Consider the following 72,089-nt stretch of genomic DNA (forward strand, 5'->3'; position numbering starts at 1 on the left):
CTGAGAAACTTCGTGGCAGGTTCATTCAGTCATTAGTATGATTATAGCGGCTCACATAGGGATTTAACAACGTAAAGTTTATAGGGATTTTCATAAATCACAAAGGGTTTTATGTCGATTTAAAATCACTTTTTATATCAATAATTACAGATATTATGGTATATTTTCAGTCTTTGTATTTAAGACTACACATCATTCATTTCGGGATTTTTCTCAAATTAGAAAGGGCTTTACGCCAATTTAAAACCACATTTATATCTATAAGTATGACAAATACTTATTCATTTTTGGTCCTGGTATTTAGGACCACATAACTTTTAGAAAGAAAATATTGGATTTTTCTTGGTAACATACATCTCTTTACAAAGATCGATTTTCAAACTCTTACTGTCAAAAGCTTATGAACTCACCAACCTTTGTGTTGACACTTTTCAAAACTACTTGTATTCTCAGGAATTCAGTGAAACAGGAAATCAACAACGTTTTGAGGATGAGACGATAAATCGTCAAACAGTTCATTTTGTATCATAATGTAATTGACTCGAATCATGTAAACATATACTTTGGTGTAACTTTTTCAATTATATTTAAGATGGTTGTATTTACTTTGAGCACTATTATACTCGTTTTTTTGATACTCTACATGAACTCCTCCACCCCCGGACGTTTCCGCCATCCTTGGTTTGGGGGTGTGACATAGCTCAAAAATCTGATCTTCAAGCAATGCGATCAAAATCCATTTCTTCACGATCAGATTCAGCTTACTTCTTCCCTTAAGTTTCCTCTCTTTTCTTCGATCCTACAAAACATCAAAATGTAATCTTATCACATCATGTATTGAAAATCAAAGAATAGGAACTTCTAGAGTTAGTTATTGGATTTTACCTGAAGTAGAGCCATACATCTTAACTCTCCCATCTCGTAGATCTCTCAGGTAGTTTGGGCAGCTTCGTCTCCAATGCCCCTTCTCTTGGCAATAAAAGCAAATGGACTCCTTTGGCACAGCACATGGGATAATCTCATACTTAGTCCTTTTTGGACTTCCAATGATGCCAGTGTCCATTGAAGTTTGGGAGTTTGATTCACCAGACAAATTTGCTTGACCAGCACGCCAAATCATTGCCGATTCAGCAGCTATAAGATATAGGTGAGATCAATGAGGGTCACGTCATGATCCATTATATAGTACTCTCTAACAAACTCACTATATGATTCATGAAGTGACTAAAGAACCCAATCAACAGCTAACTCACCTGAAATCTCGACACCCAACATCCTAAACCTATAAATGTGTGACTTCATCTCTAAGACGTGTGCACACACAGGTTTCCCATCTTCGTGTTTACTTGCCAAAAGGGCTTGAGTGATCTTGAACTTTTCAATCCTTCGAACTTGTGCGTTAGGGAGAATAATTGGAGGAGGTGGAGGAAGTGAAGCATGATTTCTTGTTCCTCGATCATATCGTGGAACATCATCTTCATTTGGAAAGCTTGTTCCATGGGATTTGGGAAGACCCTGATTGTCATAACTAGATATCTACAAAACAGGAGAAAATTCAAGTTAAGTTGATTAGAATCCTAGATGTAACACCCAAATGAAACATCAAGGCTAGCATCCAACACAATACTCTACAACCTAGAAGAGGGATGTCGTAATCTAGTTGTAGAATATTTGAAGGTAGGTAAATGACGATTTACCAATTTCCATCATGTAAAACGAAAAGGAAATTTAAGTTTTAAATGAATTGAAACTCCTAAAACTTTTGAGATTCATTGAACTTTTCGATGGCATGTTTAAATCTCGATAATGCCCTTCATTTGTGACTGGGATGTCAAGGATCACAAATATGGTGTGAATAACCATGCGAATCACGTGGTGCACTCAATGCTACTATCACCTAATCAATGTGCCGGTTAGCCACACACGCTCCATTGATCTATGATAAACATCGAGCCACCCTTCACCACCAATGTCAATCCCTAATTAGTGTGTCGGTTAACCACACACGGTCCACTAACGTTTGACAAGGGTACAAAGTATAACATGGATTAGCATACAATTTCACATTTTTCCTAAAGTAACTATGATTTTGGAATTTGTAAAAGCATTTAGTTACTTTGTACTTCATTATACTTATAATGGAAGGTTTCTGTCCTATCCTACCCGTTCAGCTAACGACCCTCCACTAGTCAATAGTGCGGTAGGTAAGAGTTGATACCCATTCAATCGTCATTTTATAGGCAATCTCCTTAAACACCCCTTATAGACCAGCTTCGTGAATGAGGCCTAGTAACGGTAAGACTGACTCTTTACTCATATATATATATATATATATATATATATATATATATATATATATATATATATATATATATATATATATATATATATATGTAATATTAGACCTTTAACGTTACATATATATAGTATAGTGTGTATTTTACACTTTTAAAATGCTAGGTGATTTTATTAACTCTCTCTTTTAATTAAACTTTTAATTAACTTAACAAAACCATGAGGGTGTAATTTGAACTTTTTTCAGAATACTAGGGTTTCAGAATTTAACATTTCAAAATTAAACTTTTAATCAACTTTTAAATTCCATAACTTGAGGGAAAGTTTTGAATCTTTTCAAAACATTAGGGTTTAACTATTTAAATTTCAAAAACAAAACTTTTAAGTTCAAATTTAAACTATAAAACCTAAAGGGTGCAAATTGAAACTTTTCAAACTTACTAGGTCAAATATTTATCAACTAATAATCCTATATTATCCATATTTAACCAAATCCATTAATTTTGATAAGGATAAACATTCAAAACATAAAAATCGATTTTAGGAAATAAAAACGAGTTTTGGTAATTATCCTTAACAAAATCTGCTCAAAAAATTGAAAATCCCGTCAACAGTACCATGGACGCGCCGAGTCCACTAATGGACTCGCCGAGTCGGCGACGCAGACAGCAAAAATTTCGACTTTTTGATCTTTTGGCAGTTCACTTTGCATCTATTCAACTAGAAAAATGACCCAGGCTCTGATACCACTGATGGATTATGTGCATAACATCAATCCTATGGTGTTCATGCAACCCTAATTTCTTGGATCTAGTTTTTCTACTTTGAACATGCAACAAACTTCCAAGACTCACAAACCCTAGATCTAGCATACTAGTAATCAAATTAACATATGAATTAGGGTTTAGATCTTCCCTTGATTGTTATGTGAAGGGTCTAATTAATGGTTTGGTCTAGGCATTCAATGTAATAGGTTCTTTTGAGTCAATATGCATATTTTGGTAGTTTGTGTGTAGTTTATGGTCTGCTAGGAGTTTACGGTCGTAAGCCTATTTATGGTTGTAAACCCAAGACCGGCCCAAGTACAGTATAAATAAAGGTGTGTTAGGTCTTTTGTTAGTTGTTGATGTCACAGAGTTCATGACTGCTATTGTCACAAGTTGTTATCGTTCTTGTTTCTACTTATTCTTTATTGTTATTGATTGTGTTTGTTATTTGATCACTGTTAAGATCTGTTTCAAGACCTTACAATTGATATCAGAGAAAAACCAGTGACAAAGCATCCTACAATCAAACTTTTGATTGGATTCTTCATTGTTTACGACTGAAGTTGGTGTTTGCTATGAAAGGGTTTCAAGCCTAATCCAAAAACTACGTTTTTCTCGAATTTCTGAGAGTTTACGGCCATTGCTTACGGCCGTGAACAGAGATTACGGCCGCAATCTGTAACAACGTAAATTTCAAACAAAATTTTCATTTCAAAATAAAGTGTTCTCATTCAAAACAAGGCATAAACATCCCATGTGTCATAACAGAATACAAATCATATGAATCCCAAGATCACAAAACATCTATCAGTGTGTACAGATGACGCCGGCGCCTTCCCACGGTCCTCGCTAGTACCTGAAACACATACACAACAACTGTAAGCATAATTGCTTAGTGAGTTCCCCAAAATACAACTTACGCACATACGCCTTTCCAGGCCCTGACCTTCCGGTCCATGTGTCTCAGGGGACTTCCGTCCCTGCTGGGTAAACCTTCCGGTCCTACCCACGCCAACCTTACGGTCCACATTACACGCCTTCCGGCCCATAACATAATGCCTTCCGGCCCACATAACATACATAGCACGTATAACAATTAACTTATCACATATAGCACATATATCACATATCATATCCGACCTTCCGGTCACACAGTCAACCCTTCCGGGTACAGTATAGTGAGAAGACTCACCTCGTGAATATCGAAAACTAGCAAATCCCGAAGTCACTCGTGCTCGATCCGCCGAGCTACAATCTCCCTATAACATCATACATCTTTTATTAATACTTTTATCTTCTAAGTTTGACTATCCCTAAGAAGTCAAACATAGGTCAACTCTGGTCAACGGTCAACGGTCAACTTGACCGGACTCGGCGAGTGCACAAGGGCAACTCGGCGAGTCTAGACGTATTCGTCAACTCCCTAGGATTCCCTTCTTACTCGTCGAGTGCTTCCCCTGACTCGATGAGTTCCACCTGGGAGAGTCGTGGGGCCACCCCGACTCAACTCGCTGAGTCTCAAGAACAACTCGGCGAGTCCCAGCTCGACTCAGTCCACCTGTCGACCCTCTCTAACTCGTCCTGACTCACTGAGTCAACCATAACTCGGTCAGGACTACACACTGGGTGTCCTCAAGGACAATCTTTAAGCGACTCGTCGAGTCTGTTCATCAGACTCGGCGAGTCCATGCCATGCACCAGCTAAAACTGGCTTTTGCGGTCAGATCCGTTCCATCCATTCATAGATCTGGCCTTCCCAAGCTTATTTGTCATGTAAAGTCTCAGTCTTGGTTGCCATGCAATGCGTACAAGGCTTATTTTGGGGAAACAACCTCTAATATGACCACCTTAGCTTCTAACTCAAAAGGATGGACATAAAGCTAGTCATATGGGGTCTCCTGGACCTGCTAAGGCCCAGATCTAGGTTCCATATCTCCATGGAACCTTTCATACTTCCAATTTAAGCCATGAAATGCAAGAAGAAACCCTAGATTTGACACATCAACACAAAACACGAAGTTTGGCTCTGAAAGTTACCTCAAGAAGACTCCCTTGATGAATTAACAACAGATCCAAGCTCCCCAACTCCTCAAGTTTGATCCTCTCCCTCCTTTCTTGCAATATCACACAAAATGGTGAACAAATGGCCTCCAAATACACTCACAAGGGCTCACAGTCGTATGGGGGCTCTTAGGGTTCAAGGTGGCCGCAAATGAGAGGTCCTTTAAATAGGGCTTAGGACCGGGAAATTAGGGTTTCATTAAACAACGCAGACTCGCCGAGTCCATATCCTGGACTCGCCGAGTCCAGACGAATCCCGTGTCCAGAATCGCGACCCTACTCGGCAAGTCTGAGCTCCAACTCGCCGAGTCCCCTCTCAAAACACAAAATAATTAAACAATAAAGATACCTGGAATTTCGGGCTGTTACAATTCTCCCCCACTAGAACTAGACTTCGACCTCGAAGTCTCGCTCTGAAAATAGCTCCGGATGCTGCTCCCGCATCTCGCGCTCCGGCTCCCAGGTCATCTCCGATCCCTTCCGGTGTTGCCACTGAACCAACACCAGAGGTACCTCCTTGTTCCTCAGAACCTTGATCTTCCGATCCCTAATGGCCACAGGCCTCTCAGCATAATTCAGACTCGCATCCACCTGAATATCCTCTAATGGAACCATTGCCGACTCATCAGCTAAACACTTCCTCAATTGCGACACGTGAAAAGTGTCGTGGATCTGCCCCAACTCTGCTGGCAACTCCAAACAATAGGCTACCCGGCCTACCTTTGCAATCACACGAAATGGCCCAATATACCGGGGCCCCAACTTGCCCCTATTCCTGAATCGAATCACTCCTTTCCAAGGAGAGACCTTCAGGAGAACGAAGTCGCCGACCTGAAACTCAAGCTCGGACCGGCGTCTGTCTGCATAACTCTTCTATCGGCTCTGGGCGGTCAACAACCTCTGTCTGACCTGCTGAATCTGCTCTGTCGTTTGAAGCACGATCTCTGTACTGCCCATCACTCTCTGCCCAACCTCTCCCCAGCAAATGGGGGTCCGACACCTCCTACCATACAACAGCTCAAAGGGTGGCATACCAATGCTCGAATGATGGCTGTTGTTGTAGGAAAACTCTGCCAAGGGTAAATACGCATCCCAGCTACCCCCGAAATCTAACACACACGCTCGAAGCATGTCTTCCAGCGTCTGAATCGTCCGCTCGCTCTGGCCGTCTGTCTGGGGATGATATGCGGTACTAAAATGCAATTTAGTACCCAGCTCCTCATGGAATTTCTTCCAGAATCTGGAAGTGAAGCGCACATCACGGTCTGAAACAATCGAGATCGGCACCCCATGCCGAGATACCACTTCTCTCACATATATTTCCGCCAACTTCTCCGCTGAAGAGCTCTCACTGATGGCAAGGAAGTGAGCGCTCTTCGTCAACCTATCCATAATCACCCAAATTGCATCAACTCCTCTGGCAGTCCTCGGCAATTTGGTGATGAAATCCATAGTGATCTGTTCCCACTTCCATTCGGGAACCTCCAATGGCTGCAACTTGCCATGCGGTCTCTGGTGCTCGACCTTAACCATGCGGCAGGTCAAGCACCTCTCAACGAACCATGCGACGTCCCTCTTCATACAGGGCCACCAATACTCTTTCCTCAAATCCAAATACATCTTCGTAGCCCCCGGATGGATAGAAAACTTCGACCGATGAGCCTCTTCCATCAAAGTAATACGCGTACCACCCACGAACGGTACCCAAATCCGACCCTGAAACATCATAAGCCCTCGTCCATCCGTAACGAACTCTGAAACCAAACCAATGACCCGCTCTCTCTTCTGCATCACCGGTCGCACAGCCTCGGCCTGCGCCCCACGAATAGCATCCAATACTGGAGCTATCACGGTCAATCTCAAACATACTTCTCGCAGTGGAGTGCTCTCCGCCCTGCAGCTCAACGCATCGGCTACCACATTAGCCTTGCCTGGGTGGTACAGGATCTCACAATCATAATCCTTGACCACATCCAACCACCTCCTCTGACGCATATTTAGGTTTGGCTGATCCATCAAATACTTCAAGCTCTTATGGTCCGTGTATATCGTACATCGAACCCCATACAAGTAGTGACGCCAAATCTTGAGAGCGAACACTACTGCCCCCAACTCTAAATCATGCGTGGGATATCTCGTCTCATGAGGCTTCAGCTGCCTCGACGCATAAGCTATCACATGACCCCTCTGCATCAACACTGCACCCAGCCCCAAAATCGATGCATCACAATATACTACAAAATCCTCCATCCCTTCCGGGAGAGCTAATACCGGGGCTTCGCACAACCTTTGGCGAAGTGTCTCAAAGGAGGTCTGCTGCTCGGGACCCCATGAGAATGCAACACCCTTCCGGGTCAATCTGGTGAGCGGCACTGCGATCTTGGAGAAATCCTTGATAAATCTCCGATAATACCCTGCCAACCCGAGGAAACTCCTGATCTCAGATGGTGACTTCGGCACTTCCCAACTCATCACCGCCTCAACCTTGGCCGGATCGACCAGAATCCCTTCCTGGTTAACGAGGTGTCCTAGGAACTGGACCTCCCGCAACCAGAAATCACACTTAGAGAACTTTGCATAAAGCTTCTCCGATCTCAACACCCCAAGGACCTCCCTCAAATGCTCCTCATGCTGCTCTCTAGATCTCGAATACACCAGAATATCATCGATTAATACAATCACCGACCGATCCAGCATCGGCCTGCATACCCTGTTCATGAGATCCATGAACACAGCCGGGGCATTGGTGAGCCCAAAAGGCATCACCACAAACTCATAATGCCCATATCGCGTCCTAAACGCTATCTTCTGGACGTCCTCATCCCGTACCCTCACCTGATGATACCCCAACCTCAGATCGATCTTGGAAAACCAAGATGCTCCCTGCAACTGATCGAATAAATCGTCGATCCTCGGTAACGGGTAATGGTTCTTGACCGTCAACTTGTTCAACTCCCGGTAATCAATGCACATCCGGTGTGAACCATCCTTCTTTTTTACGACTAATGCTGATATGCTGACTAAAGGCCAAAGATACAAAAGACCGACTCGCACCCGAGTCAAATAGCACTAAAGCAGGCACAGAGTTCACAAGGAAAGTACCTACGCATAACATAACATAAGCATAACATCTCAACATCAAAATAAATACATGAAATAAAGCATACCTGCCACAACATCGGGCGCAGTGCGGACCTCCTCCGCAGTCAGCTGAAAGGCTCTCCCACGAGCCCTCGGGGCCTCGACCTTCACCGGTCGAGTCTCAGTAGCCCTGGCAGCAGGTGCAGATCCCTGAAGAAGCTGAGGGCACTCGGCCTTCCGATGGCCTGTCTGGTTGCAATGAAAGCAAACCATAAACCCCTTGGGGCAATCCCTGGCGATGTGCCCCTCCTTGCCACATTTGTAGCAAGCACCAGATCGACATGTCCCCTCATGACCCCTGCCGCACTTTCCGCAAGTGCGGCCCTTCGGACCTCCTGTCCTCGAATCGACGGACTTAGTCCACTTGGCTGCCGGCTGAGACTGAGCCGGCCGCCGGTCCACCCACTGAGACTCGGCCTCCTCCCTGGCCTGGGTCTCCAACTCGATCTCGCGCTTCCTGGCATTCGCCTGAAGCTCAGCAAAGGTATGATAGGTGGAGTTTGACACAAACTCCCGGATATCCCTCCTCAAAACACCCAAGTACCGGCTCATCCGAGCCTGCTCTGTGGACACCAGCTCGGGGCAGAACATCGCCCTCTCATGAAACTTCCGCGTGATCACCGTAACCGAATCAGTACCCTGCTTAAGGGTCAAGAACTCCTGAACCAATCGTTCCCTCTCCACCGGGGGAACGTACTCGTCTCTGAACATAGAGGTAAACCTCTCCCATGTCACTGCTGAAATCTCTGCCAAAGTGAAGTTCGCCGTCACGAACTTCCACCAATCCTTCGCTCCCAGATGGAGCTGGTTCAAAGCGAACCGTACCCTCAGATGCTCCGGACATGAACAAGTGTAGAAGCACCCCTCAATATCAGCGATCCACCTCATCGCAGCAATCGGATCCTGCGTCCCATCAAACTCAGGTGGCTTCGTGTTGCTGAACTCCCGAAACAGCAACGAGTCACCCCCCTGTGGCCTGGCAGTGGCCACAGCTGCGGTAGCTGCAGTGGCTGCAGCCTCAGTCAATGCGGCGTACCGCTCATCAAAAGTCTCCATCAAGGTGGTCTTAATAGACCCAAACATCTCCGGAATCTCAGCTCGGATCGCTACAGCCACCTCCTCATGAATCATCTGACGAATCTCCTCGTCACTCACACCGCTCGTACTCGGTCTGTGGCGTGGTCCAACCATGATGTCTCTGAAATACAACATAAAACTATCGGAGACTCCATCGAGTATAATCGCACTTGATAACGCAACCCTACTCAGTCTTCGATATCTAGGGATTCTTACTTGGGTTTCCCCCTGACCCGGTGTCTTCGGTAGTACGGGCCCAATACTACCGACCACACCGCATCAGCATTCATCCCAAGTCTTCCTCCCCAAACCCCGGATAGTGAGTACTCTACTTTTGTTATGCACTATCTACCCGCACGCTATCAAAGCATCTTATATCGGCAAACTTTCCTAGACTAAGGCATCTCAAATCAGGCCACTCTAGTCCTATCATGAATACCTAGTCTTCTAGCATGCATAACAATTCATATCATATCACATCTCTTAACATAACATTGTAAGATATTTTGGGGATCTTTACCGTTCGGGCGCTGACTGATCGTACACACTGCTTCATTCTTGCTTACCACAAAATCATTTATAAAAGTTTATCCCTTTATTTAAAAAGTTTTCCTCAAATCCTCGGTTTGAGTTCAGTTACGCCCGAAGGTGCACCCGAATCCCTCAAACCAAGGCTCTGATACCAATTTGTAACAACGTAAATTTCAAACAATTTTTTCATTTCAAAATAAAGTGTTCTCATTCAAAACAAGGCATAAACATCCCATGTGTCATAACAGAATACAAATCATATGAATCCCAAGATCACAAAACATCTATCAGTGTGTACAGATGACGCCGGCGCCTTCCCACGGTCCTCGCTAGTACCTGAAACACATACACAACAACTGTAAGCATAATTGCTTAGTGAGTTCCCCAAAATACAACTTACGCACATACGCCTTTCCAGGCCCTGACCTTCCGGTCCATGTGTCTCAGGGGACTTCCGTCCCTGCTGGGTAAACCTTCCGGTCCTACCCACGCCAACCTTACGGTCCACATTACACGCCTTCCGGCCCATAACATAATGCCTTCCGGCCCACATAACATACATAGCACGTATAACAATTAACTTATCACATATAGCACATATATCACATATCATATCCGACCTTCCGGTCACACAGTCAACCCTTCCGGGTACAGTATAGTGAGAAGACTCACCTCGTGAATATCGAAAACTAGCAAATCCCGAAGTCACTCGTGCTCGATCCGCCGAGCTACAATCTCCCTATAACATCATACATCTTTTATTAATACTTTTATCTTCTAAGTTTGACTATCCCTAAGAAGTCAAACATAGGTCAACTCTGGTCAACGGTCAACGGTCAACTTGACCGGACTCGGCGAGTGCACAAGGGCAACTCGGCGAGTCTAGACGTATTCGTCAACTCCCTAGGATTCCCTTCTTACTCGTCGAGTGCTTCCCCTGACTCGATGAGTTCCACCTGGGAGAGTCGTGGGGCCACCCCGACTCAACTCGCTGAGTCTCAAGAACAACTCGGCGAGTCCCAGCTCGACTCAGTCCACCTGTCGACCCTCTCTAACTCGTCCTGACTCACTGAGTCAACCATAACTCGGTCAGGACTACACACTGGGTGTCCTCAAGGACAATCTTTAAGCGACTCGTCGAGTCTGTTCATCAGACTCGGCGAGTCCATGCCATGCACCAGCTAAAACTGGCTTTTGCGGTCAGATCCGTTCCATCCATTCATAGATCTGGCCTTCCCAAGCTTATTTGTCATGTAAAGTCTCAGTCTTGGTTGCCATGCAATGCGTACAAGGCTTATTTTGGGGAAACAACCTCTAATATGACCACCTTAGCTTCTAACTCAAAAGGATGGACATAAAGCTAGTCATATGGGGTCTCCTGGACCTGCTAAGGCCCAGATCTAGGTTCCATATCTCCATGGAACCTTTCATACTTCCAATTTAAGCCATGAAATGCAAGAAGAAACCCTAGATTTGACACATCAACACAAAACACGAAGTTTGGCTCTGAAAGTTACCTCAAGAAGACTCCCTTGATGAATTAACAACAGATCCAAGCTCCCCAACTCCTCAAGTTTGATCCTCTCCCTCCTTTCTTGCAATATCACACAAAATGGTGAACAAATGGCCTCCAAATACACTCACAAGGGCTCACAGTCGTATGGGGGCTCTTAGGGTTCAAGGTGGCCGCAAATGAGAGGTCCTTTAAATAGGGCTTAGGACCGGGAAATTAGGGTTTCATTAAACAACGCAGACTCGCCGAGTCCATATCCTGGACTCGCCGAGTCCAGACGAATCCCGTGTCCAGAATCGCGACCCTACTCGGCAAGTCTGAGCTCCAACTCGCCGAGTCCCCTCTCAAAACACAAAATAATTAAACAATAAAGATACCTGGAATTTCGGGCTGTTACAATTCTCCCCCACTAGAACTAGACTTCGACCTCGAAGTCTCGCTCTGAAAATAGCTCCGGATGCTGCTCCCGCATCTCGCGCTCCGGCTCCCAGGTCATCTCCGATCCCTTCCGGTGTTGCCACTGAACCAACACCAGAGGTACCTCCTTGTTCCTCAGAACCTTGATCTTCCGATCCCTAATGGCCACAGGCCTCTCAGCATAATTCAGACTCGCATCCACCTGAATATCCTCTAATGGAACCATTGCCGACTCATCAGCTAAACACTTCCTCAATTGCGACACGTGAAAAGTGTCGTGGATCTGCCCCAACTCTGCTGGCAACTCCAAACGATAGGCTACCCGGCCTACCTTTGCAATCACACGAAATGGCCCAATATACCGGGGCCCCAACTTGCCCCTATTCCTGAATCGAATCACTCCTTTCCAAGGAGAGACCTTCAGGAGAACGAAGTCGCCGACCTGAAACTCAAGCTCGGACCGGCGTCTGTCTGCATAACTCTTCTATCGGCTCTGGGCGGTCAACAACCTCTGTCTGACCTGCTGAATCTGCTCTGTCGTTTGAAGCACGATCTCTGTACTGCCCATCACTCTCTGCCCAACCTCTCCCCAGCAAATGGGGGTCCGACACCTCCTACCATACAACAGCTCAAAGGGTGGCATACCAATGCTCGAATGATGGCTGTTGTTGTAGGAAAACTCTGCCAAGGGTAAATACGCATCCCAGCTACCCCCGAAATCTAACACACACGCTCGAAGCATGTCTTCCAGCGTCTGAATCGTCCGCTCGCTCTGGCCGTCTGTCTGGGGATGATATGCGGCACTAAAATGCAATTTAGTACCCAGCTCCTCATGGAATTTCTTCCAGAATCTGGAAGTGAAGCGCACATCACGGTCTGAAACAATCGAGATCGGCACCCCATGCCGAGATACCACTTCTCTCACATATATTTCCGCCAACTTCTCCGCTGAAGAGCTCTCACTGATGGCAAGGAAGTGAGCGCTCTTCGTCAACCTATCCATAATCACCCAAATTGCATCAACTCCTCTGGCAGTCCTCGGCAATTTGGTGATGAAATCCATAGTGATCTGTTCCCACTTCCATTCGGGAACCTCCAATGGCTGCAACTTGCCATGCGGTCTCTGGTGCTCGACCTTAACCATGCGGCAGGTCAAGCACCTCTCAACGAACCATGCGACGTCCCTCTTCATACAGGGCCACCAATACTCTTTCCTCAAATCCAAATACATCTTCGTAGCCCCCGGATGGATAGAAAACTTCGACCGATGAGCCTCTTCCATCAAAGTAATACGCGTACCACCCACGAACGGTACCCAAATCCGACCCTGAAACATCATAAGCCCTCGTCCATCCGTAACGAACTCTGAAACCAAACCAATGACCCGCTCTCTCTTCTGCATCACCGGTCGCACAGCCTCGGCCTGCGCCCCACGAATAGCATCCAATACTGGAGCTATCACGGTCAATCTCAAACATACTTCTCGCAGTGGAGTGCTCTCCGCCCTGCAGCTCAACGCATCGGCTACCACATTAGCCTTGCCTGGGTGGTACAGGATCTCACAATCATAATCCTTGACCACATCCAACCACCTCCTCTGACGCATATTTAGGTTTGGCTGATCCATCAAATACTTCAAGCTCTTATGGTCCGTGTATATCGTACATCGAACCCCATACAAGTAGTGACGCCAAATCTTGAGAGCGAACACTACTGCCCCCAACTCTAAATCATGCGTGGGATATCTCGTCTCATGAGGCTTCAGCTGCCTCGACGCATAAGCTATCACATGACCCCTCTGCATCAACACTGCACCCAGCCCCAAAATCGATGCATCACAATATACTACAAAATCCTCCATCCCTTCCGGGAGAGCTAATACCGGGGCTTCGCACAACCTTTGGCGAAGTGTCTCAAAGGAGGTCTGCTGCTCGGGACCCCATGAGAATGCAACACCCTTCCGGGTCAATCTGGTGAGCGGCACTGCGATCTTGGAGAAATCCTTGATAAATCTCCGATAATACCCTGCCAACCCGAGGAAACTCCTGATCTCAGATGGTGACTTCGGCACTTCCCAACTCATCACCGCCTCAACCTTGGCCGGATCGACCAGAATCCCTTCCTGGTTAACGAGGTGTCCTAGGAACTGGACCTCCCGCAACCAGAAATCACACTTAGAGAACTTTGCATAAAGCTTCTCCGATCTCAACACCCCAAGGACCTCCCTCAAATGCTCCTCATGCTGCTCTCTAGATCTCGAATACACCAGAATATCATCGATTAATACAATCACCGACCGATCCAGCATCGGCCTGCATACCCTGTTCATGAGATCCATGAACACAGCCGGGGCATTGGTGAGCCCAAAAGGCATCACCACAAACTCATAATGCCCATATCGCGTCCTAAACGCTATCTTCTGGACGTCCTCATCCCGTACCCTCACCTGATGATACCCCAACCTCAGATCGATCTTGGAAAACCAAGATGCTCCCTGCAACTGATCGAATAAATCGTCGATCCTCGGTAACGGGTAATGGTTCTTGACCGTCAACTTGTTCAACTCCCGGTAATCAATGCACATCCGGTGTGAACCATCCTTCTTTTTTACGACTAATGCTGATATGCTGACTAAAGGCCAAAGATACAAAAGACCGACTCGCACCCGAGTCAAATAGCACTAAAGCAGGCACAGAGTTCACAAGGAAAGTACCTACGCATAACATAACATAAGCATAACATCTCAACATCAAAATAAATACATGAAATAAAGCATACCTGCCACAACATCGGGCGCAGTGCGGACCTCCTCCGCAGTCAGCTGAAAGGCTCTCCCACGAGCCCTCGGGGCCTCGACCTTCACCGGTCGAGTCTCAGTAGCCCTGGCAGCAGGTGCAGATCCCTGAAGAAGCTGAGGGCACTCGGCCTTCCGATGGCCTGTCTGGTTGCAATGAAAGCAAACCATAAACCCCTTGGGGCAATCCCTGGCGATGTGCCCCTCCTTGCCACATTTGTAGCAAGCACCAGATCGACATGTCCCCTCATGACCCCTGCCGCACTTTCCGCAAGTGCGGCCCTTCGGACCTCCTGTCCTCGAATCGACGGACTTAGTCCACTTGGCTGCCGGCTGAGACTGAGCCGGCCGCCGGTCCACCCACTGAGACTCGGCCTCCTCCCTGGCCTGGGTCTCCAACTCGATCTCGCGCTTCCTGGCATTCGCCTGAAGCTCAGCAAAGGTATGATAGGTGGAGTTTGACACAAACTCCCGGATATCCCTCCTCAAAACACCCAAGTACCGGCTCATCCGAGCCTGCTCTGTGGACACCAGCTCGGGGCAGAACATCGCCCTCTCATGAAACTTCCGCGTGATCACCGTAACCGAATCAGTACCCTGCTTAAGGGTCAAGAACTCCTGAACCAATCGTTCCCTCTCCACCGGGGGAACGTACTCGTCTCTGAACATAGAGGTAAACCTCTCCCATGTCACTGCTGAAATCTCTGCCAAAGTGAAGTTCGCCGTCACGAACTTCCACCAATCCTTCGCTCCCAGATGGAGCTGGTTCAAAGCGAACCGTACCCTCAGATGCTCCGGACATGAACAAGTGTAGAAGCACCCCTCAATATCAGCGATCCACCTCATCGCAGCAATCGGATCCTGCGTCCCATCAAACTCAGGTGGCTTCGTGTTGCTGAACTCCCGAAACAGCAACGAGTCACCCCCCTGTGGCCTGGCAGTGGCCACAGCTGCGGTAGCTGCAGCGGCTGCAGCCTCAGTCAATGCGGCGTACCGCTCATCAAAAGTCTCCATCAAGGTGGTCTTAATAGACCCAAACATCTCCGGAATCTCAGCTCGGATCGCTACAGCCACCTCCTCATGAATCATCTGACGAATCTCCTCGTCACTCACACCGCTCGTACTCGGTCTGTGGCGTGGTCCAACCATGATGTCTCTGAAATACAACATAAAACTATCGGAGACTCCATCGAGTATAATCGCACTTGATAACGCAACCCTACTCAGTCTTCGATATCTAGGGATTCTTACTTGGGTTTCCCCCTGACCCGGTGTCTTCAGTAGTACGGGCCCAATACTACCGACCACACCGCATCAGCATTCATCCCAAGTCTTCCTCCCCAAACCCCGGATAGTGAGTACTCTACTTTTGTTATGCACTATCTACCCGCACGCTATCAAAGCATCTCATATCGGCAAACTTTCCTAGACTAAGGCATCTCAAATCAGGCCACTCTAGTCCTATCATGAATACCTAGTCTTCTAGCATGCATAACAATTCATATCATATCACATCTCTTAACATAACATTGTAAGATATTTTGGGGATCTTTACCGTTCGGGCGCTGACTGATCGTACACACTGCTTCATTCTTGCTTACCACAAAATCATTTATAAAAGTTTATCCCTTTATTTAAAAAGTTTTCCTCAAATCCTCGGTTTGAGTTCAGTTACGCCCGAAGGTGCACCCGAATCCCTCAAACCAAGGCTCTGATACCAATTTGTAACAACGTAAATTTCAAACAATTTTTTCATTTCAAAATAAAGTGTTCTCATTCAAAACAAGGCATAAACATCCCATGTGTCATAACAGAATACAAATCATATGAATCCCAAGATCACAAAACATCTATCAGTGTGTACAGATGACGCCGGCGCCTTCCCACGGTCCTCGCTAGTACCTGAAACACATACACAACAACTGTAAGCATAATTGCTTAGTGAGTTCCCCAAAATACAACTTACGCACATACGCCTTTCCAGGCCCTGACCTTCCGGTCCATGTGTCTCAGGGGACTTCCGTCCCTGCTGGGTAAACCTTCCGGTCCTACCCACGCCAACCTTACGGTCCACATTACACGCCTTCCGGCCCATAACATAATGCCTTCCGGCCCACATAACATACATAGCACGTATAACAATTAACTTATCACATATAGCACATATATCACATATCATATCCGACCTTCCGGTCACACAGTCAACCCTTCCGGGTACAGTATAGTGAGAAGACTCACCTCGTGAATATCGAAAACTAGCAAATCCCGAAGTCACTCGTGCTCGATCCGCCGAGCTACAATCTCCCTATAACATCATACATCTTTTATTAATACTTTTATCTTCTAAGTTTGACTATCCCTAAGAAGTCAAACATAGGTCAACTCTGGTCAACGGTCAACGGTCAACTTGACCGGACTCGGCGAGTGCACAAGGGCAACTCGGCGAGTCTAGACGTATTCGTCAACTCCCTAGGATTCTCTTCTTACTCGTCGAGTGCTTCCCCTGACTCGACGATTTCCACCTGGGAGAGTCGTGGGGCCACCCCGACTCAACTCGCCGAGTCTCAAGAACAACTCGGCGAGTCCCAGCTCGACTCAGTCCACCTGTCGACCCTCTCTAACTCGTCGTGACTCACTGAGTCAACCATAACTCGGTCAGGACTACACACTGGGTGTCCTCAAGGACAATCTTCAAGCGACTCGTCGAGTCTGTTCATCAGACTCGGCGAGTCCATGCCATGCACCAGCTAAAACTGGCTTTTGCGGTCAGATCCGTTCCATCCATTCATAGATCTGGCCTTCCCAAGCTTATTTGTCACGTAAAGTCTCAGTCTTGGTTGCCATGCAATGCGTACAAGGCTTATTTTGGGGAAACAACCTTTAATATGACCACCTTAGCTTCTAACTCAAAAGGATGGACATAAAGCTAGTCATATGGGGTCTCCTAGACCTGCTAAGGCCCATATCTAGGTTCCATATCTCCATGGAACCTTTCATACTTCCAATTTAAGCCATGAAATGCAAGAAGAAACCCTAGATTTGACACATCAACACAAAACACGAAGTTTGGCTCTGAAAGTTACCTCAAGAAGACTCCCTTGATGAATTAGCAACAGATCCAAGCTCCCCAACTCCTCAAGTTTGATCCTCTCCCTCCTTTCTTGCAATATCACACAAAATGGTGAACAAATGGCCTCCAAATACACTCACAAGGGCTCACAGTCGTATGGGGGCTCTTAGGGTTCAAGGTGGCCGCAAATGAGGGCCATAAGGTCCTTTAAATAGGGCTTAGGACCGGGAAATTAGGGTTTCATTAAACAGCGCAGACTCGCCGAGTCCATATCCTGGACTCGCCGAGTCCAGACGAATCCCGTGTCCAGAATCGCGACCCCACTCAGCGAGTCTGAGCTCCAACTCGCCGAGTCCCCTCTCAAAACACAAAATAATTAAACAATAAAGATACCTGGAATTCCGGGCTGTTACACAATCTCCACTCAGTTCTTCAACCGTAAACTTGGTTCTTAGGCCGTGAATAAGGATTACTCAACAACCGGAAACTTGGATTCTTAAACCGCAAACATACACCGCAAACACTTTACGACAGTAAACTCCAGACCGTGAACAAAGTTTACAGCCGCAAACTCTCCTTTGACCGTGAACATAGTTTACAACCGCAAACCCTCATTTGACTGTGAACTTTTGTCTGACCGGAAACTTAATTTATTTTTAATAATAATTTAATTTCTATTTAATATTAATGGATTCACAAAGTCAAACACACCACCACAAGCTGGATTCTGCAATGGGCACAACCACTCGAATTCCAAGACTACTGTCCGCTGAAGGTCTCCCTGAATGGAAGTACAGGATTGAGAAGTACATCAAGATGAAGGACTTCAAAATATGGAGAAGCATCATAAAAGATCCCGTCAGGATAACCACCACTATTGCAGGGCAAGTGGTTGACAAGAAGATTGAAAATTACACGGATGAAGACTTTGAGAAGGTTGAAGAGCAAGAAAGGAGTTTGGCCACTCTAACCATGGCCCTATCTACGGACGTTGCTCAAGATTTTAGGGAGTACACTTCTGCTAAGGCTTTGTGGGAAGCCCTAATCGAGGTTTATGAAGGGAATGAAGACATGAAGGAGAGTCGCCAAGATATGCTACGACAACGGTTCAACATGTTTAACTACATTCCTGGAGAAACTCTTGAAGCACAGCTGCAGCGACTCACAACTCTTACCACTGAAATGACTATAGTCAGGATCTTCTACACTAAGTCTGGGATAAACAAGAAGGTACTGAATGCTCTCCCAAAAGTCATGGCACATGAATGTAGCTGTTATAAAGAAAAATAAGGATCTAAGCCGACTCTCTCTTGCTAAAGTGATGGCAGTCATCAAGGCCTGTGATATTGATGACAAACAGCGGGAGATAAATCATGTGAATTCATACTCAGCTGCAAACCTTGGGATCTCTTCTAACAATACTCTTTCATCTCTCACTTTTTCTTCTGCTGGTCAACACTTTACTGCTCAGCAAGCTCAGATGCAGTCTCTTTCCACTCCATCAGCTTCTTCTCTTCTTGGTACATCAGCCATGCCTTTCTCTCAGAACCAATCATTCATGGCCATTCAAGCTACTTCTCCCTCCAATGTGGCTTCCTTATCAAATGGAAAGGAGGGTGATCAAAATCTTGCTCTTGCTATAGAGCTTGTTAGCTGCTACAATGTACTTGTAGCTGGAGATCTTCCGCCCTAATTGTCATTTGCCAGTCTCAATCAAATTCACCTTGAAGACGTAGAAGAGATGGATATCACATGGCAAATCACCATGGCAGTTTTCAGGGCGAAACAGTTTGCCAAGAAGACCGGAAAGAATAACTGGGGGATGAGTGCTGACAAGAAGGTAGGGTTCAGCAAGGGAAAGCCACGAGCCAGGGCATTTTGCTCGTGAGCGTCCGCAGCCGGATAGAAGATTTAATAATGACCGGAAAATGGTTGTAGTTGGGAACAATCGAAGCGGTGCTCAGGTCAACAACGAGAAGGCATTGGTTGCACAATCGTTTGACTAGGAGGATCAGAGGCAGGCACTGAATATATCAGGACCTGAAAATGCCCATTTGGCACAGGTTGGTGATGATGCTCCGACAGTGATTGTTGCAGCTAAAGATCAAATGATGGAGTTGCAGTTTGCGTTGATGGTATCCTCTTCTCATGAACCAAATAAAAACGAGGTAAGTCTACCCTCATGCTCTCAAGCTTGTATTGATTATGTTAAAATTCTCCATGAGGAAATTGAGACACTACGTAGAGAAGTAGAGAACCTTACAAATCTTCGTGAACATAATGACTTGCTTAAATGGGAAGTAGAGGACCTTAGGTATGAGGGTTACCAACTTAGAAAAGGACAAAAATCTCTTAAATCCCAGTTAGAATCTAAAATAAAGGACTTTAGGAGACTTCAGGAAGACTATAGTAATAAATGTGAAAATTATGACTACATAAAGAAACAAAACGCTGAGTTAGTTGCTGGAATTGAAACATTAAAGGGAAAATTTGAAACTGCTAATTTTGATTTTCGAAAATATGATGTATCAAGTGAGGTAGTTGCCAATATGATAGACCACTGCATGCAATTTAAACGAAATCAGTCAAAGGATCTAGTGTATAGTCAAGTGCCTCCTCCTTTCAATCATTCATATCAGTTTCAACCTTTGTCCAAGGAAGAGATTGCCAATGAACCATTCATGGTTTATGGCAAGCCATCTGGTTTTGTTTCGGGAGGATTTATTATTGTTGAAAGTACTAACATTTCTACTTCTCTTGCAGATCAATCCTAAATCAGTCAAAGCACGAAGTTGAAGGATCTGTTTCTGAAAATAAAACTGAGTCTGAACCTGAAGTTTTTGTTTTAAATAAAGACAATAATTTTTCTGATGTTGCAAGTGACAAAGTTTTTTGTGATGTTTCTACACCGTCTGATACTGTTTTGAATGGTTTTAAAGTGTCTGATACTGTTTTGAATGATGTGGTTGGCAATTCTAATGTTTGTGATGATAATAATGAAAAACCACCAGTTTCACAAGTTTCTCCATCTGATGCACCCTCACTTGTCTCACAACCTAATTCTTGTTCTTGTTCTTGTGAGAAAAGCAAGGGTGTTGGTATGGAAAACAAATCTGAACAATGTAGCACAAGTTTTAACAATAACAAACAAATTTGTTTCAATTGTGGTATTGGTGGTCATATAGCTAGGAATTGTCCTAATCGAATGTTTGTACATTTTGAGTCACCAAGAGGAGAGAACGAATTCAGAGGAAGGTCTTTAACTAGAAAGTACTCTAGAAATCGTTCTCGGAATGATGATTGGAAGGACGATCGGAGTAGAAAACGGGTTGTTTTTTAAAAGCATAGAAGGCTCATTCATAACAAAGTCCCAAGCAGTTTGCCAAAAACGAACATGGCCAAGCCAAGATCGGTTTCGTCAAGAAGCAGCAATGGGTCTTCAACCAATTCTGGTAGAAAACCCAAGTGCTCAAAGCAAACTGATAAAAATCCCATTTCAAAATCACCCGGGACTGTTAGAAAACCTAATTATCAATGGTTGCCCAAATTAGCCTCCAATCCATCATCTGTGTCCTCTAGAAACTTGTTAAATAATGATAGATCTGAAAATGCATCAGGACAACCCAGGAAAATGATGACATGGGTTCCCAAATCTAAATAAACCCGCACATTTTGCAGGGATAGTTGCGGGAAAATATTGTCAGACCTTGGTTCGTCGACAGTGGCTGCTCCCGGCATATGATAGGAGATATCGCCCAACTGCACAACATTCAATCTTTTAATGAGGGATATATTTCCTTTGCGGGTGGAGAAGGTGGCAAAATCACTCAAAGAGGAACCGTCACAAATGGGGTGTTAAGTTTCGAGAATGTCAACTGTGCTCCCGAATTGAAGCATAGTTTGTTGAGTGTGTCTCAAATATGTTACAAAGGGTATTCTACTCATATCACTGAAAAGGAATGCATGGTTCTCAAGCCATGCTTTGTCATACCAGAAGAATGGATTCTTGTAAAATCTAAAAGGGATGGGAATTCTTACACCATTGATATGAATAGCAATCTTCCAGAACAAGTTACGTGCCTCTTTTCAAAGATCTCAGAACAAAATGCAATGCTATGGCACCGAAGACTCGGTCATGCTAATGCCAAGAACTTTAATTGTCTTGCAAAGAATTAGATGGTCCTTTGTTTTCCTGTCAAAGACTTTATCACGTTTGAGAAGTGTGTGTCATGTGCCCAAGGTAAGCCTCACAGAAAACCACACCTACCAAAATAGGTTAACTCAATTAGTCAGGTGCTTCAATTGCTACATATGGATCTGTTTGGACTAGTCAACGTTCTCAGCATTAACAGAAATTCATATTGTCTGGTTGTCATTGATGATTTCTCTCGTTTTACGTGGGTTTTCTTTTTATCCAACAAAGCTGGAGTTGCTAATCTAATTCAGAAATTCATTGTGTTGATTGAGAACCAAACTAACAACCGGGTGAAAGCGCTTCGTACCGACAACGGAACAGAGTTCAAGAATTCTGTTCTCGGTCATTTTTTCACAGAAAAGAGTATTATGCGTCAATACAGCTCCGCTCACACACCTCAACAAAATGGTGTTGCTGAGAGAAGAAACAGAACTTTAAAAGACGCTGCAAGGACGATGTTGTGTGACTCCAGGCTACCAATTTTCTTTTGGGCCGAGGCGATAAACACTGCTTGCTACGTTCAGAATCGCGTGTTGATCAACAAAGCTCAGATGAAGACTCGTATGAGATTCTCTATGGTTACAAGCCTTCAATCATTTATTTCCATGTATTTGGCTGCCCTTGCACCCTTCTTCACCAAGAGACCAACCTGAAGTTTAATGACAAAGCCGATGATTCTTACTTCGTAGGGTATGCTGCTCGCACTGCTTATAGGGTCTACAATAAGAAGACAAAGCTGGCTGTAGAATCTCATGACGTGCGCTGGTTGGAAGAAAATGAGACGGATGCTCGAGTAGGTCCGGATTGGTTGTTTGATTACACATCTTTTTTCAAATCCATAAATGTGTTTTCGGGTAGCTCATTTGGATCTTTCTCTGGTTCGAAGAATATTTCTGAAGATGAAGACGAAGAAGTTGTCTACAGACCTCCAATGGTATCCTCTTCACAACCTGAGGGGGAGTCTCCTGCTTCGCCTGAGGGGGAGTCCTCTGCTTCGCTTGAGGGGGAGTCATTTGTACATCATGCTAGTCCAAAATCTCCAGTTCAGAATGATACTCCTGATGTTGAAACTACACCACTCACTCCTATAGAAAGAGAGTTCATGTCCAAAGATGCTTCCGCTGTTACTTCAACCTTTATGGAGCTACTTTTTCATGAAGATATTTCAAATGAGTTTGTGGCAGAGTCGTCTGGCGCGGCTCAATCAACAAATGAAGGAGGTGTCAATATTCACAATCTTCCTGTCTCGCTTAATTATATCAGCCAAGAAATACCCTCAAGGATTCAACGTGATCATCTGATCGAAAACATCATTGGTCAGCTGGGCGACAGTGTTAAAACTAGAAGTCAGAGTGGAGATGTCAATACTTGTATTTACTCTTGCTTTTTCTCTCAAATAGAGCCCGAGAATGTTGAAATGGCTCTGAATGATCCCAGCTGGGTAGATGCAATGCATGAAGAATTAAACCAATTTGAAAAACTCAGGGTTTGGAAGTTGGTTGAGTTGCCAAAGGGCAAAAAGTCTCTTGACACACGATGGTTCTATCGAAAAAAGCAGGATGATTCAAGGGTTACAGTGCGAAATAAAGCTGGATTGGTGGTTCGCGGGTTTTGACAAGTTGAGGGTCTTGATTACACTGAAGTTTATGCTCCAGTAGCTCGATTGGAGGCTATTCGTATCTTCCTTGCATATGCCTCTTACATGAACTTCACCGTTTACCAAATGAACGTCAAGACTGCCTTCTTGTATGGCAAGGTGAAGGAAGAAATCTACGTTGATCAACCCCTTGGGTTCGTTGACTCGAAGTTTCATAATCATGTCTACAAGTTGGATGAGGCATTATATGCGGATTCTGTCCTTAATTCCGGTTTTGATGGGGTGACTGGGGAATTCCGATAAACTAGGTCTATAGAAGGTTATTTTCTTGCTTTCTATCTGTTAGTCATATGTTTCCTCTTTAGCGTGATCGAGAGATCCGACTTGGACTATGACATATGCAATTCTATCTCTCTTCATCTTCTCTTTATGCAATTCTTTCTATCTGTTAGCCATATATTGTCTCCTCTGCGTGACTCATAATCCGACCTGGTACACAATATATGCATCATTCTCCTCTCAATCCCTCTAAAACTTCAGTTAGTCATATGTTCATCCTCTGCGTGATTGGAAGAGATCCGACCTGGATGTATAGCATATGCACTCTAAATCCATTTTCTCTCCTAATAATTGTCTGCTAACCCGGTGTAAGGAGTATTTTGGAAGTCCTTGATGGCTGGAGCATATCAGGAAGCGGGAAACACGTTCTAGTACAATTAAAATTTGAACACATACAGATTGTCTGTAGATCTCGCTGCTCAATTTAGGTGGACAACAATATCGTTGGTTGTCGTCAGTTAAATGGCCTCAAGGAAATTTATTTAAGAATAAGGGCTAAAATGTCATGTTATTGGTAAATTGTCCAAATTTTGTCATAAATGTTTTGTGCTTAAGTGGACCATAATACTGGCGATCGATCAAACGAAGACGTGAAAACAAAGGTACCGACAAATGGAATAGGGATGTCCAACAACTTTGATCCCAGTGTCATAAATTTATTATCAGTATTTAAATTCTTATGTTTTGTTGGGTAATTCATTTGATTTTATATTTTATTAATTGTTAAAATTTAACTGTTAATTTTTAATTTTTAAATTTTACAAATTAATTTTATTTTACTTTATTTTATTTTATTTTTAATTTTAATCCTCAAAAAGATCTGTTTTTTAAAATTTTTTGAAAAACTTGGACTGTGTCTTACACTGTGTGGCCAACAGGTAAAGGGTTCTTGGGTATTTAAGGAGTTTACAGCCGGAATCCTCCTAACTTTTCGATTTCTGGCCGCAAACTCCTCTCCTCCTCCTCTCTCTCTTCTCCTTAAAAAAATTGTTTTTAAGTGAAATTGCTCAGATAGCTTCAAAGGTATCATGATTTCGACCGTGAATATGTGTTTATTTCAATGATTGAATGGTTTTTGATCCTGAAATCGACGAAAAAGGGTTCGTCGGAGTTTACAGCCCAAGCTTACGGCCGTAAACTCAGTTTGCGGCCACAGGCTTGCGGTCAAGAGTTTACGGCCGTAAACTCACGTTGACCGTAAACTCCCATTGACCTGAAATTTAATGTTTTTTTAAAAAAAAATTGATAATTCACTCTTGGGCTCAAAATTAAATTATTTAAAATATTATTTGCTCAAATTTCTCTCTTGTCTTACTTGGTGTGTTTTAGTGCATATAAAATGGCAACATTGAAATTTGCAGATATGCACAATCTGGCTATGGTTCTCGCTAATCCTCCGTTGGCCCATGGGGACTTCAAATCGATGATTCACCGATTACGAGAATGTTGTCTGGCCTCTGCCATCATTATGAACACGGTTGTCTACCAGAAAATCATTCGGGAATTCTGGCAGACTGCCAAAATGACAAGGGACGATGATGGAGCTGTGACTATGAATGCAATGGTTCAAGGATGCAAGATTGTTATCGATGAGACCTTTGTGAGAGAAACCCTGCTGATCAACGACCTTCCGACCTTTCCCTCGGAGATTGGTATTGAAGATGCTCAGAGAATATTAAGGAAGATGGGGTATGAAGGTGATTCTCCACCAACAATGAAGAAAATTCTGTCGCCCTATTGGAGATTTCTAGCCAACGTGTTTGTGAGTCGCATCTCCGGCAGAATGTCCGATGCAGATGAGATATCCCTGAGAAACACTAGCGCTATTGTTTCTCTCGCTGCAGGGATTGGCTTCAACTTTTCTAGGTTTATCCTGGACAAGTTTGTGGTCAACATTAATGCCACTACTCGGGATACCTTCCTAATGTACCCGCGATTCGTGCAGCTCTTCATCAATAAACAATTCCCTGACTTGGTAAAAGAGGGAGAAACACTCGACATGAAGTCCTTGGGCCCTCACACCAATGGGCTCATTAAACAGAATTGCAAGGTGAAGGTGATCTTTCAAGGGTTGTATCCTTTGCTTAAGTTTGGACAATTTGTTGAACCGAACGAAGACACCGAGTCACATGGATCTTCGGATAAGATATCATCGGAGCATACTTCGTCAGAAAAGGTGATCTCAGAAGGAGATGTGATCACAGTGTCAGATCAAGAAGGAGAAGATACTGTTGCTCCTGCTGTGTCAGTAGTAGAGGAGCATGACCTACAAACAGTTCAAGTTGTAGGAGATTACAATGAAGGGTCTTCTAAGAATACTGCTGAGCCTAATCAATATGAAGACCTCGATCTCACAGGATTCGATAGAGATGAGATTCGAACTAATTTTGGAGCTACTGATGATTTTTTGTCGAACGTCAACCTCAACTCTGTGACAACCCAAAAATTTCTGTTAGTTTTAACGTCGAAATTAATTACGTCAAAAATTAGCCAAATTTATCCCGAAAATATTTTTGACCAGACTTGAACCCGTTAGAATATTTTAAATAATATTCGTCAAGCGAACCAAAATTAAGGCAGTATAATTTTAAAATTTGCCGTCATTAACAATAGTCGTGAAAAACCCCGTTCGCGGTTGGTGTCAGGTGAACCCCAACCAGGCCATAAACTCCACCCTATATAAGGGTTGAGTGGGTTTCATTCCCACCTTTTTCCGACCATAGACTCTCTCTCTCTACAAAACGGGTTTTGGTCAAAAATCACCCCTTGGAGCTTCAAATCGGTAAGTAAACCTTCCTAGCTTGTTGTCTATCTTATCTAGCTTGAAAATTCTTCGCTTAAACATCCCAAAACCCTAAGAACAAGAGTTTACGGTCTTGGGAGCCTCCCAAAACCGTAAACCCCTTGGAAGAGGGTTTTGATGCCCAAAAACCCTTCCAAACCATTTCTAGTGCTTAATAATGACTTAGAGGCTTACATGAATGGACTAAGAACACCAAAATCTTAGCAAATGGAGAGTAAACATGAGTTTATGGTCTAAGAACATTCTTAGACCATAAACCCATCTTCAAGGACCATAAACACTTATTTAAGTGTTAAACTACCCCTCAAACACCTCCAAAAGCTTCCATGATTGCCTAGAGCCTTGTAATCTTTCGTTTGATGCACCAAAAACATGATTCATGGACTAACATGAGTTTATTGTCATAAACTCATGTGTTTAAGGTAGTAAACTCCCCAAGAACATCTTCATAGACCGTAAACACCTTTCCAAGGTGTTTAAGTGCCTTTAACACCTTCCTATGCTCATATAAGTGACTAGAACCTTGCATGCATGAGTTACAACCATCAAACAACAAAAATAATGGGAAAAGATGAGTTTGTGACCATAAAATCATGTGTTTACGTCCTTAAACTCCTCAAGGAGTGGTCAATGGACCGTAAACTCCCTAAAATGGTCCATTTGGAGCTTAAACCACTTCCTATGCCCTAGAATTGAACGTAGCCTAATTCCACAAGTGTTATAAGACCTTGAAGCATCAAAGAACACACCACCCATGTTTTTACGGCCATAAACTCATGGGGATATGGTCTTAGGACTGTACACACTATAAAGAGTTTACTCTTGAAGAGTAAACTCCCTAACTAGGCCATACACTCCATTAGATGTTACCTGAGACACTCCTTGCACTTGACCAAAGTGTTTTCCGCATTTTAGGATGCGTATACGTGTTTAATTAGTATTATATTTACTAATTGTATGTAAACATATGTCATCATATGTTAATAGGTCACTAAGCGTGTTCAAGTCTTTACTTGACACCGAGCACCCAACCGACACCTCCACCCGATCCACTTACAACAGGTGAGTTCATACCCCTAAATAAACCTTTTAAATGTTTTTAAATGCTTTTATGGGGGGATACAAGTTAAAACATGCTAGTTATCATATCAATCATATGTGATTGATAACCCGCATGTACAAGGATTTATTACACTGTCAGCTGTTTTACCAAGTATGGTACTATAAATGGTTTTCCAAAACGTCTTTGCTTGTTTAAATCTTTTCTCAAATTGACTCTCGCGTTGTATGTTTTACTTCAAAACCAGTTACAGCAGTATTATAAACAAAGGTTTTTCTTTACTTATATTGTTTTATCAAAATTACATTCAAAACTGTTTATGAAAGGTTTTCAAAGGATTTCTAAAGGTCTTCAAACTTATTTTACAAAAGGATATCAAGTCATGATTTTCTTAAGTGTAAAGGTTTTCCAAAGTTTTCGTCAAAGTATTCTTCCATGCTTCTATGCTTCTACTTCGTTAAACGCTTCTACTTCGTTAAACGCTTCTACTTCCTTAAACGCTTCTACTTCGTTAAACACTTCTACTTCGTTAAATGTTTCTACTTGGTTAAATGTATTCCTGTACTTGTATAGTTATATAAATAATGTTTAAAGGATTTAGGAAGGCTAGTTCGCCCTATTTCCTTTTCCTCGTTTGGATGTGGTCTGGTGGGACCGGATATCCGTCCGAAGGTCGTTTAATCATTAATTATATATCATGTATACATGTATAGACAAAAAGGCTTACATCGGCAAGTTCATGTTCCTTGGGTAGCAAGGGCATCCTCCCACTCGTCACTCGTAGATCTGGGACACTAGTAACTATTATAGGAATAGTTAGGAAGCTCTATTCACTCTTTCTAGTACGAGAATTCCACAGGAGTCAGTTCACACGCGAGTCTATATCACTTCTCCAGCACCTCTAATAGAATTCAGATTACGAGATGCATCTTCAAGACACGGATCTCCCCGTCGTTGAGTTGGTATCCAGATTCTCTTGTAGGGAGAGCGGGCATTGTGTGTATAGATCTATATGGGACTGACACTCCCGCACCCTGACTGCTAGCTACAGTCCACGGCCTACCTAGCCAAGGGGTGACAAATGTCACATTTATTTCGACGCTTGCAGGGCGTCAAGTACTCTAGTGTTAATCAGTATGGTTACGAGTATCTCCATGTTTACCTTATAATTCATGGCCTTAAGGTAACGAGAATTAACACTGTATTCTTAAAACAACACTCTTAGGATCACTCTTTGTTTTAGACCTTGCTAGCTGTATCTTTCATTTGATACTGTCTGGGGTCTGTGTTTCTTTGTTTTAGACGTTGCTAGCTGTATCTTTCATTTGATACTGTCTGGGGTCTGTGTTTCTTTGTTTTAGGCCTTGCTAGCTGTATCTTTCATTTAATATTGTCTGGGGTCTGTGTTTCTTTGTTTTAGACCTTGCTAGCCGTATCGTACATTTGATACCATCTGGGGTCTGTGTTTCCTTTTGTTAGACTGAGCCAGGCGTATCATTCAGTCGATACTCTCCTGTAGTCTATGACTTCTTTGCCTTAGTCAACAGTATTTTCTGCTGAGGCATATGTTATTTTCCATTAGTACTTTTACTAGTGATATTCTCCTACTTTTTTAAAGTCAAATACCATATTTTGGTAATGATAACATTTCAGGGAAAATTTCTCTTTAAAACATAACACTGTCGAGTCTTGGTTGAAGACTGCTTTTAATTAGAAAATATAGGATTTTCTGGAAAGGACTCTAATACACTGTAGACTCTAAACTACTACTTTTTATAAAGTTATTTTGGATAAAATGCTTACTTACACAAATGACACTAAATACTTATGAACTCACCAGCATTTATAAAAATGCTGATACTCGCTTTCAATATAACTTGTATTCTCAGGTTAGCAATAGACAGGTACATCCGAGGAGCTTTTGGTGAAGACAGTTTAGTACCAAGCTGCACCTATATTGTTACTTGTATTACTATGATGTTGCTATGAATTATAACTTATGTAAAACTATTACTATTAATGCAATGGTTGTTGTACTTTGATTACTATACTGCATACGTTGTGATACTTGACATGATGTCATCCACCCCAGAAAGTTTCTGCCGTTCCGGTTTTGGGGTATGACAAACTCGCTGCTAGATAATCTCAGTGATGTTGCTCACATAGCAACGGAGAGTAGGGATATGGAAGACACTCTCGAATCAACTCCCATTACTACAGAACAAGTGGTTGTTTCTTCAATTCCAATGGTGACAATGTTAGGGATTCCTCCCCTTGATGTTGCATCACCTACATCCGAACCACTTCAGGGTGATTTTTCAACAGACCAGACTTTGCAGCCTCCATCCAAAATAAGACGACGAGATCCTAGGTTCAGGCATCTGGACTGTAGCTTGTCTCAGGGCTTGCCATTTACTCCAACTACCGCTCCTGCTATTATAACTGCAGAACCATTACGTGAAGGCCCTAGCACATTCTTTGAATCTGGTGGCTCCTCTGTTCCACTAGGATTCTCTCCTCCAAGAACATATCTCGATGCGGCCTCTATGCGTTTGGCCTTGCATCTTGCTCAAGAACAAGTTGTCGTGCCTTTGTCTAAGGGCAAAGGAATTGCTTTTGGAGAAGGTCAGTCAAGAGAAGATGACTTCGTGATTGATGAGCTTCAGAAAAGAGTGAATGTGCTGGATCAGAAAAATATTGTGCTCAGCATTTGTGTTGAAGTTCTCTTGAGTGAGAATACAAATTTGAAGATTCAAGTTTCGGATCTCCAAGAAGATAAACCAATTAAGTCTAGGCAGATCTCTAAGCTCCAAGATCATTTCAATCTTCTGACCTCCAGCTACTTTGATCTCAAAAAGAAGCTTGAAGAAGACTTTGGTGATAACTATAAGACATCCGCAGATGAGCATAGAATCGATCTTCACCCTCAGGCTCATCCTATTGTCGTGCCAACTGCTCAGACTTCTCGAGTGGTGAATCGTTTTGAAGAAGTGCCTTCTCATGCTCCACATGTTGCAGAGATTATTCGAGATAAACAAGAAAAAGCCGCCGAGAAGGGACAACTCTTGTTCAGGAGGAGTTCCGACAAAAATGCACCAGGAAATCAATCCACAATCACTATTACGGATCTCGAAGCCGTAAGGTTTAGAGACACGTATGGTGATCGGTCAGGAATTGTATCTTGGGGTTTTCATGATCCCCTGAAAATGTGGATTGTTCGCAGAAAGAGCGGCAATACGGAGCTTTATAAAGATTGTCATGATTTTAACTCTTGGACCAGGGTGGATCTTTCAGAGTTGTCTTAATCTCCATTTATAAAGATTATCAGTATTTTCTGCTGAGGCATATGTTATTTTCCCTTAGTACTTTTACTAGTGATATTCTCCTACTTTTTTTAAAGTCAAATACCATATTTTGGTAATGATAACATTTCAGGGAAAACTTCTCTTTAAAACATAACACTGTCGAGTCTTGGTAGAAGAATGCTTTTAATTAGAAAATATAGGATTTTCTGGAAAGGACTCTAATACACTGTAGACTCTAAACTACTACTTTTTATAAAGTTATTCTGGATAAAATGCATACTTACACAAATGACACTAAATACTTATGAACTCACCATCATTTATAAAAATGCTGATACTCACTTTCAAAATAACTTGTATTCTCAAGTCAACAATAGATAGGTACATCCCAGTAGCTTTTGGTGAAGACAGTTTAGTACCAAGCTGCACCTATATTATTACTTGTATTACTATGATGTTCCTATGAATTGTAACTTATGTAAAACTATTACTATTAATGCAATGGTTGTTGTACTTTGATTACTATACTGCATATGTTGTGATACTTGACATGACGTCATCCACCCCAGAATGATTCCGCCGTTCCGGTTTTAGGGTGTGACAGATTGGTATCAGAGCATTGTCTATAGTGAGCTAAGTATATCAATTCATAAAAGATATACAGCCTATAAATAAATAGGGATAAAACACTCTGACCAAGAATTATACTTTAAAATATAACCATATTTTACCAAAGTATAAGAACATCCAGAATCTAAACACTCGAACACAAGTATCACAAGAAGAACAAGAATAAAAGTCTTCGGATGTTGAGCATTACCGTCAAACCTGGGCAGTTATGCAATCGTAAGCTGGAATAAATGTAACCTGATCAACTACATTTATCCGAGATGCGATGGGCGTGTGCTTGGGAGTGATAGTGGTGTTGCAACGATTCTGAGACTTACCAACTAGGAATGCTAGAGCGAAACATAAAGTTTAAAATACTATGGGAGTATTTTGGAATACTAAAAGACTCACATTAATCCCAGAATCATATTCAGAAGATACGAAACAAACAAGAAATTAAAATACCATAGGGGTACTTTAGGTTCCATAGATAACCTTGTGTGAAGAACTAAAAAGATCCTTATTGATATACCTACAATTACAGAGGGTATACTCCCATGGTTATATATAATAAGGATCCCATAGGCTAAGAATGTGTGGTTTCGCTCTACTTCCTTTTCCTCGTTGAGATGTGGATATAGAGTAGTATCAAATATTCGAAGGCCTATCGGATATAAGATATATATGATTTGTGTACCCTATGTAATCGTAGCAGGACTCGATATGGATCACCTAGTGAAATGTTAATAATCTCTTAGGATTCTTTAGACATTTCCATTCTCGCACGAACCCTGTAGAAAACCCTATCCACTTCGGGAGATCGAGATCAACGAGAGCCTCAACTTCGTGGAGGAACCGATAGAGATCATGGACCAAGAGGTCAAGCAAACAAATCAGAGTCGTATCCCAATAGTGAAGGTTCGCTGGAACGTAAAGCAAGGGCCGGAATTCACTTGGGAACGAGAGGATCAGATGAAACTGAAATACCCTCATCTTTTCGCTTAGTTATTTGTAACTTCTTATTTGCTTAAATTCTAATTTCGGGACGAAATTCCTTCTAATAGGGGGGATGATGTGACAAACCGAAATTTCCATTCTGTACAAACAATATCACTTCAATAGAAGTTATAACAGTCACAGTAAATTTTCAAACTTTTCCATATAAGTTTGAGTAATTCAGGGTTTACACTTCAAGAGATATCAGGAGAGTGGATGCACTAGGGTTTAGTGCAACTCTGTTATTCCAACACTCTATAATATTGGAGATCGTTTCGGGAATAAAATATTTTCTGCCAAAAATCTCAGGACTATAAATAGAATTCTGAACCAATTTCATTCATTATTCACTTGTACAACTAGAGAAAAGCCATTTTCTCTCTCACGGATCTTCGGGTTTTCATCCCAAATCGTGAGTACCTCTCTCTAGTAGTGTTATATAGCTTATAATGTGTTAATAACATAGATTACATAGCTAAACAACTAGATTTAGGAGTTTACTCCCTAAGGTGTTCTTGGGCGGTAAACTCCCGAAATGATGCCTAGCCTTTCCCCCGTGATGTGTTACTACCTTAGGCTTCTATATAGGTGTATTTAGGATAAGGAAACAACAAAGAAACACCAAAGTTTAGGTGTTCACGGCCCAAGAAGATCTTGGACCGTGAACTCCAAAAACATGGACCAAAGTATGCTTTTAATGCACCTAAAGCCTTGGACTATCACATAGAATTACTTCCACTTAAATCAAGGACTATAACACATCAAAAACCCCTCTTTTTGGGAGATTACGGCCCTAAGATTGTGCTTGGGCCGTGAACATCAAACTAGGGCACCAAAGTGTGCCTAAGGCCTTCATTTGCTTTAGGTAAATGTCTAGAACCTATCCTACATGTGCATGAGACTTGAAAGCATAAAAACACCCATTCCATGTGAGTTTACGGCAGTAAACTCCAAAGGAATTGGCCTTGGGGCCGTAAACTCCTCAAAGGAGGTTATTAGTGCCCTAAACCCTTTGATGAGAATTGTTATCGAGATTTACAAAAGCAAAATATGATTTCAGTGATTGAAGAGTTAGAACATGAAGAGTAAATATTAATCAGATCTTATATTGATGAAGACTGATTATAGAATAAGCAGAAAGGATATTTTCGTTTATGAAAGTTATCCTCTACTTCTAACCTCAGTCCCTATTTATAGGGAACATGAGTGTACAAAAAATATACTAAGTCTAAACATTACACTTCGCACAAAAATGACTTAGTAAAATAACATAAAGATGCGAAACTATACAAACACTATATTCGACTTTTACAATTTTGCTTCTACAATCTCCCCCTTTGTAAACAGTCGACGCTATTCAGTCCATAAGCATTTGAACAGCAGAGTGAATTGTCTTTCGCACTTCTCCATACCAGGAAATCACCTTCTTGAGTTCCTTCTTGTCCCCTTCATTGTTCTTCTTGCAATTGTTCATACGAACAATAAAGTGTGTATATTGCGAAGAAGTATATCTTTCCACCTCTGAGACTTTAAACAAGAATTTCTTAGGCTTCCCCTTCGTATCTCTTCCTGAAAACACCATGCCGAAAGGTTTCAGGCATATTTCCCCAACAACATATTTCGATAATGCTGACTGGGATAAGGTTTCTTCCCAAAGAACATTCACTTCTCTTCCCAACACATTCGCCAATTATTCATCAGTAAGATCCAAATAATCAAAGTAATTGTCAATGTATGTCTTAACATGTGCGAATCCTATCTTAAACACTTCAGTCTCAGAGCCTTTGAGCTTATTCTCTTCCATATGCATCAAAATCAGAGCCACTTGAACCAAATCGTTGCAGTTGATCATCAGAGGAAAATCAGCTATAGTGAAGTCATACTGCTTGTTGTCTACTCGAATAACAAAATAATGGAAATTTTGAAGCATGTCTTCAAACAACGTATCTTTATTGATTGTTAGCACCTTTTTGATCTTCATTAAAGACCAAACTTCATCCGGATTCTTCCCCAATATAGCATGAAATCTGATTTTCATGTGTATATAATCATCAGGATTATCAAACTTCTCGCTAATCTTGTACTGAGCGGTAATGAAGAGCATTTCATTGATTGGAAAATCTAGCTGACAGTTGTCTGAATTCGCAATATCATAACTTCTCTTTGGCTTCTTCTTGAATTCATACATTTCCCTCCCCACAACTTTTGACTCAATGGTTTCATAAGAATACAGCTTCGCAGGATCTCCTTTGTTCATCGTGAGAGGATCACTTGCCCTTTGCCTCATGATGCTTTGTACTTGTCTCATTCTCTCCAACTCTGCCTCAGCCTCATCTTTCTTCTCCTCCTTCGATTTTTCATATATTATCCCTTTTCCTTTCCCCACTACATTTGTTTGAGGTTTTGAACTCGAACCTCCTTCTTTTTCCCCAATAGAAATTCCTTTGGCAATCGGTGTTGTGGTTATTGTAGTTGAGGAAATTGGCTTCGTAAGTATGGGAAGAGTAGTATTAAGTTGGGTAGATATAACTTTTCCCACTGTCTTCGCATCCTCCTCTTTACTTAAATTCTTCTCTCCCCCTTGCACCCCTGTGAAAGCAGGTGGGGCACTCTTCGGTAGTAAAGAGGTAAAATTGGTGATTGGTGCTAGAGCTTTCTAAATTGCTTGTTCTAAAGTATTAACCTTTAGAGATAAGAACTCAGGAGTGAGAATTTGTGTAGATGAAGATTGTGAAACCACTGTTTTGAGGTCAGTCACCAATTTGATCAGCTGATCAAACTTCTCCTGGGTTTCTTTGTGATTAGCTTCAAGAATAGGAACAACAACCTTTGGCACTTTTGAAGAAACATCATCAATCTTCTTTTGAACTTCGACATTTTGAGAATGAATATCCTTGACCTTCTTCGCAAGTTCGGTTTTCAACTCTTGAAGCTTAAAGTTGACATCTTCCCAAACTTTCTTCACATCTTGTACAAAAAGAACATGACGTTCTTTTGCAACTGTTTTCAAGTCCTGGACCACTGAAGAAAAATTACTCCCTTGAGCTTTAATGCGAAGCTCATTATTTTTGTCAGACTGGTAAACCTTCTCCATTATACGCTTCTCAGCACCCTTGAGCATTATATCAACCTCCATTGTTGAGATAAAAGACAACCTGCCAGAATCAGCTTGCGACTGAATTATAGCATTCAACTTATGATTCAGGATTTTAAATTGTTTTCCTATCATAAGCATTTGATCAGGAATTTCCTCCTCCTCTGAATCAAAATGAATGTCTTCAATTACACCTCCAAAGGCTCCTCCTTCAACTTCATTATCAGATAAAGGTTGCGAAGGTTGAGGAGTTTCTGGTGATTGTGAGGGAAAAAGGGATGTAAATGGATTTTGAAGTGGATGATCAAAAATTTATAAGGTTGTAGATAGAGTTGTAGATGGAAAGGAAACAAGTGGTAAAGAAATGGGTAAGGTGATTGGTAATGTGGTTTCAACACTCGTGATAGGTGCCCCCGTATCAGATACGTTGACAACCGTATCAGAAATAGGTACCTCCTCAGAAACTGATTTGGTAGTGACTATTTTGAGTGGTTCGGTGAGTGGTATTGTGCTAGAAATTTGCGAAGTAGGGGTAATGGAAATTATTGGTAAGGAAACATTTACCGTAGACGTCACCAGTGGAGTTTCTGGAACTATCTCTTCAACAGATGATTCATTGCAAACCACCAGCTTCCGTCTTTTTGTTAGAGTACGTTGCATGTTTTTCGCAACGTCTTCAGCTCTTTGCCTTTTCTTTCCTAGAGAGACCGGAGCTGGAATACTGCAAATGGTAACCCCTTTACTGCTCACCTCAGTCTTGCGAATCTTTTTCAATACCCCAGACTTGGAAGGTATTGTTTCTTTCTTTGATTGAGATGAAATCTCTTGAATATGAACATCTTCATCCTGAGCCTGTTGCGAAGATGGACCTTTCACATCCTTCTTTGTGGACTTCTTCTTCTTTGATGGTGCAGCAACCTCTAATAACACTCCAGTCGGCACTGATTGATCAATTGTTTTCAAATATCTCACCAGGACCTTGTGAGTTTGAGAGACCTTGCGAAGCATCGCATCTGGAATACGAGCAACACGAGTAAAAATTGCCTCATCATCTTCTACTACCTTCGGAAATTGATATAAAGAGAATTTAGCAACTTCAACATCCTCAGGGACAGCAATCCCTTCTCTTCCATACACCTTCTCTAGAATCAAACTCCAATACCTCGCACACGAAATTCCTTTTTCAGAGTTTGTGTTTTCTAGACTCTTGACAAATTCCTTCCACAATTGGGTTGCATAATCTACACCGATATCATAGTATAAGCCCATAACCATGGCATAGACTTCCATTCTCCCTCTATCCAGTCCAACTGTTCTTCCTGTTAGGCATCGGAGAAAAATTCCAAATAAGAAATTCCATATGCACAGCAACCCAGACTTTCGAAAGTCACTTATCTTCTCAATCTCTGGTTGATGGCCCATCTCATTGAACATATGAATGATTTGAGAGTTAACAGGTTTGAAAAATGGAGGATTGTTCGGAATCTGCAAGAATTCAACAAACATCTTCTTGGAAAGCTTTACCCGTTTGTTGTTTATCAGGTTGAAGGTTATCACATCAATTGTATGGTTGTATCATGTTGTTGAAGCTGCCAAGGATAACCATGTCATCGGAACGGAGAATAAACTAAACATGGCAGTTGACAGAGGTGATCGTTTCAGGGCAATGATGAGCATCTTCAATTCTTCGGGATAAGAAGAGACATTTGGATCAACTTGATAATTTGTGCTTTGGATTTTCATCAGGGATTGAGAAAGAACTTCATCAGTGTTGGATTGAGTGGCTACCATTGTTAGGGTTTGAAAGAGATGAAGTTGAACAAGTTTGAATCTTTGGAGGTTTGTGAGAGTTTTGTTCGCGTAACCGTATATAATGTTCTTGATCCCCCTTTATAGTTTACCCAAAATTGATTTGAAATTAAAGCGGGATGCATTTAATGTTATCCGATGTGGCACCTTGAAAATCGGATCATTACTGTAAAAGATAACCATGCTGTAAAAAGTAACTGTCCCATCTCCTTGAAACCGGATAGAATACCAACCATCTTGAGTACACAGCCTGTCAAGTTTCCCGTTATAGAATCTGAACCGTTAAAACCCTTCGCATGGAGGCAAGGCTCTTTCACTTTTGGGATGTAAAGTGAAGTCATATGCCAGATTTGCGAAATCATCAGCCTGAGTTGGTTTTACTCAGAACCTCAAGGATTTCGTGTGTGCATTTGTCAACAGAATAAGATGAGAAACAAAAAAAATTTGGAATTATGTGATGTCAAAAATTCAATTTGACATGAATGCAGTTAAACCCCAGGCAAAGGTTGCTTCGTTAATCATCAAGAGAGACAATCAACAGCTTGTGTAGTTTCCCGTGAATTACAATCGAATACTTTTAAATAAGTATCGAAGGGCTTCTTTTAAAAGATATTTCGGGTTGGTTTCAAATTTCATTACATATCAGCCTTAACATAAGGTGATAAATTGTAAATGAAATTACTTATTTGACCAGTGTAGTCAGTGACAAGTTGGCTTTTGAAAATATTTATCATGACTGGGTTTTGCGAATAAAACTCACACAGAAATCATATTAAAAAAAAATTGTTTTGGATCTTGTTGGGTAACAAACATCGTGGGTTGCGAATGTTTGATCAAGACCACACATGCGAATTGAATATGATTTGCAGTTTCAAAATTTTGATACTAAAACAAAGGTTTCGTTAAAATCTGGAACGATGTTCCCCGTCAATTCCTTAAGGTTTATGATGTTTGGGTTTCACTTCCATCACGGTCTCATGATGTTAGATCATAAACACAGACTTGTGATTTGTCTAGGTTTTGATTGGTTTGATCAAAGACCTCAAGGACAAATCTTTTTGAAAATTTGGATTAAAAGAATTGTTTGGTATAAAGAGATTGGTTAAGAATCGAAGTGTACCTCTGTTATAATGGACAAAACAGAAAACTCTTAACTCATTTGAGAAGAGTAAGGTAGCTCTTTTGACTTATGCGAATATAAGCCTTTTTGGAAGAAATTTTCATGTGATAATTTCATTAAGGCTTTCTTTTCTCACACATAGAGTCCTGTTGAGGCTTTTGGTCTACATACAGCAGCATGCTTCTAGGGATATCCTAACTAGTTTTTTAAAAAAAAAATTATACCTTCACGTAGAAACAGATAAGCATGACTTCTTCGCATTAAGACCTGTACTAAATTCTCAGCACACAATATTTAAAGAACAAAGAAAACAAAAATATTTTTGTGATTTTTGAAATTTTCAAAATTAAAAACATAACAAAATAAAATCTTTTTGGATTTTTAATTTTTCAAAAACAAAAATGAATAAACATAAAATCTTTTTGGATTTTTGATTTTTCAAAAATTAAAAACTACAAAATGAATTGTAAACCTAACCTTAGATGTTATGATCGCGAATGCGAAAAGATGTGGATGCGAAGCCTCTGGATGAACAGTAACATCTGAACACTTTCGATTCATAACTGCTGAACGACACTTTCATGCTTGAGTTTTTGGAATTGAATTCGCATCAATCATCCCCAAACCTCCCAAAATTCTAACAAATGATTTTTCATCAAGAGGTTTTGTAAAAATATCAGCAAGTTATTCAGTTGTTTTAACCAAATGAATTTCAATATTCCCATCTTCCACATGATCTTTGATAAAATGATATCGAAGAGCAATGTGTTTTGTCTTTGAAAGTTGTACTGGATTATGAAAAATGCGAATTGCACTTTGCGAATCACAATACAAGGGAATATTTTTCATGTTTATTGCATAGTCACGAAGTTGACTCTGAATCCAAATAATTTGTGATGTGCAAGCAGCAGCAACAATGTATTCAGCCTTAGCAGTTGATATAGCCACACAAGTTTGTTTCTTCGATTGCCAACTCACCAACTTTCCATCTAATAATTGACATCCACCACTCGTACTTTTCCTATCCAAAGTACATCCTCCTAGATCAGAATCTAAAAAAGCTTGAATGAAAAACCCCGTTTTCGAAGGATACCAAAGTCCTAACGAAATTGTTCCCTTAAGATAGCGAAAAATATTTTTCACTGCAGTCAAATGAGGTTCTCTGGGATTAGCTTGATATCTAGAGCAATTGCAAACCGAAAATATAATATCAGGTCTACTTGCAGTTAAGTATAATAAAGACCCTATCATGCTTCGATAAAGTGTTAAATCAACAGCAGGAGCATCAAACGAAGGAGTTAGTCTTGTTCCTACTGCCATTGGTACTCTTAGTTTCATGCTATTAGTCATTCCAAACTTTTCAAGCAAGTTCTTCGTATATTTTTCTTGATTGATTAAGATTCCATCCCTGTTCTGTCTTATATTCAAACCAAGAAAATTATTAATTTTTCCCCTCGTGCTCATTTCAAGCTGACTTTTCATTAGATTTTCAAATTAAATTGACAATGTTGGGTCAATCGAGCCAAAAATAATATCATCAACATAAATTTGAACAAGCATTAGATGATTCCCAACTTTCTTGCGAAATAATGTGGGGTCTACTGATCCTTGTTTAAATTTAGATTGTTTCAAGAAATTTGTAAGTGTTGCGTACCAGGCTCTTGGTGCTTGTTTTAATCCATATACATCCTTATCTAGGATGTAAACATGATTAGGATGTTCATCGTTTATAAACCCCGGTGGTTGTTCAACATACACAGTTTCTTCTAGTTCTCCATTTAAGAATGCGCACTTAACATCCATTTGATAAACATCAAAGTCTTTGTGAGCTGCATAAGCTAAAAATATGCAAACTGCTTCAAGTCTTGCAACAGGTGAAAATGTTTCTTCATAATCTATTCCTTCTTGTTGCGAATAACCTTTAACCACTAGTCTAGCTTTATTACGAATAATATTGCCATCTTTTTCGGTTTTATTTTTAAAAATCCATTTTAATCCGACAATTGAAACATCAGAAGGTTTAGAAATTAATCTCCAAACCTTGTTTCGTTCAAATTCAGCCAGTTCAGATTGCATAGCAAAAACCCAATCTGAGTGTTCCATAGCATCCTTTACTGTCTTTGGCTCTATTTTCGAAATAAAGACATTAAACATACATAGTTCTTGGTTCGCATTTAGTACCTCATTTTTCGCACGAATTTGAGCTCTTGTCAACACACCATCTTGTGGATTACCAATTACCTGATCTTTTGGATGATTTCTTGTCCATTTCTCAAGTGGTGGAAAATTAGGATCAAATTCCAATGGTGCATCTTCATACATATCTTCATTTTCAGATCCTGCAACAGAAAAATTATCATTTAGTTCGTGAAACTGATCATTTTCATCAAGATTAATTGTTTGTGTTTCATCATGCTCCACCTCAACATGATATTCATCTTGATGCTCCCCCTCAAAATGATGTTCCTGTTGATTATGCGAATGCTCCCCCTCAACTTGATGATTCATATTTTCATTCTCCCCATCAAAAGTTGGCTGACAATCTTCATGGATACTCGTATGCTCCCCCGCCATACTAACATCAGGCATACTTTCACAAGTTATTGACTTTGTAATTATTGTCGAATCATCAGTATGGTTTGAGGATTCTGATGTTTGATTATCAGGAGCATTATTTTCCGCTTCAATTGTCCTGTCAGAAATTCCGAAAATTAAGTCATAATCAAAATCATTTATTTCAGAATTATCAGTTTGAGTATTTTAATCAACAAGTATTGATTTATTTTCAAATTTACTATCTGTTTGTTTAAGATAGTAATCATCAAACGTTAAATTGAAAGTTTCTTCAACTTTTCTAGTTCTTTTATTAAGCACTCTGTATGCAACTGAATTCTGCGAATATCCTAAGAATATGCCTTCATCAGCTTTAGCTTGGAACTTTGACAAATTATCTTTGAGATTCATAATAAAACACCTGCAACCAAAAACATGAAAGAATTTGACATTAGGTTTCCTATTATTGATTATTTCATATGGGGTAACATTGAATCTTCGATGAATGAATGATCGATTCTGAGTAAAACATGCAGTGGAAACTGCTTCAGCCCAAAGATATTGAGGTAGATTCGCATATGTTAACATGGTTCTGGCTGCTTCGCATAGAGATCGCTTCAATCATCTTCTTAGTAAGATGATTAAACATGATATTGAAAGGAAGCTGATTGAACAAAAGGTCACGTTTTTAAACGGCCTTAGATCTGAGTGGAGAGCTGTAGTGTCCACAGTTAAAGCGCATGAGCAATTCAAATCCTATTCTCTGGCGAAACTGGTAGGCATTCTGAAGTCTCAAGAAAAGATCGTGTTACAAGAGAAAAATGTGGTTTCAAGCTTGGGTTCATTAGCCCTTCTGTCCAAAAGCAAAGCTGTGACGGAAGATGAAGACCTCAACCTAGAGGATTATGACCTTACCTCTGAAGACTATGCAATGATGGTGTCAAACCTAAAAAGGTTCATCAAGAAAAGATTCCCCACCAACAAGAACAGAAATTGGCAGGGAAGTTATAGTTCAGAAAAGGTCAGGGAAGAACCGAAGGTAGAAGAACCAAAGAAGGAATCGAAAGCTGAAGGAGATTCAGGAGTAAGCTGCTATTATTGTGGAGGAAAGAACCACTATGCAAAAGATTGTGTCCTCAAGAAAATGGCAGAAAAGGATGATGAAAAGGATGAAGAAGCTTTGTTGCTGAAAAAGCTGGATGAGATCAGGAAGAAGAAATCTACTGCTAACCCTTCTATGAATGGTTTAATTGTGAAGAGTTCGGTAGCTGATGATGAGTTCGGTGGCGTGGAGGTCTGGTCAACCGACTCTGAAGATGATGAACTAAGGAAGCCTTCTCATGGAAAGGCTTATGTGGCGAAAGAAGAGAGTAGTGGTGGAAAATGCTTGATGGTGTCCGATGTATCTCAGATGAGGGGATACAACACAGATGGTGGGAATGAAGACGCAAAGGAGCGAGAGGACTTGTGCTTCACAGCAAAACCGCTCAGCGTACAGTTCAACGAACTTGATGATTTAATCAAGAAGGTACAATCCGTTTTTATTGCATTCAAAGTCCCACAAAGCTCATATGAAAAAGAATTAAAAAATGTTAATTCAAGAATCTCTCATCTAGACAGCAGTTTAACTCAAACACGTGTCACCAATTCTAACCTAACTGACCAAATAAGCAGGGTATCTTCAAAAAGTGAGGAACGAAGGATGTGGATCGAACTGAAGGAGTCGGAGTTAATCAAAACCAAAGATGAAAACATTTATTTGCAAAGAGACAATTTAAAGCTTTTAAAACAGAGAAATGTTTTTTGTTTGATTGCTAAACGTCTTTATACTAATATCACTCAGCTTCATTTGGACTGTGAAATAGGACAAAAGATTCATCGCATGATTTTACCCTTCCTTGAGTTTAAGGAGGATGAAATTGATGCTGAAGCATATAATTGTGAAAGTGCTATTTTGTCTAACGATGTTAATCCGTCATATATGTATGGTCTAGACAAAATCGAATCTTTCATAAAGTCCAAGGACCATAAGGACATGCTTAAAAACCTTTTGGATGAAAATGATAAACTGAAACTGAGGACCGAAACCATACAAAAGTTTGACTCATTGAATGCCAACTTGAGCTCAGAAAATAAAATTGATGTTGAAAATGCATCTGAGCTTAATAAGGACGACAATATGAGTGAAATTTCTGTAGAGGACACAGTTGATTGTTCAGAATTTGTCAAGAGCGAACCCGAAAACCACAAGAATCTCATTTCAGAAAATTCAGTGGAGTTTGCTCGTTTGTCCCAACAAAAGTCCCCGATTCTTGCAGAAAAGGCTGTAGTATACCAAAATGCAAGAACCACTCCAAATCAGGTGTACAAGGTCACAGGCGTAACCGAACATCAGACCGCTGAACTCACAGCCATTGTAAACGAAGACAATGCTGATGGCTGCGACGAGTTCTTTTGGTCAGCTCCCATCGACAATGCTGATGAAACGATAGGTCTGTCTGAAAGGACTTCATGGAAAAGCAAAGGCAGATATGTGCCAGAGCCTTTGAACAAGCCTGATAGCTTCGACATGCCAAGTACCAGTAGTACAAAAGATGTTCCTGAAGAAAAAGGAGTTCCTGCAAAAGAAGTCACTACTTCAAGCGAAACTTCATCTGTTCAAAGTGAACCTGCTGACCGAAAGGAAAAACAAAAAGCGAATATCCATCGTCAGCCGAAGCAGGTGAGAAATCAGAAACAGCAAAGAAATCAGAGATACAAGAAGAATCTCTCTGAGAGAAAACAGTTCTGGCGATCTCAAAATGCCCATTTCTCTTATCCTGACAGAAATTTAAAGTCAGACAAAAACACTGTTAGGTCACAAGAATGTCAAAACAGCCGAAAGCAAAGGTTCGGTTCAGAGAACAACATCAACCGAAAGCAAAGGTTCGGTTCAGAGGACAACGTCAACCGAAAGCAGAGGTTCGGTTCCGAGAGCAAAAGCGACCAAAGATCTAGGTTCGGTCCCACTAATGATCAAAAACAAAAGGGTCACTTAGAATCTCAAGTCAAGAAATCATCTCAGTCTAACTTCTCTCGTTCTTCTTTTAATTCTTCTAATTCCTCTCAACCTCATTCTAAATCCAATTCTTTTAATGCTCAAAATCCAAAATCTTCAACAGATTTGAAAGGAAAATCGAAGGTTTCCTCAGTCAAAACCGATCAAAAGCATTCCAATGTCCCAGTGCCTGAACCAGAGATCAAACCGAAAGTAACAAATCCTAATAAAATTAAGGTTTTCACCATTAAAAAGAAAGATGAAACAACTTTAATTAAAAGAACATATTTGGTTGACATCTCTCTTACTATTCCTGTTCCTATGAAAAGCTCACGTGGACCCAAGAAACTTTGGGTTCCTAAATCTGCTTAATTTTTGCAGGTTATCAGTGACGAGCAGTTTGACGAAGAATGGTACATTGACAGTGGCTGCTCGCGTTACATGACAGGAAGGAAGGAGGAACTAAGGGAGTTTCGGTCTCTTTCAAACGGTGGAAATGTCAAATTCGGGAACAACTCCTTTGGCACCATAAAAGGCTATGGAATGATTACAAACGGTGATTTCATGATAAGGAAGGTTGCATACGTAGAAGGACTACAACACAACCTCATCAGTGTATCTCAGCTTGTTGGAGGTACCGGTCTCAAGGTATCATTCGATGATGAGGGTTCTGAAATAATTGAGAAGAAGACGAAAAGAGTTATTCTCAAATCGGAGCGTAAAGGAGAAATGTTTCCCCTAAACCTCAAACCTATCAAAGGGAACCCAGCTTTCTGCATGTTATCCAAAGCACAATCTGACGAAAGCTGGTTGTGGCACCGAAGGCTCTCTCATCTCAACTTTAAGGATATCAACAAACTTGTCACTGGAGGTCATGTTCGAGGTCTTCCATTGCTCAAGTACGATAGAGAACATTTGTGTGTTGCATGTGAAATGGGGAAGCAGAGTCGTCAAAGTCATCCATCTATAATAAACACCAAAATTGTTGAACCACTAGAGTTACTTCATATTGATTTGTGTGGTCCATCATCTATCGAAAGTATCGGTGGTAGCAAGTACATTCTTGTTATTGTTGATGACCTTTCGCGTTTTACATGGGTGTTCTTTCTGAAGCTTAAATCTGAAGCGACTTACAAGCTAAAGGTGTTCATCAAGCAGGTTGAAGTACAGCTGAAGAAAGTCGTTCGCAACATCAGGAGCGACAATGGACTGGAGTTCAAAAATAAAGAATTCGAAGAATTCCTGGCAGAAAAAGGAATTAGTCACAACTTCTCAGCTCCCTACACACCTCAACAAAACAGAATTGTCGAAAGACGAAACCGATCTTTGTGTGAAGCGGCCCGAACCATGCTAAGTTTCGCTTCCTTACCTTTATACTTTTTGGCTAATGTTATTTTTGCTACTTGTTTTACACAGAACAGGTCATATCTCAATAAGCGCTTCACTCTCACTCCTTATGAGATCATCAACAACAGGAAGCCAAATGTCAAGTTTTTCCATGTGTTCGGTTCACAGTGTTTCATCTTCAATTCTAAAGAACACCGCAACAAGTTTGATGTCAAAGCCGACGAAGGGATATTTCTGGGTTATTCTCTCACTTCTAAAGCGTACAGGGTATTAAACAAGCGCTCGAGGAAAATAGAAGAAACTTATTACGTGACTTTTGACGATAGCTATGTCAAAAAGCTAAAGGCCAACGAAGACACAACTGGAGAAGTCTTTCCTCAAACTGGCCAAGTCACAATGTCAATTGCAAACCTATTTGAGAAGTTCGTTGAGTTATTTGATGAACCAGAGAAGGCCACTCTCTCAGAAGCCAGTGCAACAGACAACAGGGTAGATCATTTGAAGCAATCTGTCGAAGATGCTGCAAAGAGAATGAATAAAGGAGGATCAAGTTCTGACGACCCTCCACAACACAATGCTTCTGTTGAGGGGGAGGATCCATCTTCGTCATCACAGTCGAGCTCACATGTTGTGGGGGAGATAAGTTCTCAAGCTGCTCCCGAATATACTTCACCAACCGAAAGTGCCACACCAACCGAAAATGCTTCATTACCCGAGTCTATATCTGGGACACTATAATTCATGGCCTTAAGGTAACGAGAATTAACATTGTATTCTTAAAACAACACTCTTAGGATCACTCTTTGTTTTAGACCTTGCTAGCTGTATCTTTCATTTGATACTGTCTAGGGTCTGTGTTTCTTTGTTTTAGACCTTGCTAGCTGTATCTTTCATTTGATAATGTCTGGGGTCTGTGTTTCTTTGTTTTAGGCCTTGCTAGCTGTATCTTTCATTTGATATTGTCTGGGGTCTGTGTTTCTTTGTTTTAGACCTTGCTAGCCATATTGTACATTTGATACCATCTGGGGTCTGTGTTTCCTTTTGTTAGACTGAGCCAGGCATATCATTCAGTCGATACTCTCCTATAGTCTATGACTTCTTTGCCTTAGTCAACAGTATTTTCTGCTGAGGCATATGTTATTTTCCATTAGTACTTTTACTAGTGATATTCTCCTACTTTTTTAAAGTCAAATACCGTATTTTGGTAATGATAACATTTCAGGGAAAATTTCTCTTTAAAACATAACATTGTCGAGTCTTGGTTGAAGACTGCTTTTAATTAGAAAATATAGGATTTTCTGGAAAGGACTCTAATACACTGTAGACTCTAAACTACTACTTTTTATAAAGTTATTTTGGATAAAATGCTTACTTACACAAATGACACTAAATACTTATGAACTCACCAGCATTTATAAAAATGCTGATACTCGCTTTCAATATAACTTGTATTCTCAGGTTAGCAATAGACAGGTACATCCGAGGAGCTTTTGGTGAAGACAGTTTAGTACCAAGCTGCACCTATATTATTACTTGTATTACTATGATGTTGCTATGAATTGTAGATATGTCTTCCAACTATGAAAGTCGATCTGAACTTGAAGAGATGGTAAACGCTAAATTGGATCCAACCTATGATCCAAACTATCCTCCTCTCGTCAAATGGACCAGAGATCATCCTGTCTCCCAGGTTGTTGGTAATGTGTCTGAAAAAGTTCTGACCCAATCACAACTCAAGGCAAAATAGACTTCCTTGTTTTCAAAAGTAGAATTCTGTATGTTTAACTCCTTCGTCTCAAAAGTTGAACCAAAGACAGTTAACACTGCTCTTGATCACTCCGATTGGGTTCAAGCTATGCAAGACGAACTGAATGAATTCGAAAGGAACAAAGTTTGGCGACTCATTCCAACTCCTCCAGATGCCTCAGTTGTTGGTCTCAAATGGGTCTTCAGGAACAAAATGGACAAGGACGGGAACGTGATACGAAACAAAGCACGTCTGGTAGTAAAAGGATACTGTCAGGAGGAAGGAATTGACTACGAAGAGACTTTCGCTCCTGTAGCTAGGCTGGAATCCGTTAGAATATTTCTCGCCTATGCTGCACACAAAAACCTTGAAGTCTACCAAATGGACGTCAAGTGTGCATTTCTCAATGGAGAACTTGAAGAAATAGTGTACGTGGAGCAACCTCTTGGATTCGTAAATGAAAGGTATCCTAATCATTGTTATATTTTGGACAAAGCCGTGTATGGACTGAAACAAGCTCCGAGAGCCTGATATGAAACGCTGACAAAGTTTTTAAAGATGTCCAAATTCAAACAAGGTTCGGTTGACCCAACCTTCTTTCGTAAGAAAGAAGGTAACCACCTTATGATTGTTCAAGGAAGGTAACCACCTTATGATTGTTCAAATTTATGTCGATGATATCATCTTTGGCTCTACGAATCCCAGCTTAATGGCTGAATTCAGAAAGCTGATGGAGACTAAATTTGAAATGAGCTCAATGGGTCCAATTAACTTTTTCCTTGGTTTAAATATTAGACAGGGACCCGAAGGCATCTTTATTAATCAGGAGGCTTACACGAAGACTCTCCTTGCAAAGTTTGGCATGATGGGAGATTCAAAAGTCAAAGTTCCCATGGCGTTCGGCACCAAGCTCACTCCATCCTTGGATAAGCCAGCAGTAGATACTACGCTATATTGCCAGATGATCGGTTCACTGATGTATCTTACTGCTAGCAGGCCTGATATCATGTTCTTTGTTTGTTATTGTGCTAGATTTCAGGCGAATCCGCGTGAACCTCATATGCTTGCAGTCAAGAACATTCTTCGTTATCTCAAGCGAACTACCTCTTTAGGTCTATGGTATCCATCCAACTCGGGCTTCTTCGTTCAGGCCTACTCAGATGCAGATCTTGGAGGTTGTGGACTAGACAGAAAAAGCACCACTGGCGGCTGCCAATTCCTTAACGGAAAGTTGGTTAGCTGGCAATCAAAGAAACAAACGTGTGTGTCTTTGTCTACAGCTGAAGCAGAATACATTGCAGTTGCCTCCTGTACTTCTCAAGTGATTTGGATCCAGAGTCAACTCCGGGACTATGGACTCAATATGAAAAAGATCCCACTATATTGTGACTCTGAAAGTGCAATTAGGATCTATCATAACCCAGTGCAACACTCAAAGACTAAGCACATAGCACTGAGGTATCACTTCATTAAAGATCATGTGGAAGATGGAAACGTTGAAATTCATTTTGTTAGAACCACTGATCAACTGGCTGACATCTTCACCAAAGCCCTTCCTGAAGCATCATTTAACAAAATTCTACAAGGGCTAGGCATGATGGAATCAGAGTCAGTACCACAAATCACCTCTCAAACTCAAAAGTAAGAAGCAAAATAGACCGAACGTTCGGGTTCGGTTTTTGTACTCATGTACCAAAATGAACCGAACGCTCGGGTTCGGTTGAATAATCTGCATTTCGCTCATCAATCAAAGGTGGTTTTCTTGGTTGTAAATTTCATGTATTATCATTCCTTTTACATTTCTTTTATTGTTAAAAGTACTCTCTCTTTGAAAATCCATTTTCTTTGGTAACCGAAATAAACCGAACGCTCGGGTTCGGTTTTCCAAAGTTTTTCCCATCCGAAATAGACCGAATGCTCGGGTTCGGTTTCTCAAGTTTTTTTTTCAACCGAAATAGACCGAACGCTCGGGTTCGGTTTTCCAAATTCTCACAACCGAAATAGACCGAACGCTCGGGTTCGGTTCCAAAGTTTTTTTTAACTTTTTATTTTCTTTCTCTGTTTTAATTTTTTTTTATTTTTTCTTTCACTAATATTTTTTCAAAAATTCCAAATATATATATATATATATATATATATATATATATATATATGTATATATTTTTCTTAATATATACTTTCAAAAACTCCAAAAATATTTTGTTCTTTCTTTCTTTTTGACATTGAGTTTATTTGTGTGTTTGTTTATGGGGAAATTGTTGAATTAGTTTAGTGTCCCTAGAAGCATGCTGTTGTATGTGTCCAAAGCCTCATTTGATTCTGAATAATAGCCTTAATGACTCGGTATACACAAACCCTGTCTTCCTAAATAGGCTATCACATTTATTCTAATCCAGAGCTACCTAACTCTCTTCTCACAAGAGATAAGAGTTTTCTGCTTAGTCTTATCTTTCAATGCAGAGGTACTTTGCTTTCTTACACCATCTAAATTAAACTTCTCCATTCCTCTCAGTTCACATACGTAACCCTTGAGACTCTCAGCAATTACCACTGAGGTTTATGGTTACACAATTTCTGTGTTTATGGTCTTAGTTTCGTGCCACTACGATCTAAGTGAAACCCAAAATTCAATACCTAATACGAATTGACGGTGAACAATTAATTTGCTCTAGTTTTCACTAATGAATTGACGGATGTATCTTCAGGAAATCTCCAATTTTTCTTTTGTGTGATTCCTATGAAATTGTTAAAAGCCATAACATTTCTTCCCTTGGGATCCAGTTTTTAATTTTTGTTGAGATTTTATATTTCTTCCTAGCCACTTTAAATTATTCCCAACCTACTTGTTCAACAGACTACACCGGTCTCACAAGTACCTCGTTCACTTTCTATCTTATATCAAGATTAGGAATGTTGAATCGAAGCAAAAGCCACCCTACTAAGCCTTATTAAAAGAAGCCTTTCAATACTTCTTCATAAGTGTTTGATCGTCATTCAACGGGAAACCACACCAACACTTTCCGGTCTTTCTTGACTTTGAAGGAAGAGATTCGTGCTCGGGATCATTTGTTTCGTGTCTTTATTGACATCACATTTTTCCCACAAATTATTGCTTTATTTCTTTTCTTTTACACCCTTAGCACGAAAATCTCTGATTTTCCAAAATTCAGGTTTCATTAATTACAAGGCATTTTACTTGGATTGACAGTCGATTGAAAGATATGGTTGATTTTATTCCACGTGGCGGAATTGTTCAATAGATGCCGTGACAATTTAAAGAGATAAGATAAAGGCGTGCTGACTCAGGCGGGAGTCTAATCCATTTGATTTCAAACGGCGCTAAAAGGGCATGCGTGAGAATCGGAAGCGTTTTATCTCCAAACGTCGCAGAAGCGTGTGTGAATTTGAAACGGTTCATCTCCAAATGGCGCAGAAGAGGCGCGTGTGAATCTAAAATGCTTCATATCTAAACGGCGCTTGATGGGAGGCGTGTTCTTTGGAATCTGACACTCTCTCTCATGCGTGATCATCGGCTACCCCAACTGTCAAGCATCAGTCAACTCCGGAAAAATCTTCGTTTTTTGATAGAAGATTTGGGAAGATATTTCTCTCTCCTTAACCCACAGCATAAAAGGCAACATCCTCTACCATTTACCTCTTTACTGCAATCAAAATTCCCAAAGCGCAAGAAATCCCTGAATCTTCGCTGTTCATCATCTTCTTCCCTTTCTTCAAGCAATGGCAGATTCATCTTCCGTTCACACAACATCCCACATTCTGCCTATTCGCCCACAACAAAGCCTGATAATCGATTTATCTCCTCACGTTTACGACGCCTTCATGTTTCCGATAATCGAGTGTTTAAGGTTTTCGCCGATTGCTCCTGCACTTACAAGAGCAGAATCAGTTCCAATGGAGTTCTTGTCGCAGATCTTTGCGACTGCTCACTATGACAAGGCTGTGGATAGGATCTTCTTCGACATCTTTCAGCACAAAACCTCAATTTCCAAGCAACGATTTTGCTCCCTGTTAGGGTTTGACGCTGACTCTACAAGGGTTAATCCTGAGACGATTCCCATGGGGCACTTGTTCAATATGTTTTACAACATGGGTTACACGGAGGTGCTTACTTCAGTTGCCAAGTTCAAGAAGTCTTGCCTACCGCCACAGTGGAACGGGATGTTCACTGTTTTATTCAAAGGACTTTCTGAAAGAAGCTCCGGTTCTGATGGTGCTAGCCGGTTGTTCTTATCGATAATGTATGGTGTCTACAATGGCATTAACATGGATTACGGGTCCATTCTGTGGCAACAACTCATCCAGAGTCTCTCCTCTACATCAAGGCATTCTGAAATTTCCTACGCCAGGTTCTGGACCTTGGTAACGAAATGGGTGATGGACAAGTACCACGTCCCCATTGTCGCTGGCTCTCCAATGTCTTCGATTGGTACATTCCATACCAAGAAGATCATTATCTCAGATGCATCCAAGTTCCCATTCAACGGTTCCATTCCGGAGTCTATGTATGGTGATGTTCCTGCTGATAGCCGGATTATCAGAACTTACAAAGAATTTAAGCATTATGGTCCGAGGGATCTCACACCGGAGATGTTGAAGTCGATTCACGAAGCCGACAAGCCTGCTCCAAGAGGCAAGAAGGCTAAAAAAAGGAAACAGGTGGCGAAAGGGGCTAAAGGCCCTTCTCCAAAGAAGAGGAAACCCACAAAGGCTGCTCAGTCTCCGCAGCAAAAGAGGCGAAAAACCCAACCCAGGAGAAAGCTGGTTATCGCTTCTTCCTCAAGCGAGTCTGAGGGAGAGAGTTCGGATTCTGAAGACTCTCCACGAGGCAACACTCCACCCCGATCTCCTACCCCTGAAATTCAAATCCCTCCTTCTCCAATTCCCTCTCCTCCTAAAACTATTCCTACTTCCATTCTCACCATAAACCCCTTTACACACATTCCAAACACTTCAATCCCAATGCCACCACCAATATTCACCGAAGCAACCACAACATCCACTGCAGATGTTAGAGCCAACGTATCTGATACGAGGGTTCATACTGATGCAACCGAACCTCCACCAGCACCCAAAACCATAAACACAACCGAAACCCAAAAAGCACCCGAACCTACCCCTACACCTATACTCGAAACAACCCAACCCGAACCTACCCATACCACTGTACCACCAGCCTCACCACCACCACCATCTCCTGGTCACGCCTCTGACGGAGACAACACTTTCCTTGGCGGGGAAAACATGACGTTTGATTCGGTCTACTACAGTCCGTTTCAAGTTCAGAGCGATGATGATGATGACGCTCCGGTCACAAAGAAACATCTTAAGGAGCTCCATGACAAGGTCGACTTGCTCATTGCCTCTTCTTCCACGTCTCAGTCATCACTCTCTGAAGCTGCTATTCAGAAGATTGTTGATGCTTTCTCATGGGCTCAGCAAGATTCTATCGCTTCTGCAACCTCCTCCATCGATGCCTCAACGAAAGCCTGTCAGGCGGCGACCGAAAAAGTCGATAAACTATTTTCTGATGCCTCTGCCCTGTTAAAGTCTTTACAGAAGAGTGTTAATGCCACCAAGACTACGTTGGAACCAATTGTTCAACAGTTGGCCACGTCTGTCTCTACTGAGTTGAAGTCCTTTGCTTCACTTCGTCAATCGCTCACAGACGACAACTCAGCCTTCCGTGCTACTATTGACGAGCGTCTCTTAAAGCTCCAAGAAGATTTGGCTGCTGAGAACTCGTTGATGGATGTTTTAGCAAAGAAGACCACTGCCCTGAAGGTCAAGAGTGCTCAACTCTCCCATTCTCAACAGCAGATTGACTCTCTTCGGTCCGAACGGGAGGTCATTAAGACGTGTGTTTCGGATGTCCACTCAGCCATCTCCAACATCCTCGAAGCACATGATCTTATCCTTAACTATTCTGTGAGGCGTACCCTTGCAGAAAAGCTCGCTCCTGCCCTAGACCTGTTAAGCAAACTTGAAGGGCTACCCGATTTCGTGTCCAATCCGAAACAAGGGGGAGAAAAGGAGTCTGTATCTCAACCACCTCATTCCTCAAAGGCAACTCACACAACCGAACCTCCTCCTGTAGGTCAAGCCTCCGGTTCGGGTTTGAAAGATAAAGGCAAGAAGCTTGCTGAGGAAGAAGAGGAAGATGACGAAGAAACCATTGCCGACTTGTTGAAACGTAAAAGTCGACGCAATGATGCTGATGATAGTGCTCGTGTGGCAAAAGAAGCTGAAGAAGCTGAACGAAAACAGAAGGAAGCCCACGACCTTCTCGAGAGTAGGAAAACTCTTTTTCCTGCTTGGACTCTCGAGAGGATGATAAAGGAAGCAATTGATACTCCGTGCATCTTGTGGCTGGAACCAGTTATTTCTTTTGACTGTTCAACTACTGTCGACTCTCAGTTCGACATGCCACTGACCCAAAAGGCGTTCATCTTTCACGCCTTCGCCAACGTTGCAGAGTTCCCTCATCCTCATCCGCAGGTCGATCGGGACTTGATTGATTTCTATCTGAAGGCCGCTCAACCTCAATATCAAACCTGGAGCGCTCAGAAGATCATCAACGTTCGGGTCTTGAAACCGTACACTGAAGGGAAGTTCATCAACGTTCGGTTCAAGGTGCTTAGGGGATCTGCCAAAACCGAACATGCCATTTCTTTAGCAGATCTTCCGAACCTCAATCCCCATGATTGGATTATTCTGCACAACATCCTTCTGACCAACGAAGCTGAATATGGTCCGATCATCGACCATCTCAAGAGGATGTTGGTGTGCTACATCATGGAAGTTGCACTGATGGATCAGGAGATAGCAAGCGTCTTCAAGAAGAAACCAACAATATCTCCTGTTGGCTCGGCCAGTGATCTGAATCAAATGTAGATGGGCAAAATTGACTTGAGGCGAAACTCAGTCATGTTCACTAGGAATGAAGGACATAAATGTCTTTTTGCCTTAGCTGATAAGCATCTGTACACCACTGCTTGCCTAGAGCATGTGTTGGGGATCATCCACAGATGCAAACAAAACACAGCGGATGATATCAAGTACTTCGACGACATGATACACTGGTACATTCGATTCAGACAGACGATCCTTGCGCTTATCTCACGTCTGTTTGATACTGTCAAGAAGAAGGTTCCCGCTGTTGGCCCAAGCAAGAAGAAGAAGTAATCTCGCTTCAATTTGACGCAAAGGGGGAGATTGTTGGGTAGCGTTTTGTTATGTATTGCGTCTATTGGGCTCGCTTATTAGTCCAGTTTTGTAACTCCGGTTTGGGCCTGTCCAACCGAGAACTTGATAGGGTTTAGTATAAATATATATATGCTTGCATGCATATTAGAGAAGTGATAAAAAACGATTATTACGATAGATCAGAGCATTATTTCTTTATCGTTCTTGTAACCCTAAATCCTCTACAGTGGAAGTTCTTTATCGAGCTCTGCTGAGGATTGTTGATCTAATCATTCGACACACTTTGATCCATACTTGTGTTATTTGCAGTTTTCGTATTCATTATTTCACCTGTTATAAAGATCCAAACGATCTTCAAGTTAGTTTTATAACTTATTAATTGGTATCAGAGCAGGAGGTTGTGTAATTCATACACTTCTTTTCTGTGAAAAAGGTTGCGATTAGGGTTATTCCGCATTGACTGATATTTATTGAGCCGTCATCCCATAATTGACGTAACTCGGTATTTATTTGTTTTGCCCTAATTTAATTCATTACAAGTCTGATCTTTTAAACAGGTTATTCGATCTAGCATGGACGAGTCACAATCAAATCCAATTAATATCTCGAACATCATCGGATCAACGACGAAGATTCCCATCCTTTACACCCAGGATTATGAAGTCTGGGCTCATCACTTTGAAGACTATGTTATAGGATCTGAGGATAATGGATACCTCATCTGGGAAGCAATAGTATCTGGACCATTCGCTCATTCAGCAACTTCAAGAATTATTAAGACTCAGAAGGAGTATAATGATCTTTTGAAGGACGTTAAAGATATTGCTCGAGACGAAAAAGATAAATTTCAGTGCAATATTAAAGCATTGAGATTAATCAGATTCGCTCTTCAATCTGACACTTTCAGGCTGGTGAGTTCATGCACAACTGCCAAAGAAATATGGGATAGGCTGCGAGAGTTGTATTCTACGGACGAGGATCTTGAGCACATTCCATTCAAACCTTGCTGCTGTCCGAATTTGGTGAATTCAAGCAGAGCCCTGAAGAAACCGTGACTCAAACGTTCGATCGCTTCAATCATCTTCTTAGTAAGATGATTAAACATGATATTGAAAGGAAGCTGATTGAACAAAAGGTCACGTTTTTAAACGGCCTTAGATCTGAGTGGAGAGCTGTAGTGTCCACAGTTAAAGCGCATGAGCAATTCAAATCCTATTCTCTGGCGAAACTGGTAGGCATTCTGAAGTCTCAAGAAAAGATCGTGTTACAGGAGAAAAATGTGGTTTCAAGCTTGGGTTCATTAACCCTTCTGTCCAAAAGCAAAGCTGTGACGGAAGATGAAGACCTCAACCTAGAGGATTATGACCTTACCTCTGAAGACTATGAAATGATGGTGTCAAACCCAAAAAGGTTCATCAAGAAAAGATTCCCCACCAACAAGAACAGAAATTGGCAGGGAAGTTATAGTTCAGAAAAGGTCAGGGAAGAACCGAAGGTAGAAGAACCAAAGAAGGAACCGAAAGCTGAAGGAGATTCAGGAGTAAGCTGCTGTGACAACCCCAAATCTAATTCCGTTAAAATCCCATTTTCACTAACGGAAAGCGTCACTATACGTTATTTTACGTAATATTTGGAATCGTCAATATCCGAATATCTAAATTTAAGCACGGTTTGATATTATTATAAGAAATATAACTCGTATGTGTTAACCCCGTTTAACCTAATAGAGTTGTATTACCTTTTCAACCACTTCACCCGGGTAAAAAGTTTTAACCCAGTTAACTTTAACCATCGGGCAGCCGTGTATCGGGTGCGATTCCCGAGACATATGCAATGGGTGTGCCCAACATTTGAACACTCATTTGCTACACACCCACTCTCTCTCTACTTTCTCTCTCTAGACTCGAAAACGACCCCGATTCTGCTAATTTCCGACTTCCAAACGTAAGTACTCATCCTCTATCTTATCCTAGACATGCTTCATTGAATTTAGGGGCCAAAAATCATAGAAATCAAGGACCATAAAGGAGTTTACGGCCTAAGAGGCTCCTTAGGCCGTAAACCCCCAAATCCAAGCCAAAGACCAAGTTTTTCCTTCTTGTATGTTAGTATACTAATTAAGGCTTATAACTAGAAGGGTTTGGACATTAAAACACAAGAAAATGATGCTTAAAAAGGAGTTTACGGCCCAAGCATGTGCTTAGGCCGTAAACACCTCAAACACCCCACAAATCCATGTTTAAGGCTCCAAAAACTCTTCTAGGGTGTTTAGTAATTTAGACTTGACAACAAGGAAGGCTTAAAGGCATTAAACATCATCATTTGAACATAAAAAGTGGAGTTTACGGCCAAGGCTAAGCTTGGGCCGTAAACACCCAAAATTTTGTGTCAAACAAGCCCCTAAACTACCCTAATGCATGAAAGGAATTTATCTAAGGCCTATGGAAGTGTGTTGTACCATTAAACACTTCATTTTGACACCAAATTAAGAGTTTACGGCCAAGGATGTTCTTGGGCCGTAAACTCCCCAAAAATGTATGCCAAATTGTTCCAAACTCACTATAGGGCCTTCTAGGATTTTTCTAAGCCATTTGGGACCATGTTGTACAAGAAAAACCATCATCTTAAAGGACTTATAGGAGTTTACGGCCCAAGAACAAGTCTTGGCCGTAAACTCCCCAAAAATATCACAAAATAAGATGTTTAATCCTTCCCTCTTGGCCCATAACACACACCACTAAATCAAGGAAGTGAGATAAGGCCTTAAACACACATTTTGGAGTATCACAAGAGTTTACGGCCAAGCCTAGGGGGATTACGGCCGTAAACTCCCAATGGGTGGCTTTTAGGCCATAAACTCTAAAAGAGTGAACTCATGGACCCTCCCGTAAATCATCCATGGCCTTGTACCACTCCCGGGGACCCTTTCTAGGCCTTAAAACCCCGAAAACGACACTAGAATGTCCAAATTCTATAATGAAAAGCATAAGATGATTAACTTCTTGTAAAATACATATTTCATATGACATTAGGGTTCTAAAAGGTGCTCAAGTGGTTATTTGGTACCAAACGCTCAATCGACACTATTACCCGATTTACCCGATTCACCCGATTTTCGCGATTTCAGGTGAGTTCATACCCCTTAATGAACCTTTCAAATGTTTTAAATGTTTTAGGGGGGAGATACAAGTTGCTTATAAATGTTTATGCAAAGTTTTACAGAACGAATTCCGAGTTACAAGGATTAATCACATGTGATTCACTACCCTTAGTTCAAATCACATGTGATTTGTCCCCATGCCTTAAAAACGGGTTTTACCCTTTACAAACTATTTTTTTTTTTTTTACAGTAAATCAGAATTTAAATGTTCTTTTGGAAAAATACTTTTATTTAATCAATTTGCTTATAAAATGTAACCACTCTGATATATTTATATAAATAAGACTTGGAGGACTTAGGACCGATATCTCGCCTTATTTCCTGTTCTTGTTTGATTGTGGGCTTAGGGTAGTAGTTATCCGTCCGACTGTCGTTGATTTCTTACTTATATAAAATCAGTATATCAGTATGGGATACGAATATTACTGCTTTCACTTAATGCTAAAGTCACTAACGTGCTAAGAAACATCCCCACTAAGATAACCATAATAGGTATGGTTAGGGTCGCTACCGCTACTACTCGTTAAAGTATTTACTATCTACACTATAATACTCACTATTACTAGACGATACACTAGTAAGAGAATGCACTATGATCAACACTAAAAGATTTCTACACTATAACAACAGAGAAAACACTAAACAAACAATAATACACTAACCTACTACGAGATACTCTATTCGCTATCCACTACGCCCGGAGTTTTCCAGCAGGGAGACGACTCTACATGTATAGATCTATACGGGGCAGACGCTATTACATCATGACTGTTAACTCAGTCCGCGCCGTACAGGCCCAGGGATGCCACTACTTCACTACACTGTGCATGACCGGGAAGGTCATGGGATTCTCTATTATCCTCACTATTGGTAATGTACAAGGAATACCCTACAACTACTCTAAAATACTACACTAAATGTTAAACCACATCCCGAAGTAAGTAAGTATCTATCACTAAAGGAAGCTCGCACCTCTATCTATCATTGATCACGGGCTCAACTTAACCTATCACGTTTGTTATTTGGAGATTTGCCAATGTATTTTTACAATATACTGTTTTCAAAGAAATAAAGAATGCATACTTTTCACAGATTGTCACTTACAATATATTTCCTGGAAAGTATGGGATTTTTCTAAGTTTCTACTACTCATGAACCTAAATGATACATTTTGAACACTAATGCTTTGTATACAAAAACTCACACTAAACTCTTATGAACTCACCAGCTTTATGCTGATAATCGTTTTCAAAATAACTTGTATCTTCAGGTCAAAGATAGACAGGTACAGACGCAGATTTTTGGAGAAGGTGGAGCACACAAGACCCATCTCTTATTTTTGAATTACTTTTGAGTGATTGTTAAACATTACAAAACACGCATGTAATTAAATTCACTATGTAATACTATGGTTGTATGATTCTTGTTTCTACTATTATGCAATTGTGATGATACTGTTCACTACGTCATCCACCCCGAAACGTATTCCGCCGTTATCGGTTTTGGGGTGTGACAGCTGCTATTATTGTGGAGGAAAGAACCACTGTGCAAAAGATTGTGTCCTCAAGAAAATGGCAGAAAAGGATGATGAAAAGGATGAAGAAGCTTTGTTGCTGAAAAAGCTGGATGAGATCAGGAAGAAGAAATCTACTGCTAACCCTTCTATGAATGGTTTAATTGTGAAGAGTTCGGTAGCTGATGATGAGTTCGGTGGCGTGGAGGTCTGGTCAACCGACTCTGAAGATGATGAAGTAAGGAAGCCTTCTCATGGAAAGGCTTATGTGGCAAAAGAAGAGAGTAGTGGTGGAAAATGCTTGATGGTGTCCGATGTATCTCAGATGAGGGGATACAACACAGATGGTGGGAATGAAGACGCAAAGGAGCGAGAGGACTTGTGCTTCACAGCAAAACCGCTCATCGTACAGTTCAACGAACTTGATGATTTAATCAAGAAGGTACAATCCGTTTTTATTGCATTCAAAGTCCCACAAAGCTCATATGAAAAAGAATTAAAAAATGTTAATTCAAGAATCTCTCATCTAGACAGCAGTTTAACTCAAACACGTGTCACCAATTCTAACCTAACTGACCAAATAAGCAGGGTATCTTCAAAAAGTGAGGAACGATGGATGTGGATCGAACTGAAGGAGTCAGAGTTAATCAAAACCAAAGATGAAAACATTTATTTGCAAAGAGACAATTTAAAGCTTTTAAAACAGAGAAATGTTTTTTGTTTGATTGCTAAACGTCTTTATACTAATATCACTCAGCTTCATTTGGACTGTGAAATAGAACAAAAGATTCATCGCATGATTTTACCCTTCCTTGAGTTTAAGGAGGATGAAATTGATGCTGAAGCATATAATTGTGAAAGTGTTATTTTGTCTAACGATGTTAATCCGTCATATATGTATGGTCTAGACAAAATCGAATCTTTCATAAAGTCCAAGGACCATAAGGACATGCTTAAAAACCTTTTGGATGAAAATGATAAACTGAAACTGAGGACCGAAACCATACAAAAATTTAACTCATTGAATGCCAACTTGAGCTCAGAAAATAAAATTGATGTTGAAAATGCATCTGAGCTTAATGAGGACGACAATATGAGTGAAATTTCTGTAGAGGACACAGTTGATTGTTCAGAATTTGTCAAGAGCGAACCCGAAAACCACAAGAATCTCATTTCAGAAAATTCAGTGGAGTTTGCTCGTTTGTCCCAACAAAAGTCCCCGATTCTTGCAGAAAAGGCTGTAGTATACCAAAAGGCAAGAACCACTCCAAATCAGGTTTACAAGGTCACAGGCGTAACCGAACATCAGACCGCTGAACTCACAGCCATTGTAAACGAAGACAATGCTGATGGCTGCGACGAGTTCTTCTGGTCAGCTCCCATCGACAATGCTGATGAAACGATAGGTCTGTCTGAAAGGACTTCATGGAAAAGCAAAGGCAGATATGTGCCAGAGCCTTTGAACAAGCCTGATAGCTTCGACATGCCAAGTACCAGTAGTACAAAAGATGTTCCTGAAGAAAAAGGAGTTCCTGCAAAAGAAGTCACTACTTCAAGCGAAACTTCATCTGTTCAAAGTGAACTTGCTGACCGAAAGCAAAAACAAAAAGCGAATATCCATCGTCAGCCGAAGCAGGTGAGAAATCAGAAACAGCAAAGAAATCAGAGATACAAGAAGAATCTCTCTGAGAGAAAACAGTTCTGGAGATCTCAAAATGCCCATTTCTCTTATCCTGACAGAAATTTAAAGTCAGACAAAAACACTGTTAGGTCACAAGAATGTCAAAACAGCCGAAAGTAAAGGTTCGGTTCAGAGAACAACATCAACCGAAAGCAAAGGTTCGGTTCAGAGGACAACGTCAACCGAAAGCAGAGGTTCGGTTCCGAGAGCAAAAGCGACCAAAGATCTAGGTTCGGTCCCACTAATGATCAAAAACAAAAGGGTCACTTAGAATCTCAAGTCAAGAAATCATCTCAGTCTAACTTCTCTCGTTCTTCTTTTAATTCTTCTAATTCCTCTCAACCTCATTCTAAATCCAATTCTTTTAATGCTCAAAATCCAAAATCTTCAACAGATTTGAAAGGAAAATCGAAGGTTTCCTCAGTCAAAACCGATCAAAAGCATTCCAATGTCCCAGTGCCTGAACCAGAGATCAAACCGAAAGTAACAAATCCTAATAAAATTAAGGTTTTCACCATTAAAAAGAAAGATGAAACAACTTTAATTAAAAGAACATATTTGGTTGACATCTCTCTTACTATTCTTGTTCCTATGAAAAGATCACGTGGACCCAAGAAACTTTGGGTTCCTAAATCTGCTTAATTTTTGCAGGCTATCAGTGACGAGCAGTTTGACGAAGAATGGTACATTGACAGTGGCTGCTCGCGTCACATGACAGGAAGGAAGGAGGAACTGAGGGAGTTTCGGTCTCTTTCAAATGGTGGAAATGTCAAATTCGGGAACAACTCCTTTGGCACCATCAAAGGCTATGGAATGATTACAAACGGTGATTTCACGATAAGGAAGGTTGCATACGTAGAAGGACTACAACACAACCTCATCAGTATATCTCAGCTTGTTGGAGGTACCGGTCTCAAGGTATCATTCGATGATGAGGGTTCTGAAATAATTGAGAAGAAGACGAAAAGAGTTATTCTCAAATCGGAGCGTAAAGGAGAAATGTTTCCCCTAAACCTCAAACCTATCAAAGGGAACCCAGCTTTCTGCATGTTATCCAAAGCACAATCTGACGAAAGCTGGTTGTGGCACCAAAGGCTCTCTCATCTCAACTTTAAGGATATCAACAAACTTGTCACTGGAGGTCATGTTCGAGGTCTTCCATTGCTCAAGTACGATAGAGAACATTTGTGTGTTGCATGTGAAATGGGGAAGCAGAGTCGTCAAAGTCATCCATCTATAATAAACACCAAAATTGTTGAACCACTAGAGTTACTTCATATTGATTTGTGTGGTCCATCATCTATCGAAAGTATCGGTGGTAGCAAGTACATTCTTGTTATTGTTGATGACCTTTCGCGTTTTACATGGGTGTTCTTTCTGAAGCTTAAATCTGAAGCGACTTACAAGCTAAAGGTGTTCATCAAGCAGGTTGAAGTACAGCTGAAGAAAGTCGTTCGCAACATCAGGAGCGACAATGGACTGGAGTTCAAAAATAAAGAATTCGAAGAATTCCTGGCAGAAAAAGGAATTAGTCACAACTTCTCAGCTCCCTACACACCTCAACAAAACAGAATTGTCGAAAGACGAAACCGATCTTTGTGTGAAGCGGCCCGAACCATGCTAAGTTTCGCTTCCTTACCTTTATACTTTTGGGCTAATGTTATTTCTGCTGCTTGTTTTACACAGAACAGGTCATATCTCAATAAGCGCTTCACTCTCACTCCTTATGAGATCATCAACAACAGGAAGCCAAATGTCAAGTTTTTCCATGTGTTCGGTTCACGGTGTTTCATCTTCAATTCTAAAGAACACCGCAACAAGTTTGATGTCAAAGCCGACGAAGGGATATTTCTGGGTTATTCTCTCACTTCTAAAGCGTACAGGGTATTAAACAAGCGCTCGAGGAAAATAGAAGAAACTTATTACGTGACTTTTGACGATAGCTATGTCAAAAAGCTAAAGGCCAACGAAGACACAACTGGAGAAGTCTTTCCTCAAACTGGCCAAGTCACAATGTCAATTGCAAACCTATTTGAGAAGTTCGTTGAGTTATTTGATGAACCAGAGAAGGCCACTCTCTCAGAAGCCAGTGCAACAGACAACAGGGTAGATCATTTGAAGCAATCTGTCGAAGATGCTGCAAAGAGAATGAATAAATGAGGATCAAGTTCTGACGACCCTCCACAACACAATGCTTCTGTTGAGGGGGAGGATCCATCTTCGTCATCACAGTCGAGCTCACATGTTGTGGGGGAGATAAGTTCTCAAGCTGCTCCCGAATACACTTCACCAACCGAAAGTGCCACACCAACCGAAAATGCTTCATTACCCGAGTCTATATCTGGGACACTATAATTCATGGCCTTAAGGTAACGAGAATTAACATTGTATTCTTAAAACAACACTCTTAGGATCACTCTTTGTTTTAGACCTTGCTAGCTGTATCTTTCATTTGATACTGTCTAGGGTCTGTGTTTCTTTGTTTTAGACCTTGCTAGCTGTATCTTTCATTTGATAATGTCTGGGGTCTGTGTTTCTTTGTTTTAGGCCTTGCTAGCTGTATCTTTCATTTGATATTGTCTGGGGTCTGTGTTTCTTTGTTTTAGACCTTGCTAGCCGTATTGTACATTTGATACCATCTGGGGTCTGTGTTTCCTTTTGTTAGACTGAGCCAGGCATATCATTCAGTCGATACTCTCCTATAGTCTATGACTTCTTTGCCTTTGTCAACAGTATTTTCTGCTGAGGCATATGTTATTTTCCATTAGTACTTTTACTAGTGATATTCTCCTACTTTTTTAAAGTCAAATACCGTATTTTGGTAATGATAACATTTCAGGGAAAATTTCTCTTTAAAACATAACATTGTCGAGTCTTGGTTGAAGACTGCTTTTAATTAGAAAATATAGGATTTTCTGGAAAGGACTCTAATACACTGTAGACTCTAAACTACTACTTTTTATAAAGTTATTTTGGATAAAATGCTTACTTACACAAATGACACTAAATACTTATGAACTCACCAGCATTTATAAAAATGCTGATACTCGCTTTCAATATAACTTGTATTCTCAGGTTAGCAATAGACAGGTACATCCGAGGAGCTTTTGGTGAAGACAGTTTAGTACCAAGCTGCACCTATATTATTACTTGTATTACTATGATGTTGCTATGAATTGTAACTTATGTAAAACTATTACTATTAATGCAATGGTTGTTGTACTTTGATTACTATACTGCATACGTTGTGATACTTGACATGATGTCATCCACCCCAGAACGTTTCTGCCGTTCCGGTTTTGGGGTGTGACAAACTCGCTGCTAGATAATCTCAGTGATGTTGCTCACATAGCAACGGAGAGTAGGGATATGGAAGACACTCTCGAATCAACTCCCATTACTACAGAACAAGTGGTTGTTTCTTCAATTCCAATGATGACAATGTTAAGGATTCCTCCCCTTGATGTTGTGTCACCTACATCCGAACCACTTCAGGGTGATTTTTCAACAGACCAGACTTTGCAGCCTCCATCCAAAATAAGACGACGAGATCCTAGGTTCGGGCATCTGGACTGTAGCTTGTCTTAGGGCTTGCCATTTACTCCAACTACCGCTCCTGCTATTGTAACTACAGAACCATTACGTGAAGGCCCTAGCACATTCTTTGAATCTGGTGGCTCCTCTGTTCCACTAGGATTCTCTCCTCCAAGAACATATCTCGATGCGGCCTCTATGCGTTTGGCCTTGCATCTTGCTCAAGAACAAGTTGTCGTGCCTTTGTCTAAGGGCAAAGGAATTGCTTTTGGAGAAGGTCAGTCAAGAGAAGATGACTTCGTGATTGATGAGCTTCAGAAAAGAGTGAATGTGCTGGATCAGAAAAATATTGTGCTCAGCATTTGTGTTGAAGTTCTCTTGAGTGAGAATACAAATTTGAAGATTCAAGTTTCGGATCTCCAAGAAGATAAACCAATTAAGTCTAGGCAGATCTCTAAGCTCCAAGATCATTTCAATCTTCTGACCTCCAGCTACTTTGATCTCAAAAAGAAGCTTGAAGAAGACTTTGGTGATAACTATAAGACATCCGCAGATGAGCATAGAATCGATCTTCACCCTCAGGCTCATCCTATTGTCGTGCCAACTGCTCAGACTTCTCGAGTGGTGAATCGTTTTGAAGAAGAGCCTTCTCATGCTCCACATGTTGCAGAGATTATTCGAGATAAACAAGAAAAAGCCGCCGAGAAGGGACAACTCTTGTTCAGGAGGAGTTCCGACAAAAATGCACCAGGAAATCAATCCACAATCACTATTACGGATCTCGAAGCCGTAAGGTTTAGAGACACGTATGGTGATCGGTCAGGAATTGTATCTTGGGGTTTTCATGATCCCCTGAAAATGTGGATTGTTCGCAGAAAGAGCGGCAATACGGAGCTTTATAAAGATTGTCATGATTTTAACTCTTGGACCAGGGTGGATCTTTCAGAGTTGTCTTAATCTCCATTTATAAAGATTGTCAGTATTTTCTGCTGAGGCATATGTTATTTTCCCTTAGTACTTTTACTAGTGATATTCTCCTACTTTTTTTAAAGTCAAATACCGTATTTTGGTAATGATAACATTTCAGGGAAAACTTCTCTTTAAAACATAACACTGTCGAGTCTTGGTAGAAGACTGCTTTTAATTAGAAAATATAGGATTTTCTGGAAAGGACTCTAATACACTGTAGACTCTAAACTACTACTTTTTATAAAGTTATTCTGGATAAAATGCATACTTACACAAATGACACTAAATACTTATGAACTCACCATCATTTATAAAAATGCTGATACTCACTTTCAAAATAACTTGTATTCTCAAGTCAACAATAGATAAGTACATCCCAGTAGCTTTTGGTGAAGACAGTTTAGTACCAAGCTGCACCTATATTATTACTTGTATTACTATGATGTTCCTATGAATTGTAACTTATGTAAAACTATTACTATTAATGCAATGGTTGTTGTACTTTGATTACTATACTGCATATGTTGTGATACTTGACATGACGTCATCCACCCCAGAATGTTTCCGCCGTTCCGGTTTTAGGGTGTGACAGATTGGTATCAGAGCATTGTCTATAGTGAGCTAAGTATTTCAATTCATAAAAGATATACAGCCTATAAATAAATAGGGATAAAACACTCTGACCAAGAATTATACTTTAAAATATAACCATATTTTACCAAAGTATAAGAACATCCAGAATCTAAACACTCGAACACAAGTATCACAAGAAGAACAAGAATAAAAGTCTTCGGATGTTGAGCATTACCGTCAAACCTGGGCAGTTATGTAATTGTAAGCTGGAATAAATGTAACCTGATCAACTACATTTATCCGAGATGCGATGGACGTGTGCTTAGGAGTGATAGTGGTGTTGCAACGATTCTGAGACTTACCAACTAGGAATGCTAGAGCGAAACATAAAGTTTAAAATACTATGGGAGTATTTTGGAATACTAAAAGACTCACATTAATCCCAGAATCATATTCAGAAGATACGAAACAAACAAGAAATTAAAATACCATAGGGGTACTTTAGGTTCCATAGATAACCTTTTGTGAAGAACTAAAAAGATCCTTATTGATATACCTACAATTACAGAGGGTATACTCCCATGGTTATATATAATAAGGATCCCATAGGCTAAGAATGTGTGGTTTCACTCTACTTCCTTTTCCTCGTTGGGATGTGGATATAGAGTAGTATCAAATATTCGAAGGCCTATCGGATCTAAGCTATATGTGATTTGTGTACCCTATGTAATCGTAGCAGGACTCGATATGGATCACCTAGTGAAATGTTAATAATCTCTTAGGATTCTTTAGACATTTCCATTCTCACACGAACCCTGTAGAAAACCCTATCCACTTCGGGAGATCGAGATCAACGAGAGCCTCAACTTCGTGGAGGAACCGGTAGAGATCATGGACCAAGAGGTCAAGCAAACAAATCAGAGTCATATCCCAATAGTGAAGGTTCGCTGGAACGTAAAGCAAGGGCCAAAATTCACTTGGGAACGAGAGGATCAGATGAAATTTAAATACCCTCATCCTTTCGCTTAGTTATTTATAACTTCTTATTTGCTTAAATTCTAATTTCGGGACGAAATTCCTTCTAATAGGGGGGATGATGTGACAAACCGAAATTTCCATTCTGTACAAACAATATCACTTCAATAGAAGTTATAACAGTCACAGTAAATTTTCAGACTTTTCCGTATAAGTTTGAGTAATTCAGGGTTTACACTTCAGGAGATATCAGGAGAGTGGATGCACTAGGGTTTAGTGCAACTCTGTTATTCCAACACTCTATAATATTGGAGATCGTTTCGGGAATAAAATATTTTCTGCCAAAAATCTCAGGACTATAAATAGAATTCTGAACCAATTTCATTCATTATTCACTTGTACAACTAGAGAAAAGTCATTTTCTCTCTCACGGATCTTCGGGTTTTCATCCCAAATCGTGAGTACCTCTCTCTAGTAGTGTTATATAGCTTATAATGTGTTAATAACATAGATTACATAGCTAAACAACTAGATTTAGGAGTTTACTCCCCAAGGTGTTCTTGGGCGGTAAACTCCCGAAATGATGCCTAGCCTTTCCCCCGTGATGTGTTACTACCTTAGGCTTGTATATAGGTGTATTTAGGATAAGGAAACAACAAAGAAACACCAAAGTTTAGGTGTTCACGGCCCAAGAAGATCTTGGACCGTGAACTCCAAAAACATGGACCAAAGTATGCTTTTAATGCACCTAAAGCCTTGGACTATCACATAGAATTACTTCCACTTAAATCAAGGACTTTAACACATCAAAAACCCCTCTTTTTAGGAGATTACGGCCCTAAGATTGTGCTTGGGCCGTGAATATCAAACTAGAGCACCAAAGTGTGCCTAAGGCCTTCATTTGCTTTAGGTAAATGTCTAGAACCTATCCTACATGTGCATGAGACTTGAAAGCATAAAAACACCCATTCCATGTGAGTTTACGGCAGTAAACTCCAAAGGAATTGGCCTTGGGGCCGTAAACTCCTCAAAGGAGGTTATTAGTGCCCTAAACCCTTTGATGAGAATTGTTATCGAGATTTACAAAAGCAAAATATGATTTGTGTGATTGAAGAGTTAGAAGACGAAGAGTAAATATTAATCAGATCTTATATTGATGAAGACTGATTATAGAATAAGCAGAAAGGATATTTTCGTTTATGAAAGTTATCCTCTACTTCTAACCTCAGTCCCTATTTATAGGGAACATGAGTGTACAAAAAATATACTAAGTCTAAACATTACACTTCGCACAAAAATGACTTAGTAAAATAACATAAAGATGCGAAACTATACAAACACTATATTCGACTTTTACAATTTTGCTTCTACAATCTCCCCCTTTGTAAACAGTCGACGCTATTCAGTCCATAAGCATTTGAACAGCAGAGTGAATTGTCTTTCGCACTTCTCCATACCAGGAAATCACCTTCTTGAGTTCCTTCTTGTCCCCTTCATTGTTCTTCTTGCAATTGTTCATACGAACAATAAAGTGTGTATATTGCGAAGAAGTATATCTTTCCACCTCTGAGACTTTAAACAAGAATTTCTTAGGCTTCCCCTTCGTATCTCTTCCTGAAAACACCATGCCGAAAGGTTTCAGGCATATTTCCCAAACAACATATTTCGATAATGCTGACTGGGATAAGGTTTCTTCCCAAAGAACGTTCACTTCTCTTCCCAACACATTTGCCAATTATTCATCAGTAAGATCCAAATAATCAAAGTAATTGTCAATGTATGTCTTAACATGTGCGAATCCTATCTTGAACACTTTAGTCTCAGAGCCTTTGAGCTTATTCTCTTCCATATGCTTCAAAATCAAAGCCACTTGAACCAAATCGTTGCAGTTGATCATCAGAGGAAAATCAGCTATAGTGAAGTCATACTGCTTGTTGTCTACTCGAATAACAAAATAATGGAAATTTTGAAGCATGTCTTCAAACAACGTATCTTTCTTGATTGTTAGCACCTTTTTGATCTTCATTAAAGACCAAACTTCATCCGGATTCTTCCCCAATATAGCATGAAATCTAATTTTCATGTGTATATAATCATCAGGATTATCAAACTTCTCGCTAATCTTGTACTGAGCGGTAATGAAGAGCATTTCATTGATTGGAAAATCTAGCTGACAGTTGTCTGAATTCGCAATATCATAACTTCTCTTTGGCTTCTTCTTGAATTCATACGTTTCCCTCCCCAAAACTTTTGACTCAATGGTTTCATAAGAATACAGCTTCGCAGGATCTCCTTTGTTCATCGTGAGAGGATCACTTGCCCTTTGCCTCATGATGCTTTGTACTTGTCTCATTCTCTCCAACTCTGCCTCAGCCTCATCTTTCTTCTCCTCCTTCGATTTTTCATATATTATCCCTTTTCCTTTCCCCACTACATTTGTTTGAGGTTTTGAACTCGAACCTCCTTCTTTTTCCCCAATAGAAATTCCTTTGGCAATCGGTGTTGTGGTTATTGTAGTTGAGGAAATTGGCTTCGTAAGTATGGGAAGAGTAGTATTAAGTTGGGTAGATATAACTTTTCCCAATGTCTTCGCATCCTCCTCTTTACTTAAATTCTTCTCTCCCCCTTGCACCCCTGTGAAAGCAGGTGGGGCACTCTTCGGTAGTAAAGAGGTAAAATTGGCGATTGGTGCTAGAGCTTTCTAAATTGCTTGTTCTAAAGTATTAACCTTTAGAGACAAGAACTCAGGAGTGAGAATTTGTATAGATGAAGATTGTGAAACCACTGTTTTGAGGTCAGTCACCAATTTGATCAGCTGATCAAACTTCTCCTGGGTTTCTTTGTGATTAGCTTCAAGAATAGGAACAACAACAACAACCTTTGGCACTTTTGAAGAAACATCATCAATCTTCTTTTCAACTTCGACATTTTGAGAATGAATATCCTTGACCTTCTTCGCAAGTTCGGTTTTCAACTCTTGAAGCTTAAAGTTGACATCTTCCCAAACTTTCTTCACATCTTGTACAAAAAGAACATGACGTTCTTTTGCAACTGTTTTCAAGTCCTGGACCACTGAAGAAAAATTACTCCCTTGAGCTTTAATGCGAAGCTCATTATTTTTGTCAGACTGGTAAACCTTCTCCATTATACGCTTCTCAGCACCCTTGAGCATTATATCAACCTCCATTGCTGAGATAGAAGACAACTTGCCAGAATCAGCTTGCGACTGAATTATAGCATTCAGCTTATGATTCAGGATTTTAAATTGTTTTCCTGTCATAAGCATATGATCAGGAATTTCCTCCTCCTCTGAATCAAAATGAATGTCTTCAATTACACCTCCAAAGGCTCCTCCTTCAACTTCATTATCAGATAAAGGTTGCGAAGGTTGAGGAGTTTCTGGTGATTGTGAGGGAAAAAGGGTTGTAAATGGATTTTGAAGTGGATGATCGAAAATTTATGAGGTTGTAGATAGAGTTGTAGATGGAAAGGAAACAAGTGGTAAAGAAATGGGTAAGGTGATTGGTAATGTGGTTTCAACACTCGTGATAGGTGCCCCCGTATCAGATACGTTGACAACCGTATCAGAAATAGGTACCTCCTCAGAAACTGATTTAGTAGTGACTATTTCGAGTGGTTCGGTGAGTGGTATTGTGCTAGAAATTTGCGAAGTAGGGGTAATGGAAATTATTGGTAAGGAAACATTTACCGTAGACGTCACCGGTGGAGTTTCTGGAACTATCTCTTCATCAGATGATTCATTGCGAACCACCAGCTTCCGTCTTTTTGTTAGAGTACGTTGCATGTTTTTCGCAACGTCTTCAGCTCTTTGCCTTTTCTTTCCTAGAGAGACCGGAGTTGGAATACTGCGAATGGTAACCCCTTTACTGCTCACCTCAGTCTTGTGAATCTTTTTCAATACCCCAGACTTGGAAGGTATTGTTTCTTTCTTTGATTGAGATGAAGTCTCTTCAATATGAACATCTTCATCCTGAGCCTGTTGCGAAGATGGACCTTTCGCATCCTTCTTTGTGGACTTCTTCTTCTTTGATGGTGCAGCAACCTCTAATAACACTCCAGTCGGCACTGATTGATCAATTGTTTTCAAATATCTCACCAAGACCTTGTGAGTTTGAGAGACCTTGCGAAGCATCGCATCTGGAATGCGAGCAACACGAGTAAAAATTGCCGCATCATCTTCTACTACCTTCGGAAATTGATATAAAGAGAATTTAGCAACTTCAACATCCTCAGGGACAGCAATCCCTTCTCTTCCATACACCTTCTCTAGAATCAAACTCCAATACCTCGCACACAAAATTCCTTTTTCAGAGTTTGTGTTTTCTAGACTCTTGACAAATTCCTTCCACAATTGGGTTGCATAATCTACACCGATATCATAGTATAAGCTCATAACCATGGCATAGACTTCCATTCTCCCTCTATCCAGTCCAACTGTTCTTCCTGTTAGGCATCGGAGAAAAATTCCAAATAAGAAATTCCATATGCATGGCAACCCAGACTTTCGAAAGTCACTTATCTTCTCAAGCTCTGGTTGATGGCCCATCTCATTGAACATATGAATGATTTGAGAGTTAACAGGTTTGAAAAATGGAGGATTGTTCGGAATCTGCAAGAATTCAACAAACATCTTCTTGGAAAGTTTTACCCGTTTGTTGTTTATCAGGTTGAAGGTTATCACATCAGTTGTATGGTTGTATCATGTTGTTGAAGCTACCAAGGATAACCATGTCATCGGAACGGAGAATAAACTAAACATGGCAGTTGACAGAGGTGATCGTTTCAGGGCAATGATGAGCATCTTCAATTCTTCGGGATAAGAAGAGACATTTGGATCAACTTGATAATTTGTGCTTTGGATTTTCATCAGGGATTGAGAAATAACTTCATCAGTGTTGGATTGAGTGGCTGCCATTGTTAGGGTTTGAAAGAGATGAAGTTGAACAAGTTTGAATCTTTGGAGGTTTGTGAGAGTTCTGTTCACGTAACCGTATATAATGTTCTTGATCCCCCTTTATAGTTTACCCAAAATTGATTTGAAATTAAAGCGGGATGCATTTAATGTTATCTGATGTGGCACCTTGAAAATCGGATCATTACTGTAAAAGATAACTATGCTGTAAAAAGTAACTGTCCCATCTCCTTGAAACCGGATAGAATAC

Source organism: Lactuca sativa, chromosome 3 (genome assembly GCF_002870075.4).
Source record: "Lactuca sativa cultivar Salinas chromosome 3, Lsat_Salinas_v11, whole genome shotgun sequence".
NCBI lineage: Eukaryota > Viridiplantae > Streptophyta > Magnoliopsida > Asterales > Asteraceae > Lactuca > Lactuca sativa.